Source organism: Spermophilus citellus (assembly GCF_964194105.1).
Source record: "Spermophilus citellus genome assembly, chromosome: 9".
Taxonomy (NCBI): domain Eukaryota; kingdom Metazoa; phylum Chordata; class Mammalia; order Rodentia; family Sciuridae; genus Spermophilus; species Spermophilus citellus.
Window position 1 is genome coordinate 49128630 of NC_138191.1, and position 72089 is coordinate 49200718.

Genomic DNA, 72089 nt, shown 5'->3' on the forward strand with positions numbered 1-72089 from the left:
GTGAAGACTTCATGCTCTATCATCACATCCCAAGTGGGCCAGCTCCAGCTCAGTCACATCCTAGCTGTGTGACCTTGGATATGTTAAGTAATCTCTCTAAGCCCCAATTTAAAAAAAAAAAAAACTTATTTGTTCTTTTTAGTTACACATGACAGTAGAATGTATTTTGACCTATTATACACATGGGAATATGATTTTCCATTCTTGTGGTTGTACATGTATGAACACTGGTCATGTGTTCATGTATGAACATTGGAAAGTTATGTCCAATTCATTCTGCTGTCCTTCCTATTTCCACGCCCCCCTTCCCTTCATTCTCCTTTGTCTAATCCAAAGAATTTCTATTCTTCCCTGCCCCCCTTATGGGGTGTTAGCCTCCACCTTGTGAACAAAGCCTTCCCTACTTCTTCTGTGCTACCCCGTGATTACCATTTTGTCAGGACACCATGCATACAACTGGACTATAGCTCTAACCCCACTGAGAACTTCATGAAAACACTCTTCTTTATCTTTTGTATCTTACATATTGAGACACTCAATAACTTTCTTCAGCTGACTTGCATGAGAAGAAAAACATCAGATCTCTTTAGAGAGACGACTAAGGGATTGAGGCAATCTGTGATGTGCTTGCAAAACAATACAGAGTTTGGTAAGCTAAAAAGTCATTCTTTATTGCCCTTTTATTTTTAATTTAACTATCACATCTGTATACAAAAGCACCCAAGATATTAGTGTGCTACTCAATGAACTGTCATTTAACAAAGACTTGATCACCAACCAGGTAAAGAAATAGAACATTGCCAGAGTCCCCCTCCTGATATCTCAATTATCCACCTTTATCAAGGACTTTTCTTTTTACTATAAATTGTATCTGAGCCTTAAGTGGTTATTCCTCTGAGAAATAGATAACTGTCCCACCTTGCTTTCTTTATGGGCTACCATGGCAATTGGTTGACAGTCATATCTGAATACCCTGTCACTGGCATAGATTTTTAAAACTGTCATCTTCTTTTTTTTTTTTTTAAAGAGAGAGTGAGAGAGGAGAGAGAGAGAGAAAGAGAGAGAGAGAGAGAGAGAAAGAGAGAGACAGAGAATTTTTAATATTTATTTTTTAGTTCTCAGCGGACACAACATCTTTGTTTGTATGTGGTGCTGAGGATCGAACCTGGGCCGCATGCATGCCAGGCGAACGCACTACCGCTTGAGCCACATCCCCAGCCGCCAAAAACTGTCATCTTCTTAAAGAAACAGACACATTTAATACCCCACATCTAAGCTTTGATGCCTCCTTTATGACTTTTATTTCCATGGGCCTCACTTCTTCCTTATCTCCTTTTACTGTGTGTTCTTTCCCCCATATTCTTCCTAATTAAAACAGTTTACCCATTTCCTTGTAACCTCTGACCTCTCTTCACTTCTTTTTTTTTGGTGGGGGGTGTCCTGGGGATTGAACCCAGGGACACACTTAACCACTGAGCCACTTCCTCATGTCTTTTATATATTTTATTCAGAGACAGGGTGTTCCTAAGTTGCTTAGAGCCTTGCTAAATTGCTGAGGCTGGCTTTGAACTCGCAATCCCCCTGCTTCAGTCTCCCAAGCCTTATGTGCTTCTTAAAGAATTTCGAAAAGGAATTGAAGCTTTGAATAGCATTTTAAATAAGATTCAAATGTAACTTCTTCCCTTAGTTCAGAGGGCAAAGATATATAAAGGGAACATGTATTCAGATGGGTCAAAAACTGAGTAGAAAAGATGACAAATTTAGAGAAAATGACTTCCTTTTCTGGGTGACCGGCAAAAAAAAAAAAAAAAAAAAAAAATATGAAGAAACTGAAACTACTTGACCACATCAAAGGGTTAATAGTAAGAGTTGTACTCGGGGTACATGTGTCCCAGTGATATAAACAATGCTGCTAGAGAAGCTACAATTAACTGAAATGCTATTTCTTAGTCAGTGTAGAAGGAAAAAAATTAATAATCGCGAAAACTGACTACTTCTCTGGAAATGTCTCATTTCTGTATATGTCACTGTAAGTGAGCCTTTTCTTTTTCATTATGTTCAACGGTTCTTTCCATTTCTTGTCAATCTCGTGTCATTTGAAGAATAGATATCTGCTGAAATTTGCAATTACAAGGCATTGCATGCAAGGAATAAAAGTGTTCTGTTAAATCTTAATAAGATGAAATCGTGGCAAGGATGTGGGGAAAAAGGTACACTCATACACTGCTGGTGGGACTGCAAACTGGTGCAGCCAATATGGAAAGCAGCATGGAGACTTCTTGGAAAATTGGGAATGGAACCACCATTTGACCCAGCTATCCCTCTCCTCAGTCTATACCCAAAGAACTTTAAAACAGCATACTACAGGGACACAGCCACATCAGTGTTTATAGCAGCACAATTCACATTAGCTAAACTGTAGAACCAACCTAGATGCCCTTCAATAGATGAATGGATAAAAAAATGTGGCATATATACACAATTATTACTCAGCAATAAAAAAGAATAAAATCATGGTATTTGCAGGTAAATGAATGGAGTTAAAAAAGACAATGCTAAATGAAGTTAGCCAATCCAAAAAAAACAAATGCTGAATGTTTTCTTTGATATAAGGAAGCTGCTTCATAGCAAAATAGGGAGAGGGAGCATGGGAGAAATAGAGGAACTCTAGATAGGGCAGAGGGGTTGGAGGGGAAGGGAGGGGGCATGAGGTTATTAATGATGGTGGAATGTGATGATCATTATTATCCCAAGTATAGTTATGAAGACACGAATTGGTGTGAATATACTGTGTATATAACCAGAGATATGAAAAATTGGGCTCTATATGTGTAATAAGAATTATAATGCATTCTGCTATCATATATAAATTAAAAAATCTTAATAAGGTGCCTCTAAATATATTCAGAACTTAAAAATTTGTACTGATACATATCTATCTACATAGATATGTATATCTATATATGTATAGATATATGTACATCTATATCTATGTATCAGCCTTTATACTATGTATACTGTTATATAAAGGATGAAAAACTGATCCAAGAGACTCAGAGCCAAGAATCAATGCTGGGATCTGATAGTGTTCACACAATTTAACTTTCAGTCAAGTATCCAAAGTAAACTATTCTTCCAATTTGGAAAAAATACTACAAATGTTGATGCTGATAACAACATGGTTTTTTAATATCACATGTCTATATAAGTAATTGTCTCCCTACTAAATTTCAGGAACCTCAAGGAAGAAAAAATGTCTTATTCATCCACAACACTGACCATGGAACCTAAAAGAGAAGGTGTTTCAAGGTTCTTCAGTTTAAAAACCTCAGTGTCATGTTCCTTTTCTCTCTCTCTCTCATTGGCTACTCCCAACAGTTATGAAATTCAGTAGATTTCACCTCTGAAGAGAATATCTTTTAATTCTATCTTTCTTCATAATTCCCAACACTACACCCAAGTCCACAGTCTTCGCCTGTTAGACTGACCTATTTCCTGGTCCCTGTGTCCCTCCTATCTATCCATCTGTTCCAGTCTATCTTCCACTTAACCCTGGGAGATAACTATTTTGTTTTCTTTTTGTAGAGTGTGCCTGCTGGTAAGTGCTCTACCACTGAGCTACACCCCAGCCCTGGTGTAGCTGGGGTTCATATAACAAGGAGAAAGGGAATTTTTTTGAGTATCAACTACATGCCAGGTACAATGTTGAAGATTTATACTCATGTTATTTAATAATTATAATACCTATCTGCAGCAGGGTTGTACTGATATGGTATTTCTACAAAATGCTTTCTGACACTAACCACCTTCCTAATAGTGTCCCTGTCTTGCTGGTCATATTATCTTTTTGACTAAAAGAAAATCACTAATGAATTTTTTTCACTACTGATTCCAATTTACAAAATAAAATATAGGCTTTTGTCTTAGCATGCAAAGAAAATAAAATTATGTATTTCTACTCACTTATCAAGACTTTGCCTCTACTCCTATGGGGTACTATAAACTCCAGTTGGTCTGGACACTCACAGTTTCTCAGACTTCCAGCTCATTCCATGATTCTGTGCCTTTTGCATGTGCTAGTTTCTGTCTAGAATGACTTTTCTTTGCCTAGTGCATTCCTGTTTAACCTTCAAGACTGAGCACATGTAAGTCAACTGCTCAAAGGCTTTAGTGACTTCCCCAGCAACCAGTTGCTGGAATTTGTTGATCACACAAATATAGTAACACATTCTACACACATTATAACCCCCTACTGAGTGACCCTGCTTGTGTTTCTGACTTTCTCACTGTAATGTCCTCATGAACTGCATAGTCATTAAAATTTGTATCTCATACACATTATATAAAAGTTTTCACTGAAGAAGAATGGAAGGATCAAATGATGATAACAGAAAAATTAATTTTTAAGAAACTCCCAGGAAACAGCTTAGAGACAAGCTTTCTAATAAATGCTAACTGCTTGCATAGTCCTCAAAATGTGATTGTTTCACCAGGCATTTAGGAAAATCATTAAGAAGATACAATTAGTAGAAAGCAAAACTATTAAACTTAAACAATGCAGCAATAATAACAGCTAACATTTATTGCTCAATTACCGGGTACTAAGAACTATCCTATTTGCTTTTATGAGCAAACTCATTCAACCCTCACAACAATACTATAAGGTAGTTATTATTATGAACCCCATTTTGAAATTGAGGAAACTGAGGCACAGAAAAGGCTCCTCATGAATACATACAGTTTATTAAGTGGCAAAATTAGGATTGAATGCAGTTAGTCTGGTTCTAGAGCCATATTCTTAACCTCTATACTATATTAATAGAAAGTCATAAAAATGAGTTTTTCAGAAAGTTTAAAATTTTCAATCTCTGTTCTAATTTTTGAGAGATAGTTTCAAATCAGAAAGACTTTATGTATGAATAATCAGAAATGCTACTTAAAACTAAGCTAGGTCAGAAGAAAGTTTATGATTCTATTGAGTCCAGTTACTGAGGAAGAATAAGACCCAGATTATAAGAATTAAATTGAAAGAATACAACCTAACACCAACCTATCAAGTGAGCATCTACATAATATATGTCTAGAACTAGGGTACAAGCTTTAGGAATCCAAAAGAACTATAATATGTTTCTTATTCTAAAATGTAAATAATTACTGAAAAAGATATGACTCTTATAAAGTAATTAGAATAGGTGATAAATAATAAATCTTATGTAGTACAGGCAATAAATGCAATTATACAACAATATGTTCAATATGCAAATTATTTATTTTTAGAAATAATTTTGAACATTAAACTGAAAATTCTTTTCTCAAATGCTTCAGAATAATTCCCATAACATAAATTTTATGAAATATAATTGCTAGTGGCATAAAATTTCATAGGAATTAAGAAACAAAGAACAAAACTGAAATACTAAGTTCTAAACTGACTTTTAACTAAAAAGAAACAACAACAAATGAGCAAGCTTTGTTTCATGGTATGACTAAAATGGAATCGCATTAGGAAAACTGGCTCAGGAAGTCAGAACACAATATCAATCAGTAAGACTTTCCATACCTTTCTAGTCACAGGAAATCTTAAAATATCAGTCCATTCCGCTTGCATGTGTAGCAAAGGTAAAATTTCTAATGAAAATATTACATAAGATACAAACGATCTGCTTCATCAAATTCAAGTTAATCTTTTTTTGTTATGGTTTGATTTTTTGGCAGTACTAGGGATTGAACCCCATGAAGCTTTACCACTTAGCTACAACCCCATTTCTTTTTTATTTTGAGACATGATCTTGCTAAATTACCAAGGCTGGCCTTGAACTTATTTCTTCCTGCCTCTGCCTCCTGAGTTGCTGGGATTACAGGTGTGTGTCACCATGACCAGCTTATGTATTAATTTTATTTATAAATGTCATTTTATAGTAGGAGTGTGCATATAAAAGACATGTGAAGTCTTATCAAAGCTGAATGGAGCCAGGCACAATGGCACATGCCTATAATCCCAGCAACTCAGGAGGCTGAGGCAGAAGGATCACAGATTCAAGGTCAGACTCAGCAACTTAGCAATACCTATCTCAAGATAAAAAAAATAAAAATAAAAAAGAGTGGGTATGCCGGGCACAGTGGTGCATGGCCATAATTCTAGAGGCTCGGGAACCTGAGACAGGAGGATTGCAAGTTCAAAGCTGGCCATGGCAATTTAGAAATGCCCTAAGCAAGTCAGATACCCTGTTTCTAAATAAAATATAAAAAGGGGCTGTGAATATAGTTCAGTGGTTGAGTGCCCCTGGGTTTAATCCCCAGTACTGGGGGAGGGAGGGGTATGAAAGAAGAAACTATAAGATGAAAAGCAAGGGAAAGGAAGGAAATAAAAAATCTTTTCTCTTGGATTCAGTGTTAAAAGGTTTCATGCTTGCTGAAATGATAATTGTAGAAATATAACTACATAAGTAGTAAATTTGCAAGTATGCTTTTAGAAGATGCCAGTGGATTTGTGGTTATTCAGAGAGAAGAAAAGAGAGGAAATCCCTGACCAGTCCCCAGCTGGTCTAACTATTCCAGTCCAGAAGCCAGTCATGTGAATAAAGAAACTTTCAGATGGCTCCAGCCTCAGGTGTCATCTTTCTGCAACCATTTGAAGGACCAAAGGGAATAAACTGTCCCCAGCTCTGTCAACTCCAGAAAAAATGAAACAACAATAAATGTTTTAAACTCCTAAGCTTTGGTATAAATTACAAAAATGAATAACTGGAAATGTAATAAACATCTGAAGACCTATATGATAACTTCTCAATTCATTCATAATACTTACTGTAAAATTCAGCCCTGCTCTATCATTCCAGAAATTTAACTGTTTATACCCACATATGTATATACACATATACATAAGGTGGGGAAGGTAACAAGAATACCCAAATGAAGAAACTATATTACAAAACAGTATCCTTGTGCTCTCTAAGAAGGAAAGGGATTTAGGATAGAATTCAAGCAGAGGGCCAAGGCCTTGTGACTGAAAGTGATTTTAGAACCCTTGTTACATGTGTATACATATATACATATATATACATATGTATGTATATATATCATATATTTAACTGAATAATATCACTATACTCCACTTATTTTACTGGGCACAAAAACAAATTGTTAGATTTTATTGACATTTTAAGGGCTATAAATGATGCAGTAAAAGTAACACACATACAAATATATGTTTATATTAATAGAAAGATATTTACATATTTTAATAGACTTTTCAGAAATTCTAGACTCATGGAAAAATTAATGTCATTTGAAGTATAAATGTACATTTATTACCTCCACAGTATAAATGCTAAAAAATTATTATTAAGAAAACTTTCAGTTTTGTACATTAAACAGTTATTAAAAACTTACAAATAGAAAAAAATGGTGAAATAAATTGATATTAGATGAAAATCCATAAGGTGAAATAAAATGACATCCTACGGAGAATCAGGAAAGACTAAATCAGATAACTCAATGAAGATTATCTTTTTTTGATGGAATAAATAGTTTTAGTTTTTTGAATTATGCAAGGCAGAATAAGAGAGATTAGATTATGACATATTTTTTTTGTCTTCATAACAGTACTTTTGCACTGGCATATAACTTCAACAGAATTGTTGTTATTTAATTCAATTTAGGTTGTGAATGCTTTAATAAAGAGGTCCAATCCGGTAATTATTCATATCTTTTTTTTCCCTGACTTTTCTTTTTTTTTTTTTTTTTTTTTTTTTAGGGGTTGCTGAGGATAAAATTCAGGGCCTACATATGCGCTAGGTAGTGTTCTGCCACTGAGCTAAATCCCCACCCCAATTATTCATATCTTGAAAAAGTGTTTTATAAAGCCATGGGTTTTTTTCAGTTTTGGGGATAGAATACAGGATCTCACATAGATTAGGCACACATTAAACCACTAAGTCATATCATCAGCCCTGAAGCAGAATTCTAACCCCTCAAAATTTCCTCAGGATGTTAAAAAAAACTACAAAGTTATGTATAATATACATACATAACTTGTATATTTGAGTCAACATTAAAACAGTATAAAGAAAAGGTGAAAGAATTAGAAAAGCATTAATTACTCAAGACACATTTATAAATAAATACAATATTCTTTGCTTATGCTTCTGAGTTTGTGCATAAATTGCTTTCCAATCCTCCATCTATCATCTCTACATTTTAATTTCTGATCTCTTAGTACTCTATATGTATGTAAGTATATATATGGATAGGTAGATATTGATACATATTTTTCCCCTGGTGGGATTCTTTAAGGTTTTCAGCAGAGGGGCAAGATAATAACATTATGATAGCTTTTTTAACATTCTTATTAGTAAGATGCCAATCAATTTTAAAGAAAGTTATTTCTCTTGGCCTTTGAGTTATTTGGCATTCATAATGTTAGTCTTGTCTTGGTAAGAAAATACTAATCTAAAAGCCAGGAAATATGATATTATTCTTGGTTCTATTACTGATTTTTCAATCTGACCAAATACGTACTTTTTTGTTTAAAAATAAATTTTAAAAGGGACTCAATTGCTTTAACTCTTTTTTCTCCAAGTAGTAACATTTTAAAAACTAAGGACAGAGGATAACTGATAAAATTAAATGTTAAATTGATGGAGGTTACTCTTGTACCTATTCCTTGATCCAGCATTAGTGGAGACAGACTAGATACTAGGCAAGTGCCAGGAATCTGCTGCCTCCAAAGGCTTGCCATCCAGTGGGACAGCACCCCCCATGTCAGATAAGCTCAGGTTTGCCGCCAAAGAAGTTTTGGCATCAATCCTGAAATAAATTTGATTTTCAGAGCTTCTTAGATTTTGGAATTTCAGATAAGGGAGAGTAAATTTGTATTATGGTGTCATACATACACATTTTTGGATAGAAAAGGAAGAAAGGAGTGCTGTGTCACTGCATGAGTGTAATACCCACCCAGCTGGCAGGAAAAGGAGAGCCTACAATAGGAGTTGCTTCCCTGTGTCAATGAAATAAAAAGATAATACTGTATTCCTGTTCTAGGTTGCTATGAGTAGTTTTGAGGAAAACCATTGCCTGATGGAGAAATTTGAGACTACAGTTGAGCCTTTTCACTTTATTATATTATAAATAGTCAGATATTTCTTGTTTCAAAGTTAACAAGGAAAACTTTATTTGATCTATGCAATTCCCTTACTCTTACAACTTTTTAAAAAATTACACATAACACATTAAATAGCAATGTTTTCATTTAAACACTCAAGTATTTCTTTCATGTCAATGCTATAGTTCAAGGCTTTTAATACTTTCTTAAACTTTTCAGTTACTCTCTCTGTAGTTTGAGCTAAACTCTACCATACCCTTCCATACAGAGTGGTCTTCTTACTCCTTTGCCTGAAAACTTGTAAGAATTTCTCACTGGAAAAAAATTACATATAAAATTATCTATCTATCAAATACATATATTTTTATGTATGTATCTATCTATCTATCTAATGCAAAGAAATCAGAAATTAAATGTAGGGCAGTAGACCAGGAAGGGATGCGATAGCAATACACATAAACTCAGGCAAGAGTGCAAGCAAAGGAAATATTTTACAAGGACTGCAAATTTTGGTGGTAAAGAGCAAGAGAGGCACACTAAACAAATGCCAAAGTTCAGGAGAAGATGTTTGAAATATCAGCCAAGCCAATTAAGAGCTTATGCTAAAGATGCCCCTTGGAACTAAAGTGTACATTAAGCACGTCTAGAACTAGACTCCCATTTACATAGGTCCAGAATATCTCAACATGTTAAATGTTTGCAACCAGCCACTTCTAAAGTATTTTTAGTATTTTTATTATTTCTCTTCCAATCTTACTTGTGTACGTTATTTGTGCTAGTTTTCAAGGTAAGCATTATGAAACAAATGCAAATTTGGTATCTTATTAAGTTTTTTCATTAGTCAATCAAAAAAGTTTTTACTGGGAATTTATTTCATAAGTGACCAGCACAAAACAGAAATATTGAGGTATTCATTAGAAAATAAAATCAGGGAAGTTTGAACAAATATGGTTTTACTAATACAATCTTATCATTTTCTTGAATACAAATTTTTTAAATCCTGGAAAACTTATAAAATAATTCAATAGCAATACCTTAAAAACATTTAAAAAACTTTAAAGCATTACTTAGTTTCATATTGCAATATATTTAGAAATATGCACAAAGTACAAAATGTCAGCTATTTATTTTATCCTAGCTGAGACAAAGTTAGGGCACTGAATATTAAAATTTTAAAAATGTTCATTTGAATTACATTATGACTATGTAAACTGGAGCAGCTTGGGTAAACATGAAAAATGCAAAGTCTGTTTCATTTATTACTCTTTAATCAAACGCTAAGAAAAGAGGGCAGGGATAGAAAAGACTTGGAATTTGCCTTTCCGGTTTCCTTCTTATGTACACTTAAAAGAGAGTGGAACCTGAAAAAATAGGATTGGAGGGGGAAGGTGGCGGCGAAGGGAGTGCATCACTGCTGTGTACCGCGTCACTGTTCGGAAGAATGATGAGTTAGAACAGCTAAAAACTGTCTTGTTAGGAATTTCTAGCAAAACTGGGGTGCTCCAAAACCTAGTGGAAGGATTTTCATCGCACTAGGATCAGCTATAGGGGCTCAAACGCGAGAGATTTGTCCGCACGGTGGGTCACGCCGCTTATTCAGCAAATCGCCCCGTGGCTAGAATCTGCGGCACGCGCTGGGAAGCAAGAGATAGCAACACAAAGATATAGCGCTGCGGATTCTGTGAGCTCCTGCCAGCTGTGTAATCACTGTACACAGTGCTGAATTCTGGGTTTGAGACGGGGGAAGGAAGCGGTCCAGTTCGGTTCTTCACCGGTCAGACCACAGAGGAAGCCAGCAGCCACCATCTTGGAGAGTTGACGTCATCATCCCTGTTTTCGACTGATCGCAGCTCATTCAACCATAGAACAGGTAATTTCAGGCTGCCATTCACCTGCGTCTCGCAGACAAATTACTCAGGTGCAGTGCTAAAGAACCCGCGGAAACTCCTTCTTGGGGCCTGCTCCTATCAGAACATACACGGAGCCCGGGGCGGCCGAATTCTGGCTCCCGGAACTGCTCTGGCCCAGGGCTAAGGAGCCCGTGGAGGCTGCTTCTTGGAGCCTGCTCCTATCAGAGCATGCATGGAGCCCAGAGCAGCCGAGTTCTGGCTCCCGGAGCTGCTCTGACCCAGGACTGAGGAACCCGCGGAGACTGCTTCTCGGTCCAGATCCTGCTGAGTGCTGTGGGGGCCAGAGGGGCAGAGCAGAGCTGCAGCCCACGTCCGGAACAGCCCCAGCGACCCGCCGGCGTAGTACCACTTCACCCCAACTGCGGTGGGGGCTGAGCAGAGCTGCCGCCCGAGCCCGCAAGGTAGGCAGACCACCGGCTGATCGGCGGAACGGGCCCAGCGGCCTGCCAGCGTGGTAGACACGTCACACCAATGGGAGTAGGGGCAGAGCAGGGCCGCCGCCTGCGCCTGGAGTGGGCCTAGTGACCCGCCGGCGTGGTATCGCTTCACCCCAACTGCAGTGGGGGCCGAGCAGAGCTGCCGCCTGAGCCCGCAAGGTAGGCAGACCTGCGACCGACCAGCGGGACAGGCCCAGCGGCCTGCTGGCATGGTAGACACGTCACACCAATTGGAGTAGGGGCACAGCAGGGCCACCACCCGCGCCCGGAATAGGCCTAGTGACCCGCCGGTGTGGTATCACTTCACCCCAACTGCAGTAGGGGCCGAGAAGAGCCACCGTCCGAGCCCACAAGGTAGGCAGACCTGTGACCGACCGGCGGGACAGGCCCAGCGGCCTGCCGGTGTGGTAGACTCGTCACACCAATTGGAGTAAGGGCAGAGCAGAGCCGCCGCCCGCATCGGGAACAGACCCAACGACCTGCAGGTGTGGTAGTCACGTCACCCCAATTGGAGAAGGGGCAGAGCAGAGCCGCCACCCGCGCCCGCAAGGTAGGCAGACCTGTGACCAACCGGCACAACAGGCCCAGAGGCCTGCCGGTGTGGTAGTCACGTCACCCCAATTGGAGTTGGGGCAGAGCAGAGCCGCTGCCCGCACCCTGAACAGGCCCAGTGGCCCGCGGTGTGCTAGTTACGTAACACCAATTGGAGTAGGGGTAGAGCAGAGCCACCACCCACGCCCGGAACAGGCCCAGTGACCCGCCGGAGTGGTAGACACGTCACACCAATTGGAGTAGGGGCAGAGCAGAGCCATCTCCCGCGCCCGGAACAGGCCCAGTGACCCCCCGGCGTGGTAGACACATCACCCCAATTGGTGTAAGGGCAGAACAGAGCCGCCACCCGTGCCTGCAAGGTAGGCATACCTGCGACCTACCGGCAGAACAGCCCCAGGGTTCCGCGGGCGTGGTAGACACGTCACACCAACTGGAGGAGGAGCACAGCTGCTGCCCGCCCTGCAAGGGAGACTTTTCAACTATACAAGAGTAATATAAATATATAGGGGGAAAATTTCAAAAACACAACAGTTTCACCAAGCAGAAAGAAATGCGAGCACTATGAAACGACAAGGAAAGAAAGGACCACAAGCAATGCAGGTCAACTCAACTTTAGAAGAGGTAATAGCTGCAGCAGATGGAATGTCAGATAAAGAATTCAGGTTATACACGCTTCAGATGATCTGGAGTCTCAAGGAAGACATTAGACAGCAAAATCAGTCAATGAAAGATCACTTCAACAATGATTTACATAAACAAATCCAAGAAGCAAAAGATCAACTATACAGGGAGATAGAGGTAATAAAAAACAAACAAACAGATATCCTAGAAATGCAGGAAGCAATAAACCAACTTAAAAACTCAATTGAGAATACTACCAGCAGAGTAGAACACTTAGAAGATAAAACATCAGACAATGAAGACAAAGTATTTCAACTTGAAAAGGACATAGACAGCTCAGCAAGACTGTTAAGGAACCATGAGCAGAACATTCAAGAAATATGGGACAACATAAAGAGACCAAACTTAAGAGTCATTGGGATACAGGAAGGTATAGAGGTCCAAACCAAAGGAATGAGCAATCTATTCAATGAAATAATACGAGAAAACTTCCCAGACTTGAAGAATGAGACAGAATCCCAAATCCTAGAAGCCTACAGGATGCCGAATGTGCAAAATCATAAGAGATCCACACCTAGACACATTATAATGAAAATGTCCAACATACAGAATAAGGAGAGAATTTTAAAAGCTACAAGACAAAGGAAGCAGATTACATTTAGGGGTAAACCAATCAGGATAACAGCTGATCTTTCAACACAGACTCTGAAAGCTAGAAGATCCTGGAATAACATATTTCAAACTCTGAAAGAAAATGGATTCCAACCAAGAATCGTGTATCCAGCAAAATTAAGCTTCAGGATGGAAGATGAAATTAAAACCTTCCACAATAAACAAAAGTTAAAAGAATTTGCAGCTAGAAAACCATCTCTTCAAAACATCCTTGGCAAAATATTTCAGGAAGAGGAAATGGAAAACAACAATGAAAACCAACAGTGGGAGGTAGGACAGTAAAGGGGGGAATATAATCAAAGAGGAAAACAAACCATGTTTAGTAACATAAAAAAACAAATATGGCTGGAAGAACAAACCATATCTCAATAATAACCCTAAATGTTAATGGCTTAAACTCACCAATTAAGAGACACAGGCTAGTTGAATGGATCACAAAACAAGAACCAACAATATGCTGCCTATAGGAGACGCATTTGATAGGAAAAGATATACATAGACTGAAGGTGAAAGGTTGGGAAAAATCATATCACTCATATGGACTTCGGAAACAAGCAGGAGTGTCCATACTCATATATAATAAAATAGATTTCAAGCCAAATTATTTCAGGAAATAGAAAAAGAGGGAGTTCTACTAAATTCATTCTATGAGGCCAATATCACCATGATTCCGAAACCAGACAAAGACACCTCAAAGAAAGAAAACTACAGACCAATATCTCTGATGAACCTAGATGCAAAAATCCTCAATAAAATTCTGGCGAATCGGATACAAAGGCACATCAAAAAAATTGTGCACCATGATCAAGTAGGATTCATCCCTGGGATGCAAGGATGGTTCAATATACGGAAATCAATAAATGTTATTCACCACATCAATAGACTTAAAGATAAGAACCATATGATCATCTTGATAGATGCAGAAAAAGCATTCGACAAAGTATAGCATCCCTTTATGTTCAAAACTCTAGAAAAACTAGGGATAACAGGAACTTACCTTGACATTGTAAAAGCTATCTATGCTAAGCCTCAGGCTAGCATCATTCTGAATGGAGGAAAATTGAAGGCATTCCCTCTAAAATCTGGAACAAGACAGGGATGCCCTCTCTCACTACTTCTGTTCAAGATAGTTCTGGAAACACTGGCCAGAGCAATTAGACGAAAGAAATTAAAGGCATAAAAATAGGAAAAGAAGACCTTAAATTATCACTATTTGCAGATGACATGATTCTATGCCTAGCAGACCCAAAAGGGTCTACAAAGAAACTATTAGAGCTAAAAATGAATTTAGCAAAGTGGCAGTGCTAGGAGCCACAAGCAAATATACGATGAATGGCACCTTTGGTTGTAAAGTGACGCCAGCTAGCCACTGAGATATGATTATGTTAAGATTTACATTCATATGGAAATTGGACTCCCGCTGTTCACCTTGGCCTCCTACCGGACTCATGTTACAGGACTCATGGAGAGTTCCCATTGGTTGGGGAAGGATAGTAGGAGGGAATTCCGGGGGAGGTCCGGGGGACCCCCGGTTCCGGGAGACGCGCAATTCCGGTAGACGCCCGCGTGGGAGGACCGGGTTTGGCTTGCCGGCGCCTAGAGAGTATCGGCGGCTTTTTCAAAATAAAGTTTTGTTCCTGCTCGAGTGCCTCGTGATTCTGTGCCCAGCCAAAAATGCGGCATTTGGCGGCCCGTGCGGGGAACGCCTGAAGCTTAGAGGTGAGTAAAATTGCTCGCCCCTGAGGGAAGGTGACAGGATGGGTGACCATCTCAAAAAACAATGTGTTCTTGTTTTGATTTATTTTGTTTTTATTTCGAGCTCCCTAGCCCTAGAATTTTCTCAGGTGAACTGGGAAAAATGGTTGGCTCAAGGTTTGAAGTTATTCGGCCCTGAGAAAGAGAAAATTGATACAACCATTCTCTGCTCCATTTTTGTTTCATTCTGTTTCGGCTTCGTTTTATCCTATCTTATTGGGTTACGTTACCTGTATAGTAGATTAGAATCTAGTAAAAAACAAACCGAAAAACTGTTAAGTAAATTGTTAGAGGTCCAGACTATGGTAGAAAAAACGCTAGGTCAAGCAAAAGAGAAGGTCTCTCAAGCTAGTCAGACAGAGGAGAATTTAAAGAAAGCAAGCTTAGAGGAAAAGCAGCCATCAGGTGGAGAATTACAACAGGAGGTTGCTACTAACTCCGTTCTATCACCAGAGGGCGTAATTCAACCAACAGCTCCATCTACCGCTGAGCGGCCCTCAACTCCCGTAGTTGATGGACGGAATTCTGAGACAGAACCCCAAAGATTAGCATGCCCTGTACTTGAGCAGGCAGGAGGGCAACGAATTCACCGTACTTTAGATTTCAAAACAATAAAGCAATTAAAGGAGGCTGTAACAACCTATGGGCCGCAAGCTCCCTTCACAATAAGCATGGTCGAATCTGTTACCAACTTGGACATGACACCAGCAGATTGGGCTAACATGTGTCGATCTGTGCTAAACGGAGGACAATATTTGTTATGGAAGGTTGCCAATGAGGAATTTTGCATGGAGACAGCTAGGCGAAATGCAGAAGCTGGTTACCCTCAAAGAAATATAGATATGCTATTGGGAAAGGGACCTTATGAGGGTCAAAGACAGCAAATTGAATATGACCCTGGCGTATACGCACAAATTGCTGTAGATGCAGTTAGGGCATGGAAAACTTTACAGGGGCATGGAGACTTACAAGGTCAATTATCTAAGGTAATACAAGGAACTAATGAACCTTACGCTGAATTTGTAGATAGACTTATTCAGTCAGCCTCTAGGATATTTGGAAATACAGAACAGGTAATGCCATTTATAAAACAACTGGCTTATGACCAAGCAAATCGTTGCTGCAGAGAGGTCATTAGACCATGGAGACATGAAGATTTAAACACATATATTAAATTATGTAGAGACATTAATGAACAAGGGCAAGTCTTAGCAGCAGTACAACAGGCTTTAGATGCCAGGCCAAAAACATGCTATAATTGTAATCAAACAGGACATTTTAAAAGGAGTTGCCCCATAAGAGGAGGGTTTAACAAAGCTGGGTATCAAAGGAATAGAATACCGGGTATTTGCCCACGATGCCATAGAGGGAAACATTGGGCTAATGAATGCCATTCTCAAACCACCATAGAGGGTATTCCGTTGTCAAAAAACGGACAAGAACCAAGTGTTTACCCACGATATCGTGGAGAAAGGTATCAGGCTCCATTGCCAAAAAAGGGACTAGAGGGCCCAATGCCCCGGGGCCCAAAACCACAAATATATGGGGCAATGGAGGAACCCAGCAGCACCATCAAGGTAGTGCCCAGGACGCATTATCCATTAAATCCCCCATCAGACAAACTAGAGGGAGTGCAGGGCTGGACATCTGCGCCTCTGCCAGAGCAGTACTAACTCCAGAGATGGGAGTTCAAATCATTCCCACAGGAGTAAAAGGACCTCTTCTCCAGGGAACAGTAGGCTTATTATTGGGACGCAGTTCTTCTACACTAAAAGGACTTATGATAAGTCCTGGGGTAATTGATCCCGATTATGAGGGTGAAATAAAAATTATAGCTAGTTCTCCAAGAGGTATATCAGTAATTTCACCAGGAGATAGAATAGCACAGTTATTAATAATACCCAGCCTGCATGATAAATTTTCCAGTTGTAATGTAGAAAGAGGTTCCAAGGGATTAGGCTCCACAGGTGTAGATTGGGCTATGCTGTCTTTAAATTTAGATTCTCGCCCAATGCTAAAATTAAATATCCAAGGACATGACTTTAATGGGCTGCTGGACACAGGTGCTGACCTCAGCATCATATCTCGTCAAGAATGGCCAAAACATTGGCCATTACAACAAGCCACTCAAACGCTTCGAGGCCTAGGAGTGGCGACTAATCCCGATAGAAGCGCAATGGTATTAGATTGGAGGGATCCTGAAGGATGTGAAGGAACTATACAGCCCTATGTATTGGATCATCTTCCTGTAAATTTATGGGGACGAGATGTCCTAGATCAATTAGGATTGACATTAACAAATAACATCAATCCTAACGCGCCCACTACTAGGGCTAAACAAGGCTTTAGGAAAGAAAAAAGATTAAGAGAACAAGAACAAGGTATGACAGCACCTATTCAAATAGATCAAGAAATAAATAGACATGAATTGGGTTTTCAGAAAGGGCCACTGAGACAATCAAAATTACTTGGAAATCAGAAAGACCAGTGTGGGTTCCTCAGTGGCCCCTGACTAAAGAAAAGATACAAGTAGCCCATGACTTGGTCAGACAACAATTAGCGGAAGGACATATACAACCTTCCATATCCCCCCATAATACTCCCATTTTTGTCATTAAAACGAAATCTGGTAAATGGAGATTATTACAAGATTTAAGAGCCATTAATAATGAGATGGTTATTATGGGACCTGCTCAATCAGGGATTCCTCAATTGTCTGCTTTACCAAAAACCTGGCATGTTTTAGCTATAAATATTAAAGATTGTTTCTTTTCAATTCCAATTCATCCCGAGGATAGTCCACATTTTGCATTTACTATCCCTGCACTGAATCATGAAGGTCCTGATCAGAGATATGAATGGAAAGTACTCCCTCAAGGGATGGCTAACAGCCCAACTATGTGTCAAACTTATGTTAATAAAGCAATCCAGCCACTTAGAAATCAAAATCCTGAACTACAAATATTTCACTATATGGATGATGTGTTATTGGCACATAAAGATAAAAACACATTACTAGAATGTTATGCCACACTTACAAACTTATTGAAAAATTATAATCTAGAGATAGCAATAGATAAAGTACAATTAAATCTTCCAATTAATTATTTAGGAGTTCTATTATCCTCAACCATGGTCCGTCCACCAAAAATTCAAATACGAGTAGATCAACTCAAATCACTTAATGACTTTCAAAAGTTATTGGGAGACATAAATTGGATAAGGCCTTATCTAGGCATACCAACAGGAGAGTTAGGACCTTTATTTGATATTCTAAAAGGTCCATCAGATCCAAATTCACCCCGCATGTTAACGCCTGAAGCAAGAAAAACATTAAAAATCATTGAAACATATATGGAAAATATGCATTTGGATAGAATTGATATAAGGTTGCCTTTATTATTTATTGTACTACCAACAAAAAATATTCCTACAGGAGTATTTTGGCAGGAAGGTCCATTATTGTGGATACATTTATCTTATTCTCCTAACACTATTCTTACTAGATATCCTGAGGCTGTAGGACAATTAATACTCAAAGGAATAAAAGCAGCAAAGGGAGTGTTTGGGATTTCTCCCAATAAAATTATTACTCCATATACTATGGATCAAATTGATGAGTTAGCTAATGAGTTAAATACTTGGGCAATAATCATGTGCAAAACTAGTGTTTCATTTGATAATCACTTACCATCTAATCCTTTGTTGTCTTTTTGGTCTAAGCATCCTGTAGTTTTTCCAAAAATGACAAGAAAAACCCCTGTCATAAATGCTCCAAATATATTCACTGATGGGTCAAACAATGGCACAGCAGCAGTAGTTACTCCTGATCAAACTTTTACATTTTTAGTACCCAAACAATCAGCTCAAAAGGTAGAGCTTAATGCAGTATTACAAGCTTTTATGATGTTTAAAGATTCTGTATTTAATTTATTTTCTGATAGTCAGTATGTAGTTAATGCTATAGTATCCCTTGAAGATGCTGGTAGGATTTCACCTTCTTCTACTGTTTTCTCTTTGTTTTCCGCTATACAAAGTCTAATCTGGGACCGAAAAGATCCATTCTTTATAGGACATATCAGGGCACATACAGGATTGCCTGGAGCCCTTAGTATGGGCAATGAACTAGCAGATAAATCTACACATGACATACATATTTTCTCCACAATAGAAGAAGCTATAAATTTTCATAAAAGATTCCATGTCAATGCTAATACTTTACAAAAGCATTTTAAAATAACTAAAGAACAAGCCAGACATATAATAAAACAATGTCAAAATTGTGTGACATTTTTACCACAAGTTAATCTTGGAGTCAATCCTAGAGGACTGATACCTAACCATATTTGGCAGATGGACGTCACACACTTGCCAGAATTTGGAAAATTAAAATATTTACATGTTACAGTTGATACTTCTTCCGGATTTTTGATGGGCTCCCTTCATGCCGGAGAAAAAACTAAAGATGTTATAGCTCATTGCTTACAAAATTTTGCCACTGTGGGCGTTCCAAAACAGTTAAAAATGGTCAATGGTCCTGGTTATACTTCCACCTCTTTTAAACAATTTTGCTCATCATTTGGCATTACTCACATAACAGGAATTCCATACAATCCACAAGGACAAGGCATAGTTGAAAGAGCTCATCAAACTATTAAAATGTACTTATTAAAACAAAAGGAGGGAATTGGAAATGGGTATATATCCCCCAAAGATAAACTTAAAATAACCCTTTTTACTCTAAACTTTTTAAATTTGGATTCATCGGGACTTAGTGCTGCGGAAAGACATTTGTACCCAAAAAATGTACATAAGCCTAAGGTACTTTGGAAAGATATTCTAACAGGACAATGGAAAGGCCCGGATCCAGTGATAGTCTGGAATCGGGGCGCTGTCTGTGTTTTCCCACAGGATGAACAGCAACCGATTTGGATTCCAGAGAGATTAACTAAAACAATTTCTACAGAAAAAGAAGATGATTTGACTCAAATCCATAACAGCTGACATCCAGAGCTCCAGCTTGGCTATTCTTACATCTGCGACAGTGATTAACCAAGGTGTTTTTTTTTTTCAATATCTATTTTATTATTGCATTTTTCCCACATCATAAAGTTCTATTTTAATTTTGAGCTCATACAAACCTAGGTTAATGTTTTTCTGATCAGTTTAATTTTTTGACTGTGTTTTATTTTTTTGACTGTGGAGTTTTTAAACATTGCAATAGAGATTTTACCTAGGTATAGTTACAAGGCCTTTATTTACTATTGTCTTATGTGTTGTATGTTGTGTGCACACTTCTGTTTTGTGTTGTATGTCTGTATGTGTGTATGTCCATATTTCTTATATGAGGAGCGCTCATGAAAAAATGGATCCGAATTTTTTCTTTATTCACGTGATTTATATGGTTTAATTTAAATTAGGTGAACAGCTATTAATGATTGTTTTTAAAGATGGTTAACAGATCTGTTTGTTTACTAATTTAAATTAGGTAAACAGCTCTTAAGGATTGTTTTTAAAGGAGTTTAACAGATCTGTTTGTTTACTTTCACCTTTCCTTTTCATTATATTTAATAATTCTGTTCAGGATAATGTCTCTTTAGCATCATTGCCAGAATTTCCATCTCCATCCCAATTCCGGTGAAGACTGAGATAAAACCAAACTACAGCTTCTATGATAGCTATCACAGTAAACTGTATAAACTGATGCATCAATGAATATAACTCAACAAGTAATGCTCAATCAAGGACTTGATTTACTTTGGGAGGAAATGGACATATTGATAGACTCCTCCAATTTGAACTGCTTGCAGAACTTGCCTGGACTATATATCAGTTGCATACATTGTGAAATATCATCTGGTGCACCGAATTGTGGTACTGCTGGCATGTCTTTGCTGATGGTGTCACCAGTGATGCAATTTCCTTGCCAGCTCACCCCATGTTAATTGTGGTAATGCTGGCATATCTTTGCTGATGGTGTCACCAGTGACGCAATTTTTCCAAAGGAGCCATCAATTGGCTTGGTGTCGTGGCATTTCTGTATCCTCCTCCCTTCTACTAGTGATGGTCTAAAATTTGGGGGCCAACAGAGGTGAGGCAAAGAACCTCACCCCCCACTGGCACCAAGGCTAAATTTGGGGGCCAACAGAGGTGAGGCAAGAACCTCACCCCCCCACTGGTGCATAGGCCTATCCACAAGCATGGCTGAATGCTGGACCGGTAGTCAGTGACGGGTTGATCTGATTACAGTGGATTCAACCTAAGACAGGAAGCTGACGCCTAAATGTCAGTTCTCCCATGACGGGTAAGAACCATATGTTAAATTGGACAACCTACCAGGCACGGTCCCTAGCCACATTGCTTGTTGCTTAATTAAACAGAAGGGGGCAGATGCTAGGAGCCACAAGCAAATATACGATGTATGGCACCTTTGGTTGTAAAGTGACGCCAGCTAGCCACTGAGATATGATTATGTTAAGATTTACATTCATATGGAAATTGGACTCCTGCTGTTCACCTTGGCCTGCTACCGGACTCATGTTACAGGACTCATGGAGAGTTCCCATTGGTTGGGGAAGGATAGTAGGAGGGAATTCCGGGGGAGGTCCGGGGGACCCCTGGTTCCGGGAGACGCGCAGTTCCGGTAGACGCCCGCGTGGGAGGACCGGGTTTGGCTTGCCGGCGCCTAGAGAGTATCGGCGGCTTTTTCAAAATAAAGTTTTGTTCCTGCTCGAGTGGCTCGTGATTCTGTGCCCAGCCATAACTGCGGCATGGCAGGATATAAGATCAAAGGCATTCCTGTATTTCAGTGACAAATCCTCTGAAATGGAAATGAGGAAAAACACTCCATTCACAATATCCTCAAAAAAAATAAAATACTTGGGAATCAACCTAACAAAAGAGGTGAAAGACTTATACAATGAAAACTACAGAACCCTAAAGAGAGAAATAGAAGATCTTAGAAGATGGAAAAATATACCCTGTTCATGGATAGGCAGAACTAACATCATCAAAATGGCGATATTACCAAAAGTTCTCTATAGGTTTAATGCAATGCCAATCAAAATCCCAACGGCATTTCTTGTAGAAATAGATAAAGCAATCATGAAATTCATATGGAAAAACAAAAGACCCAGAATAGCAAAAACAATGCTAAGCAGGAAGTGTGAATCAGGCGGTATAGCAATAGCAGACTTCAAACTATACTACAGGGCAATAGTAACAAAAACAGCATGGTACTGGTACCAAAACAGGCGGGTGGACCAATGGTACAGAATAGAGGACACAGAAACCAATCCACAAAACTACAACTATCTTATATTTGATAAAGGGGCTAAAAGCATGCAATGGAGGAAGGATAGCATCTTCAACAAATGGTGCTGGGAAAACTGGAAATCCATATGCATCAAAATGAAACTGAATCCCTTTCTCTCGCCATGCACAAAAGTTAACTCAAAATGGATCAAGGAGCTTGATATCAAATCAGAGACACAGCGTCTGATAGAAGAAGAAAAAGTTGGCTACGATCTACATACTGTGGGGTCGGGCCCCAAATTCCTCAATAGGACACCCATAGCACAAGAGTTAATAACTAGAATCAACAAATGGGACTTACTCAAACTAAAAAGTTTTTTCTCAGCAAAAAAAACAATAAGAGAGGTAAATAGGGAGCCTACGTCCTGGGAACAAATTTTTACTCCTCACACTTCAGATAGAGCCCTAATATCCAGAGTATACAAAGAACTCAAAAAATTAGACAATAAGATAACAAATAACCCAATCAACAGATGGGCCAAGGACCTGAACAGACAATTCTCAGAGGAGGACATACTATCAATCAACAAGCACATGAAAAAATGCTCAGCATCGCTAGCAGTCAGAGAAATGCAAATCAAAACCACCCTAAGATACCATCTCACTCCAGTAAGACTGGCAGCCATTAGGAAGTCAAACAACGACAAGTGCTGGCGAGGATGTGGGGAAAAGGGTACATTTGCTCATTGTTGGTGGGACTGCAAATTGGTGCAGCCAATTTGGAAAGCAGTATGGAGATTTCTTGGAAAGCTGGGAATGGAACCACCATTTGACCCAGCTATTCCCCTTCTCGGTCTATTCCCTAAAGACCTAAAAAGAGCATGCTACAGGGACACTGCTACATCGATGTTCATAGCAGCACAATTCACAATAGCAAGACTGTGGAACCAACCTAGATGCCCTTCAATAGATGAATGGATTAAAAAATGTGGCATCTATACACAATGGAGTATTACTCTGCATTAAAAATTGACAAAATCATAGAATTTGGAGGGAAATGGATGGCATTAGAGCAGATTATGCTAAGTGAAGCCAGCCAATCCCTAAAAAACAAATGCCAAATGTGTTCTTTGATATAAGGAGAGTAACTAAGAACAGAGTAGGGACGAAGAGCATGAGAAGAAGATTAACATTAAAGAGGGATGAGAGGTGGGAGGGAAAGCGAGATGGAAGGGAAATTGCATGGAAATGGAAGGAGACCCTCATGGTTATACAAAATTACATACAAGAGGAAGTGAGGGGAAAGGGAAAAATAATACAAGGGGGAGAAATGAATTACAGTAGAGGGGGTAGAGAGAGAAGAGGGGAGGGGAGGGGAGGGGAGGGGGGATAGTAGAGGATAGGAAAGGCAGCAGAATACAACAGACTCTAGTATGGCAATATGTAAATTAATGGAAGTATAACTGATGTGATTCTGCAATCTGTATACGGGGTAAAAATGGGAGTTCATAACCCACTTGAACCAAAATGTGAAATATGATATGTCAAGAACTATGTAATGTTTTGAACAACCAACAATAAAAAAAAGGTAAAAAATAAAATAAAAATTTAAAAAGCCTAAAAAAAAAGAGAGTGGAACCTAATTCTGCTAGAGTCTGTTGCTTTGTGTCTCTAGATGTTGATTTAACTGGATATATATTTTGGTGACAATATTTTAAAAACATTCACATTTACATGTATGATTGCACTACTGGTGTGACTCTGCACCATGTACAGCCAGAGGAATGAGAAGTTGTGCTCCTTTTGTGTGCAATGTGTCAAAATGCGTTCTAATGTCACATATAACTAATGAGAATAAATCTAAAAATTAAAAATAAATTTAAAAAATACGTTCAAACAGAGATAAATTTTCTTGAGGAATATTTACATAAGCCATTGATTCTAGACATATGGCAGCTAAAGAAGAATTCATTTCCTTCTTTGAGCAAGTATACAATTGCTTTCTGAAACTATCCTATATTTGAAGATTATCACCGATCAGCAAGGTAGGTTTTGAAATTAAGAAAATAAAGCTCAGAGAACTGAAATGACTTGTCTACATAACCCTATCCAGAAGAGGCCGAGTCAAAACTACCATCTATATTCCTAATTCCCCACACGGTACTTTTTTATGGTAGTAAATGCCACTCAATTATTTATTCACTCAAATGAAATGTATTGGGTGCCTTCTCAATGTTAGGCACAGGCACAGGAGCTAGAGCAGTGAATACATGAAGTAATAATCTCTTATGTATTACATTTCAGCAGGCAAGACAGAAAATAAACAAAAGAAATAACAAAACGTATTATAAGTCAGATGGTAGAAAGTATTATGAAGAAAGATAAAGCAAGCTGGGAATCAAGGTATAAAGCAAGGGAAACTGTATGTTCAGGTAGGTTGGCCAGAAAACACTCAGTGACAAAGAGTCATCTAACAAAGACTTGAAGGAGAAGAGAAACCAGCCGTGAATAACCACAAGAAGAGTATTTCCCTTCTTAGAGAAAGGAAACAAGTGCAAAAGTCCTGGTAGCACCATGTTTATAACATGTTTATGGAAAACCAAGGAGACAGTGTGGCTTGGGCAGCAGATTGGGGAAAGAGCCAAAAGGCCATGCCAGGTTGTCTGGGTTCTACTCTAAGAGAGGTAGGAAGCCCCTGAGGATTTTGAGCAGAAAAATGGCAGGATCTCACTTACATTATAATTGAATCAAGTTGGTTGCTATTTGAGAGTAGTTTGGAAGTACAATGGAGGAAGCAAGATGTTTCTAATAATCAAAATGAAATGCAGGGGAGGCTAGGGTGACTGAGCCGAAAGAGCTGATAAGTGGTTAGATTCTGGAGAGATTGTAAAGGTCAAGTCAGCACGATTTCTTAATGGTTTGGATATGGGTGTGAGTAAAGAGGAGGGATCAAGGATAACTCAGGCTTTTAGCTGGGCAACTGAACAATGGAGTTGTCATGGATTGAAATGGAAAATACTGTAGGAGCATCACATTTGTAGGAAGCCCAAGCGGTTCCATTTTATACATGCTGAGTTCAAGATAGTATCTGAGACATTCGAGTAGATGTCAAGTAGGCAGTTGGACACACACGCTTCTGGAGTTCTGGGGCAAGGTCTGGACGAAAATACATACTTGAGGGGTCAGAAGCACATATGTGATAGTGATGATTCAAGACAGGACAAGATCACCAGGGAAGTAATTATGGATAGACAGGAGGCAGAGGACTGAGCCCTAAAGCACTCAGTGTTTAGAGATAAGGAAAATTAGAAAGATCAGACAGTGCAATGCAAGATTAACTATTTCAAATGTTGCTGATTGCTCTACTCAGATGAGGACTGAGAACTGGCCACCACATTTATCAATGTGAATGTCCTTGGTGACCTTGTTAAGTGTGGTATGGGTGGGAGATGGGTGGTCTGACAGGAGTGTGTTCAGGAGTAAATGTGGGGAGAAGAATGGCAGATAGCAAGTAGTCAGTTGTTATGAATTTGGTATATTTCTATGTCATTTTAAGATATAAAAAGCTTTAAAATTATAATGGTGATTTTTTTATTGAATACCCCTTACATTATAGGTCCTGTACTGTGCACTTTACACATTAAAATTTTATTAATTCCAATAAAATCTAGTTTCCTAATGAGGAACCTGATGGTTAAAGAACTTAGTAACTTCCCCAAGGTGCCATGTCTGGTAAATATTGGAGCTGGAATTGGAATTCCACTCTGTTTGACTCTTCCAACTTCACCCTTAGCCATTGTGTTATAAGACCTGTAAAACATTAAAATAAATAGCCACATAAGAGTGATTCTTTCCTGAGGTTGAATTCAAATTGGCAAAGAGAATGCAAAAGGCTAACCAAGATCCCCCTACCTTCTGGTCAAGGTGTTGTTGACAGGGACTGTGGGCAGAACTCAATAGGATTGTTTATCCTTTTAGCTATCAGTCAACTCACAGCTGGTCACTGCCCATGAAACCCTTTTCAGTATAAAACAATTTGATGAACCAATTTTAGATAAGTTGCTAAATTCAAATAACAAATTGTATTAGAAAGAAATTGAGTTCCATGAGCCTTTATTAAAAAAGAACTAAGGTGTGTCTATAAGGCGAGTAAATCAAATATAAGAGAACAGACTGTTTTCTTCCCTGGTGTGTTGGCATGACACACTGTCCTGTTCACCCCTCAGGAGAGAAGTCTTGTGTTAACTTGAGCAGGCCCACTGCCTGCCACATTCTTCATTTAATTTTGGCCAGTATTTTACTTTACCATCAGATTCAGCTATTGAATTCCCTAACACTGTCGCTGGTGCCCAGGGGGTAAGACAAAGGACATATCAAACAGAATTGTGATGAAACTCCACATGGCCATCAGGATAAACACATGTGCCTCATAATTACTTCTGTTCTGAAAGCCTGAGATTCAGAATTCTGTTACAACTTGTTCCAATACTTAAGGAGAAAAAATATGGAAATATTAACTATCATTAGTTATATCAGTAGTTTCTATCATTAGGAACTACTGATAAAAATCATCTAGCTTCAAATATGTAGGTATGTATATATGTATATATTTATTTATTCAGTGGTTGATACTAGGGATTAACCCAGGGCATGGAGCTGCTAAGCAAGCGCTCGGCCACTGAGCTATATTTCCAGCCCTTTTTAAATTTTTATTTTTGGCAACAGGTTCTCACTAAATTGGCCAGATTAGCCTCAAACTTACAATCCTCTTATCTCAGCTTCATAAGTAGCAGGGATCATGAGCCTATGCCACTATACCCAACTTGGCTGCATATTCTTTGTATGTGGTACAACAGGAAGAAAACCCACTGACATTCCATATGGGAATTATATATTAAGACAAGAAAACAAGGAAAGTTAATGTACTAGTTTTGCAATCTTACAAATTAGGTAACGAATCTGAAATTAGTTGGGGAATTCTAAGAGTTCACAAACCTTAGATAGTTTTACCAGGTAAGCAAAGTCAAAGAAATATCATAACTATATAATAGAATCTACTAAGTATTCTTATAGTATCATGGAAGTAAAGGCTTACAATAAAAATATTCGCAGTTACACAATGCTGCTCATTCTTTTCAAAATTATACATGTACAAGGGGAAAATATTCCATTATAATAATATAAACTACAAACTATCTCTGACTATAGGTCCTCAGTTCTTTTCCTCAAATGTTACCAGTTTCTAGTTTTTTACATATCCTTAAGTATCTGTTCATTTTATGAATTTTATATCATTATGTCTATTTATATTCATTATTCATACCTTTGAATACAAATAGTTAATTCCCACCTGGTTGCTTTCCTCTACTCTTTCACATTTGTGGATTTTGGTATAAAAATTACACCTCATTTTGAAAAATAAATAGCATTTTTTTCTCTAAAAATATTCAGGGCTAAGGATATAGCTCCGTGGTAGAGCATTTGCTTAGCTTGCATGAGACCTTGGGTTCAAGCCACACAAAAAGAAAAAAAATACAAATGCATATATTTAAGCAATTAATCAATATTTTTATGATTACATCTTTAAAAATTCACTTGCACAACTTACCAAAGCAATATGCCTAAAGTTATTAGAAATCAGAACTTTAAGCTAAGTATTTACTTAGACAAAATCTTTAAACATTTACTGTTTGATGTTCTCCTCATTGCATCTAACAGGAAATCAAAACAGGGTGAGAAACTGGTACTGATTGATGTAACTCTGGGCCTATGATAGAAGTTATGTTAGACAAATCTTATCTTTGATTCTTAAGTCTTTTTTTCCTTAATATTATTTCTAAACATTTTATGAATCCAGAGAACATTTAAATGCAAAATTGAAATACATAAGCTAAGGAAGGAGAAGAAAAATGAAACCCTCCATCCTTTGACTATGAAGTTCAACAAAGGCCCAGAAATACATTGCGTGGTAGTGTCTCCATTTCATTTCTCCACTTAGTGCCAGGAGGTGTTGTCCTAACTCACCTGGATGTTCAGACATATGCATCGGGGCAGGAGTTCTGACACACTTCTTTGCCAGATAAAGAACATTTGGATGACTCAGGATCTTCTGGCTAATGGATTTTGAAAACAGTCTCTCTCTCTCTCTCTCTCTCTCTCTCTCTCTCTCTCTCTCTCTCAATCAATAGCCAAATAGATTTTGAAGTCTTTGAAAATGATAAAATTTAATCTGTTAGAAGAGGGGGTTAGAGAAAAGGTTAGAGAAAAAAAACAAGGATTGTCAAGTTTACATTGTCAACTTTATAACAGTATGAGAAAAGGCATAATGAAGCCATTAGGATTGGTTAAAATAACAGGTTAAGTATAGCTGAGGCACTTCAGGAAAATGTGTGCAGAGCCCTCTGACATAGGACTTCCTCTTACTCCAGTGTCCCACCATCCCACCCCCTTCCTAAACCAAGTGTCTGCTGACCTCATTTGTTTCCGAAGTGACTGTTTTCTTTAAAGGTTCTCATTCAAAACATTTTACTGTTAGCTACATGATAAAAACCCAACCATCAATGTACACAGATACACACACACACACACACACACACACACACACACACAATTAATTCAACAAAAAAAAATTCTCAAAATATACACGTAGGTTGCTTGGGGCCAGGCAGACAAAACAATAGACTAATTAAATTTTTCCCTTTTCACCTGATTATTTCTGGTCATGGAAAGGCATAAGCAAAACTTGGCTGGCCATCAATCATTCATTTTCTACAGCTACACTTGAATTCTACAGAGTGTGCTAAAGGAATTCAAATTGACATTAAAAATAATACTATTTTTGGTAACACTTTACTAGAGAAAAGGATTTCGGCGATTCTGTAAAACTGGAGAAAAGGAACAACCGAAAATGGAATAAAATGGAGCCTGTCAGACCCATAGGATATATGATTTTAAAAAATGTGAATTCAAGCAAATATAAAATAAGGATGTGAATGAAGCTTCTTAGGATAAATGAAAGAGGGGGAATATTGACTTCTTTATGTTTATATAGATCAAGTATCTTATACATGCTACAGAACTAAATAACTGGTTGGATTCTGCTTTGCTTAGAACCAGAGAGGTGTACAGTGGTTGGGGAAAGCTCGTCAGCACTGTTTCCTTTCTTGCGTGTAGTACAGCTCATTGCCTTTCACTTCCTAACAAGAAAGAAAGCCCCAGACTTATAAGGGTTCTTTCCCCCTCACCTTATTCTTGGACCCAGTTTAAGCTTTAATCCTTATCCCTTCACTGACTACAGCATTTCCATTCATTTCAAAGCATTGTATTGATGCGGATTAGAACAGAACCAATCATAAAAGAGAGATTAGTTATGCTGAGAAATACTCATTGTAAGTGCTGAAAGAATACTAAACCAACAGCCAGCATGTATTGACGTTGTTTACCTTTGCTACAGAAAATTGCAAGAAACAAAGGACTGGAGAAGGGAATAGAGCTATCCTCCTTTCAGGATGGAGAAAAAATAAATTCATATGTAAAATAAAGGACCCTCCAAAGGAAATAAAGTTTAAAATTACAAATACGTAACCTTTGAACCCCCCCAAAACCCAAGCAAATAAAAAGAACTTCCTAAACCCTAATTAAAAAATAATGTAAAACCCCAGTGTGCCAATGACAGCATTCTATTCCTCTAAAAGAAAGATCATAAGCTATGTACCATGCCTGTGATAGCAATGACAATTATCTCAAGGATCCAACTTCTTTAAAGGGAAAAAAAAAATTTAAAATAATTACATCAGCATATGGACTCTGGAAACTTCTTGTACCGTAATAAGGTCAGATGGGCATTTCCTGCTTCACATTTCTAGTACACGTTGTCTTTTAGACAATAATAGTATGAAACAATAGTTTGGCACAAGTCCAATGAACACTAAGAAATGCCTTGGCCCTTGAAGGCTGAGATGAGTCAGCCTTAAATGTCAAAGATTTCAATGACGACAAGAAAGGCAGAGTGTCAGGGGAGCTGTGGCCCAAAAAATTCGATTCAGGAAGAAGACACATCCCTGAATCAGTCCTTCATCAGTCTTCAATTTCTTGACCACTAAAGAGCTGTGGTGTTTAACATTTACATTTTCACAGCCAGCATTTATGCTTGTTTCTGATTAATCTGGCTTTTTTGTCTATTTGTTTGGGGGTTTTGTTGTTGTTTGTTTGCAAAGCAAAATTGCAACCTGGCCTGACCACTGCTTCCCCTATCCAGCCTCCTTCCCCAGCCTAAACAGTATGGATGAGAATAAGGGCCTCATTGAGTTTTGCAACCCACTGGGAATCCCTAGCTTATCCACTGACCTCATGACTACTTTGGACACTGAGAGGCAGATCCACTCAGTACTGGGTCCCTCATAAACTGTTCCATCTTCCATCCTCTCCTATATTGGGACCTCCAGCACATGCTGGCATCAAAACTGTGTCTGTGTGAAAATGTTTGTGCCAGTCATTCCCAATAACCTCTCTCATCCCTAATCTCCTGCCACTCAGGGAAGGTACAAAGAAAGAACATTCTGAAATGCAGAAGATGAAGATGGGAGGTTAAACATGGAACAAGAATTTCAGAGAGTATGAGGGAAAGTCAGGAGGGACAAAATTGAGGATGAGAAGTTGCAAAGCAGAAGGAATGACATGGGAGGAGGGTAGACTTTCATCCTGTGCCAGAGAATTCCAGGGAGGAAAGAGGGGAAAGTCTCCCTTGCCCAGCACTTCTTTTTCATTCTTCACAAAGAGATCGCGGAGTGTCGTCATTTTTAAACTAATAAAGTCTTGTTCACTTAAAATTATATAAATAGGGGCGCGGAGAGATCAAGTCTCTGACCTCTTCAGCTGTGCAGGCAAAGGGAGTCGTAAACAACCTAAATCTGTTTGCTCAGGATCACTAGGCAATGCTGAGCTGACGTGGATCTGGGGCGAACAGTCTGGGCCTCTCAGAACACACACTGAGCCCGGATCGGCTGAATTCAAGCCCCCGTTCGCCTGCTTCCCGCAGACAAACAGCTGTGACTCAGCACTAATCCATCCGGCTGAAACAACTGGTCAGCCCTTCTCATCCTACGGAGGTAAATGCCTACCGAGCCTTCATAGGTAGTGGCCACAGGTTTGAAACGGGGCTTGGGAGAGACAGTAAGGACCCACCCGTTGCATTGGTTGCCTGGCAAAGGGAAACAAACTGTCGCCATTTGCAAGAGACACCACTATGGCAGAGAACTGATGTCATCAGACTACGGTGGAGGAGATAACTTCATTGAAACCTGCGGCTACAGGTGTGTAATTCCCTAGCCTTCCCTCTCCACACATCGGGGAAACCTTAAGGGCCCCTCCCAGCTCTCCTGTAAGGGCCCCTCCCAGCTCTCCCGTAAGGGCCCCTCCCAGCTCTCCCGTGAGCGCGACAGCCAGCCCGAGGGAATCAGAGGTGGCGCGGGACCCGCGGGGAGGAACTACCGCTCCCACCAGGGCTGACAGCTGAGGTCTCTTACACCAGCTACCAGGGGCGTGGCTACTGGAGGGCAAGTAAAATTCGCTGAGGATTCTCAGCCCCAAGCTCTACAAACTTAGGGTCTGAGGGAATGGCAAACTGGAAGAGTGTGCCCAGTCGTTCATGAAAACAGGGCTCCCGGGAGCAGCAGACCTGGCGTGTAGCCAGTATTGTGATGAGCGGCACCCGTGAGAGGGGCCTGGCTAGAGGAAAAGTGGGAAGTGACTAGACACAAGAGGAGGCCCTAGGCACTCAGGATTGGAGACTCGCCCAGTCTGGGAGGAGCTGCTGCACAGTGATTGGTTCCCGCGTATTGACAGGAGAAACTTGGCCTGGTGGGCACAGCGCCACCTACTGTAAGAGAAGTTAATCAAACTCTAAGACTGCATTTATTAGTTTTTTTTTCTTTTTTTCTTTTCCCTTTTTTTTTTGATTTGGGTTTTTCTTTCATTTTCATTTCTCTTTCTTGTTTTTTTTTATTTTTTTGTACAATTTTTTTTAAATTTTTTTCTTCTAATTTTAATTTTAATTTTTTTATTATTTTAAATTTTTTTTTTCTTTTTTTATTTCCTATTTTTTTCTTCTTTTGTCTTTTCATTTCTTTTCAATTATCTTATCCCCCCTTCCTTGAATTCTACCTGCTTACTCTCATTCTCTTTAGTGACTTCTTCCCTTCCCTTCTAATACCTTTCCTCCCAAGCATCAAATTAATTTATAGGAGTAAATAGTAACTCAGCAGTCAAACAGAACAAGAAGTAATATGAGCAGCTTCAAAAAGCAAGGAAGAAAAGGAGTACAAACAATGCAGGACAGCCTAAATATTCAGGAGGACCTAGAGTCATCAGAAAAATGGTCATATAAAGAACTCAAGGAACACCTTAGACAGATGGAATGGAACCTTAAAGAGGATACAAGACAGCAAATTCAAGCAGCAAAAGAACACATTGAGAATGAATTACATAAACAGATAAAAGAAGAAGTTAAGCATCTTTATCAGGAGATAGAGATTATAAAAAATAATCAAACAATAATTCTAGAAATGAAGGAAACGATAAACCAAATTAAAAACTCAATTGAGAGTATCACAAACAGAGTGGAGCAAGTAGAAGCCAGAATGTCAGATAATGAAGACAAAATATATCATCTTGAAAAGAGTCTAGCCAACTCAGAAAGGCTGGTAAAAAATCATGAGAAAAACATCCAAGAGTTATGGGATAACATAAAAAAACCAAACTTACGAGTCATCGGGATAGAAGAAGGTACACAGATTCAAACCAAGGGAATGAGTAACCTGCTGAATGAAATAATTACAGAAAACTTTCCAGAAATAAAAAAGGAAACAGATATACAAATTGAAGATGCACACAGGACACCGAGCACACAAAATCACAGTAGACCAACGCCAAGACACATTGTTATGAAGATATCCAATATACAGAACAAAGAGAAAATATTAAAAGCTACAAGAGAAAGGAGACAGATTACATTCAGGGGTAAACCAATAAGGTTATCAACGGATTTTTCATCACAGACACTGAAAGCAAGAAGGTCATGGAACAATGTATTTCAAACACTGAAAGACAATGGATGCCAACCAGGAATTCTGTATCCAGCAAAATTAAGCTTCAGGTATGACAACGAAATAAAAATCTTTCATGATAAACAAAAGTTAAAAGAATTTGCAGCCAGAAAACTAGCATTGCAAAGCATTTTGAGCAAAACACTACACGAGGAAGAAATGAAAAACAATAACCAACACCATCAGTGGGAAGTGCCTCAGTAAAGACAGAAGGCGAGGGGAAAGATAATCATGGAGAAACAAATTAATTTTTTTAAAAAAGGATAAATAATCAAACATGGATGGAAGTACAAACCATATATCAATAGTAAATCTGAATGTTAATGGCTTAAACTCCAATAAAGCGACATAGGCTGGTATCATGGATTAAAAAAACAAACTCAACAATATGCTGCCTCCAGGAGACACATCTGATTGGAAAAGACATACACAGGCTGAAAGTGAAAGGATGGGAAAAAATATACCATGCACACGGTCCTCGTAAGCAAGCAGAGGTGGCCATCCTCATATCGAATAAAATCCACTTCAAGACTAAGTTATCAAAAGGGATAAAGAAGGTCATTATATACTGTTAAAAGGAACCATTCACCAACAAGAAATAACAATTATCAATATTTATGCACCAAATAATGGTGCTGTGACATTCATAAAACAAATTCTCCTCAAGTTCAAGAATCAAATAGACCACAACACAATAATTATGGGTGACTTCAACACACCTCTCTCACCATTGGACAGATCCTCCAAACAAAAATTGAATAAAGAAACTATAGAACTCAATATCACAATCAATAACCTAGACTTAACTGACATATATAGAATATATCAACCATCATCAAATGGATATACTTCTTTCTCAGCAGCACATGGATCCTTCTCAAAAATAGACCTTATATTATGCCATAGGGCAACCCTCAGTAAATATAAAGGGGTGGAGATAATACCATGAATTTTATCTGATCATAATGGAATGAAACTGGAAATCAATGATAAAAGAAGGAAGGAAAAATCCTACATCACATGGAAAATGAACAATATGTTACTGAATGATCAATGGGTTACAGAAGACATAAAGGAGGAAAAAAAATTCTTAGAGATAAATGAAAATACAGACACAACATATCGGAATCTATGGGACACAATGAAAGCAGTTTTAAGAGGAAAATTCATCGCCTGGTGGTCATTCCTCAAAAAAAGAAAAAACCAACAAATAAATGAGCTCACACTTCATCTCAAAGCCCTAGAAAAGGAAGAGCAAAACAACAGCAAATGTAGCAGAAGGCAAGAAATAATTAAAATCAGAGCGGAAATCAATGAAATTGAAACAAAAGAAACTATTGAAAAAATTAACAAAACTAAAAGTTGGTTCTTCGAAAAAATAAATAAGATCGACAGACCTTTAGCCATGCTAACGAAGAGAAAAAGAGAGAGAACTCAAATTACTAACATACGGGATAAAAAAGGCAATATCACAACTGATGCTACAGAAATACAGAAGACAATTAGAAATTATTTTGAAAACCTATATTCCAATAAAATAGAAGATAGTGAAGACATCGATAAATTTCTTAAGTCATATGATTTGCCCAGACTGAGTCAGGAGGATACACACAATTTGAACAGACCAATATCAATGGATGAAATTGAAGAAGCCATCAAAAGACTACCAACCAAGAAAAGTCCAGGACCGGATGGGTATACAGCGGAGTTTTACAAAACCTTTAAAGAAGAATTAATACCAATACTTTTCAAGTTATTTCAGGAAATAGAAAAAGAGGGAGCTCTTCCAAATTCATTCTATGAGGCCAACATCACCCTGATTCCGAAACCAGACAAAGACACCTCAAAGAAAGAAAACTACAGACCAATATCTCTGATGAACCTAGATGCAAAAATACTCAATAAAATTCTGGCGAATCGAATACAAAAACACATCAAAAAAATTGTGCACCATGATCAAGTAGGATTCATCCCTGGGATGCAAGGATGGTTCAATATACGGAAATCAATAAATGTTATTCACCACATCAATAGACTTAAAGATAAGAACCATATGATCATCTTGATAGATGCAGAAAAAGCATTCGACAAAGTATAGCATCCCTTTATGTTCAAAACTCTAGAAAAACTAGGGATAACAGGAACTTACCTTGACATTGTAAAAGCTATCTATGCTAAGCCTCAGGCTAGCATCATTCTGAATGGACAAAAGTTGAAGGCATTCCCTCTAAAATCCGGAACAAGACAGGGATGCCCTCTATCACGACTTCTATTCAATATAGTTCTCGAAACACTGGCCAGAGCAATTAGACAGATGAAAGAAATTAAAGGCATAAAAATTGGAAAAGAAGAACTTAAATTATCACTATTTGCAGATGACATAATTCTATACCTAGCAGACCCAAAAGGGTCTACAAAGAAACTACTAGAACTAATAAATGAATTCAGCAAAGTGGCAGGATATAAAATCAACACGCATAAATCAAAGGCATTTCTGTATATCAGCAACAAAACTTCTGAAACAGAAATGAGGTAAACCACTCCATTCACAATATCCTCAAAAAAAATAAAATACTTGGGAATCAACCTAACAAAAGAGGTGAAAGATTTATACAATGAAAACTACAGAACCCTAAAGAGAGAAGTAGAAGAAGATCTTAGAAGATGGAAAAATATACCCTGTTCATGGATAGGCAGAACTAACATTATCAAAATGGCGATATTACCAAAAGTTCTCTATAGGTTTAATGCAATGCCAATCAAAATCCCAACGGCATTTCTTGTAGAAATAGATAAAGCAATCATGAAATTCATATGGAAAAATAAAAGACCCAGAATAGCAAAAGCAATTCTAAGCAGGAAGTGTGAATCAGGCGGTATAGCGATACCAGATTTCAAACTATATTACAGAGCAATAGTGACAAAAACAGCATGGTACTGGTACCAAAACAGGCGGGTGGACCAATGGTATAGAATAGAGGACACAGAGACTAATCCACAAAGTTACAACTATCTTATATTTGATAAAGGGGCTAAAAGCATGCAATGGAGGAAGGATAGCATCTTCAACAAATGGTGCTGGGAAAACTGGAAATCCATATGCAACAAAATGAAACTGAATCCCTTTCTCTCGCCATGCACAAAAGTTAACTCAAAATGGATCAAGGAGCTTGATATCAAATCAGAGACTCTGCGTCTGATAGAAGAAAAAGCTGGCTCCGATCTACATATTGTGGGGTCGGGCTCCAAATTCCTTAATAGGACACCCATAGCACAAGAGTTAATAACAAGAATCAACAAATGGGACTTAATTAAACTTAAAAGTTTTTTCTCAGCAAGAGAAACAATAAGAGAGGTAAATAGGGAGCCTACATCATGGGAACAAATTTTTACTCCTCACACTTCAGATAGAGCCCTAATATCCAGAGTATACAAAGAACTCAAAAAATTAGACAATAAGATAACAAATAACCCAATCAACAAATGGGCCAAGGACCTGAACAGACACTTCACAGAGGAGGACATACAATCAATCAACAAGTACATGAAAAAATGCTCACCATCTCTAGCAGTCAGAGAAATGCAAATCAAAACCACCCTAAGATACCATCTCACTCCAGTAAGATTGGCAGCCACTATGAAGTCAAACAACAACCAGTGCTGGCGAGGATGAGGAGAAAAGGGTACACTTGTACATTGCTGGTGGGACTGCAAATTGGTGCGGCCAATTTGGAAAGCAGTTTGGAGATTCCTGGGAAAGCTGGGAATGGAACCACCATTTGACCCTGCTATTGCCCTTCTCGGACTATTCCCTGAAGACCTTAAAAGAGCATGCTACAGGGATACTGCCACATCGATGTTCATAGCAGCACAATTCACAATAGCTAGACTGTGGAACCAACCCAGATGCCCTTCAATAGATGAATGGATAAAAAAATGTGGCATCTATACACAATGGAATAGTATGCAGCAATAAAAAATGACAAAATCATAGAATTTGCAGGGAAATGGATGGCACTAGAGCAGATTATGCTTAGTGAAGCTATCCAATCCCTAAAAAACAAATACCAAATGTCTTCTTTGATATAATGAGAGCAACTATGAACAGAGCAGGGAGGAAGAGTAGGAAGAAAAGATTAACATTAAACAGAGACATGAGATGGGAGGGAAAGGGAGAGAAAAGGGAAATTGCATGGAAATGAAGGGAGACCCTCATTGCTATACAAAATTACATATAAGAGGTTGTGAGGGGAATGGGAAAATAAACAAGGAGAGAAATGAATTACAGTAGATGGGGTAGAGAGAGAAGATGGGAGGGGAGGGGAGGGGGGATAGTAGGGGATAGGAAAGGTAGCAGAATACAACAATTACTAATAGGGCATTATGTAAAATTGTGGATGTGTAACCGACGTGATTCTGCAATCTGCATTTGGGGTAAAATTGGGGGTTCATAACCCACTTCAATCTAATGTATGAAATATGATATGTCAAGAGCTTTGTAATGTTGTGAACAACCAATAAAAAAATTTTTAAAAATTATATAAATAATAACACATGATGTTTAAAATTCCAAATAACATAAAAAGAGAAAATTTAAGTGCATCTACACTCCATAAATAAGCGGTGTTTTAATGCTTTATTGAAAACCTTCTAAATATTTCTATATAAACACATGAACATTATTGTGCATACACACGGAAAATTTCACATAAGTTGTGCATGTATCTATAAGAAGATTGGTAACCTGTTCTCATTTAATAATAGGCCACTGGTATCTATACCAGTAAATATAGACTTACACAATCATTTTTTAAAATATCTTTTTAGTTGTGGATGGACACAATACCTTTATTTAATTTATTTATTTATTTTGATGTAGTGCTGAAAATCAAACCCAGTACCTCATACTTGCGAGGCAAGGGCTCTGCCACTGAGCCACAATCCCAGCCCAATCATTTTTAATGATTAAATAGTATTCAATTGAGGGGATATATTATAATTTATTTAACATATCACCCACTGAGGAAAATTATTCTTTTCTATTTTGATTATGTTTAATAACACTGAGATGAATACTTTGATTATGTGATCTGCATTATTATGTGATCTTCTTTACAAATCAGATAATAAAAAACAGTTCTGTGCTTTTATTTCTAGTTTTCTTTTTGGTGAAGTTTTAACATTTTATAGGCCATTTATATTCTTTGAATAACTTTGTTCATTTTTCCATTAGAATGCTTTTTCTTATTGGTTCATGGGAACTCTTTGTGTATTAGAGGTACCAAAATGACTATCTTTAATATAATTCATGTCTCACAAATGTTTTCCAGTTTGTTCCTTGCTTTTCAAAGTTAATGTTGTGATATTTTTGTTGGATAAAAACCTTTTAATTTTAATATAGTTAACTTTATCAATAATTTATTTTTGTTTTAGCCCTACTGACTTAATCTCCTAAAATTCCTGCGATCACTAACAAATTAGGTCATTTATCACCTTTTACCCAGATTACTATGAGTCTGGATTCATCTCCATGGTAACCTTCAGTCTTTGCCTCCTGACATCCATATTCCATGCAGCTGTCAGAATATTCTGTTTACAATGAAAGTCTGGACAGGTCATTCTTCTGCATGATTATTCCAAGTTGGATAGTAATAGAACTAAGACTATATGATGTGGCTTTTTATATAAAGTAAAATGAAACTAAAATTAAAACATAGCAAATATTCCTGGAGCATTATTCATAAAGATTTTTGAGGAAATAAAGCATATTATTATTATTATTATTATTATTACTACTACTACTACTACTACTACTACTACTACTACTATTACCATCACCAGAGATTGAACCCAGGGGTGCTTATCCACTAAGACACAAAACCAGCCCTTTTGTAAGATTTTTTTTTATTTTGATATAGAGTCTTACTAAGTTGCTTAGGGCCTTGCTAAGTTGCTGAGGCTGGCTTTGAACTCTTGATTCTCCTGCCTCAGCCTCCAGGCTGCTGGGATTACAAGTGGGTGTCACCATGCCTGGCACATTATTTTTATTTTAAGAAAAGTGCAAACATATTATGAAGCAAGATAAAAATTCAGATGACTTTAAAATCAAACTAGAAAATGTCAAAGTAATATCTGTATTTAGGCAGAAATATCCAAAAGGCAGTAGATATGGAGGATTGAGATTAATTCTTTAACATGGAACAGGAGGCTTTCCCAGGTGTGACCTCTCCCCAACTCCACAGCTTTGCCTTTCATCTCTCTCGAGCTTGAGTTTCAGCTCCAGCAAATAGAACTACATTTTTATGTACATTTGACCCTCCACATGAGTGTGCTTCACATCCATGGATATGGATTTAACCAACCATGGATTTAAAATATTCATGAAAAAATTGCACCTATGTTGAAAAAATATAGACATTTTCATCACTATCCCTTAAACAATACAGTGTACAACTATTTGCTTAATATTTTCATTGTATTAGGCATTATACATGATCTAGAGATGATTTAAGGTGTATGGGAGCATGTAAATGTTATATGCCAATACTGTGCCATTTTATGTAAGGGATGGAGCCTATGCAGATTTCAGTATTCTCAGAAATCTTGGAAACAATCCCACAGATACTAAGTGACAACTGTAGCTACATGTTTATGTGTCAATCTCTCCCATTAGCTAAGGAGCTCCTTGATGGAAAAATTATCTTAATTATCTTTGTAACACTTACTACCTGGCACATAATAGATATCATAAATATCTATCTGTTGAATGCAAAAATATTAAGACAAGTGAGAGGTAAATCTTTCAACAGTGGCTATTTTGTGCCCAGAACTAAAAATATCAGAACTATACATCACAAAAAAGAAAAGATTTTGTATCTGTAGACATATATTCATATAAAGATTTAATAAAAATAAGCCTCATGTTCTAAAATATAAATGCAGAAATAGTCCCTTTGCCTTCAATGTTCCTTAATCTTGGCTTCCTTCCCACCCCATTTACAAGCACACAGACACACATTTGTTCACTTCCTGGGGGAATATTAGACTTAATTAACAATAGTAGAATAAGTTTGAAAGAAAATAAAGAATTAAGATTTTGAGTTCAGATCTTAATGCCGGCCAATAATCCCTACATGAGGTGCTTTGTCTCAGCAGTGGGATTTACCTCTGGTTCCCAAGATGATTAAGAGTTGATGTGTAATTGACAATGATGTACACTGGAGCATGTTATCAACTCAAGAAAGGGGCTTTGCCTGCATGATTTTCATTAGCATTAATGATAGTTAAGCTGCACAGACAGAGCATAATGTCCTTTTTGCTATAAGAAAAGGAGGGCCTTTTATCACCTAGATTATGAAATATTGATTAATTCATGTATGCTCAGACATCCATCTAAAAATTGAATCACTCAATCTGTCACTTCTTCTCATATCTCCACATTGAAAAACATAATAGCAATTGTAAGAAGAACAAAAGGAAGGATGGAGGTTGGAAATGAGGAAGGAGAGTAAGAGCAGAGAAAGAAAAAGGCTGCAAAGGAAACATGTCAAACTACGGCTACAGACAAACACAACACCCACACACAATCTCACTCTCTCTCTCTCTCTCTGTCTCTCTCTCTCTCTCACACACACACACAACTTCACTAATTAATGCAGCTTTGCTTTCATGCCAGATATCAGGGAAACATCAATTAGAGAGAAATCTTGTAAATCCATTTCCCAGTTCATTAATTATGCATCAATGCCAAGTTTTTCTTGGCCTGTCATAAGACAATCCTGTTCCAATAAAGACCCAATGCTGCACATGACTCAACAGTTACCGGGCTTTCCTGACTCTTGGAGATGGTACTTGGGGTCTTCTCAATTCTTCTGTGATGTGTATTTGTGTTCTCTGCTAAGTATTCTGTGATTATGAAATGTCCTTTAAGCTGACTACATTGTTTCTTAGCTAATACTTCATCCATCTCTGTCACAGGCACAGTGGGAATTCTGTTCAGCTAGAATAAAAAATAGCAGCAGAATGTACTTAATGCCACTGAATTGTACACTTAGAGGTGGTTAAAATGGTAAATTTCATGTGATTACATTCATCACAATGAAAAAAAAGGAAAAAATATTTTTAAAAAGCAAAGAAACTTATCTGTAAACCTAAATTATATGAGGACTAAAAAAGTGAAAAAAAGTTTAGAAGTTCTCAAACTATCTCAAGAGATAGTTTGTAGATAGAATGTATGTTCTTCTGTGCAGAAAAAAAAAATAAGGTGGTGGATTTCAGAGCCAGACAGCATGCTATTTGCCTAGGGATTCAGGGAAAGGCAAGGGTGTTTGAGTGGTCCCATCAACAAATATTAATTAAGCATCCAGATGATTTCTAGCACTGTCCTAGTTAATTTGGAGATACCAATATTTAATTATAGCTAACCTCCTACCATATTATTTACTATGTTTTGGATTGATTGATTTATCACTGACTTGATGTTCTAGCCCCTCTGGACCCAAGTACAAAGAAAGTTGGTTAGAAGATTTGCCTGAATTTCAGTAGCAATTATTTAAAAGCTATGGTCTGCTTCCCCTAGTGAATAGGGTCACTTTTTCTCCACTGGATAAATCTCACTTTTGAGGATACTTGACACCGTTAAAAGTGCCTCATGCCTGATACTTACCATAGTGTCACACTCCTGGTGACTATGTGGTAAATCTCAACTGACTCAGTAAACTTTCCTCAGCCCTTGTATCAAGACAGTCATGTATAGGGACTGAAAATTGGTGCAATCACTCTGGAAAGCAGTAGAAGGATTCCTCAGAAAACCTGAAACCACCATTTGACTCAGCTGTCCCACTCCTAGGTTTATACCCAAAAGACTTAAAATCAGCATACTACAGTGATGTGGCCACATCAATTTATAGCAGCTCAAATCACAAGACCTAAGCTATGGAACCAACCTAGATGCCCTTCAACAGATGAATGGATATAGAAAAATGTGGTATATATACACAATGAAATATTATTCAACTAGAAAAAGAATGACTTTATGAATTTTGTTGATAAATGGGTAAAACTGGAGACTATCATGCTAAGTGAAATAAGCCAATCCCCCCCAAAGCCAAAGGCCAAACGTTCTCTCTGATTTGTGGATGCTAACACACAATAAGTAGGGGAGGGAAGAAAAATAAAATAAAATTGGTCTCATGAAGTCAGTTCCTAAGAGAGTGGGTTGGTATAAAGTGAGGTTACCCCACGTTCTTGGCCTCTCCTGCATGTTGCTGATTCCCTTTCAACTTCTCCACCACCCTGTTGCAACATAGCCAGGGGTTCCTGTTTGTAAGAAATAGTCTGGTGGTCCATTTTTAGAATATAGTATTCAGCCTTAATTATATCCAATTGTAGCCATTTTCAATTGTAACCCTTTCCTTTTGCTTGCCCTAATTCTAAAAATAGCCAGTCATATAGACTGGACACCTGAATACTCCTGTCAGGACAAAGGGCAATGCTGGGTTAAATATACATACTGGACTGCCTGTGCAGGTGTGCTTACTAGTCAGGTTCCAGTAACAAGCCTCCCTGGCAGAAGTAAAGGTTCACCTTGTCCGCCCAAAACAAATAACAAATAGGATAGAAGCATTGGTCTCCCTTTTTATGCCCAGAAACATTTCATCAAGGTTCTTGATGATAAAACTTGTCTGTAAAGCAAACAAAACAAACAAACAAAAAAAGACAGTCATATTTAAATGTTACCAAATATTACCTTCAAAGTGCAAACTGATTGATCCTGAGCTTGCCAAGGAAATTTTTACTCTTTTTTACAAAGCTAAAATTACTTTAACAGTGATTGTGTTACATTGATTTGAAGCAAAATTCTGGTCAATAAAAATGAAACTTGAAATAAAGGGAAAATATGAAAATATAACAGTAAAGACCACCACATATTTTAATTGCTATTTTATTTAAATTAAAATAGACCATCAATACCCCAAATAGAACTGCAGGCTGCTTGTTAAATCCCTTTTATTCCCTTAAGCTTCCTTATTTAATTTGTGTGTGTGCGTGTGTGCGCGCGCGCACGTGCGCGTGCTAGGGACCAACTCAGGGTCTTGTACATGCAAGGCAAGCCCTCTAACACCGAACTACACCCCTGTAACCCCTAAAGTCCTAATTCTAACTAGATTTATTTGTAAACAGCCTGAATTACTTAGATGATATTCTGCATTGTAGTCCAGATGTGCTCATATTGTCCAATGCCCCTTCTCCAGTGAGGTATGCCTGGTATCAGTCTAGTCTGTAGGAGACAAAGGAAGAAGATAGACATTTCTCTTGCACAACACTGTGCCATGTGTGGACAGAGGGGAAAAGTAGCAAAGGTTATCTAAAGGAGACACTGCTGAGTGAAGTACCTGTCATGTCCAAATGCTTCTCAAAACAATGAAGCCTACGGGTAATTACTGAGATCCTTGTCAGAGAACAAAATCAGCAGAGGGTCCTAAAGGGTGGGCAGCATTTTTTGCACATTTATCTTAGCATCACGTTTTGTGAGCAGAACCAATTTATATCACAATGAGATCAAGAAGGTTGGGAAATACTATGTTCAAATACCCTCAACACGGAGCAACTCATGTTTACACAAACATTTTGAAGTTTGACATATAGCATTTCAACAGAGCCTTGAGTCAACACTGTCAGGTACATAGTAATACACTTAATGGAAGAGGTTAGGGAGGAAGAATGTGACACTACCATGGAAAGAGCACTGTCATTTGACCTCCACTCATCTGGACACTTAGAAGCAGCTGTAGCTCCATCTTGGCCCAGGTGGGCCTCTCCAGTTGGAGGAACATCTGAGGATGCACTGCCTTCTCCCCACCTATAGCCTGGTGAGCAAGAGAAGCAGCAGGGGAAGAAACTGCACTCAGGCTGAGGGGAGGATGGGACCTGGGAGATCTCAGTGAATCTTTTGAGATCTCAATTTCTCCTAAAGAGGTCCTAGAAGAAAGGCAGTGGGATGCAGTGGTCAGGTACAATACCTCATTAAGTTCTCCACTGGCACATATTCAGATCATTTTTTGATGAAAGATTATTGAGTGATTTTGGGTATATGACTCAGAAGCAATTTGAAGCCTTTAAGTAAATTTTCATTAAAAACAAAACAGTCATTTTGACCAATACGGTACTAATAATAACTGTAATGGTGACTTGTCCTAGAAAAAGTCTGGGTATTATGGTTACAAGAAATTCTTAAAATTTGGATTTAGAGCTTATATAAATACATTTGTTGAAGTGAAACATGGTAGAGTCATCAAGTTGTTCAAGCATAATATTTTATAATAAAATTCCATGTGAAGTGAAATCTAAACATGACTTTAAGGGAAAATATTGTAAATATCTATTAAAAAGCACTTCGGGATTCAATTGTTTAAAATTAAATTTGTTTTTTACTTTTAAATAAATGGTGGGGGCATTAAATTGTTATAGTACTTAGTCTACATTAGTTATTATTTAAAAAGTGATGTAATTGATTTATTTTTAAGTAGAATATTATGACATGAGTCAAAATAGATGTAAGTTCCCTATTTGAACTTACAATAAAAATTTTGTGATAATGTACAAAGGGGGACACACAAAATTTTTCAAAATTCTACTACATTGTATGTGAGCAGGCAAGTTTAAAGACAACTATGCTACATAAACACATTACTAGTTCTAATGTTTGTATAAGGAATGCAGATATTTATAAAACTATCTTTAAAATCTACTGAAGAAAACAGAAGACAATAACTTAAGAGTAACAAATTATGGCAGTTTGTCACTACAGCAAATAAAACCAACTGTAATATTTAGGTCTTAGTCAACATCTTTACAGTTGTTAGATTCTCTAGTACATCTTAAATCTACTGGCCTGATCATCATACATATCAGGCAAGAGATTAGAACATGGGACACTGGTGTAAAAAAAACTCATGATTTTGTGTAATTTGTAGTAATAACCCACAGCTTAATTTCCTTGTCTACTAAAGGAACACACATATACATGACCACAGGATCCTTGACCCCTAGTAGAACTTACCTGGCCAATTACATTACAGTTTTCCAAGAGTTGTTTTTGGTTTTCTTTTTTTGAGTACCAGGGATTGAACTCAGGGACACTTGACCACTGAGCCACATCCCTAGCCTTATTTTGTATTTTATTTAGAGACAGGTCTCACTGAGTTGCTTAGCACCTCACCTTTGCTGAACCTGGCTTTGAACTTGAGATCCTCCTGTCTCAGCCTCCCGAGTTGCTGGGAGTACAGGCCTGCACCACCACGCCTGGCCAGGAGTTGTCTTAATGACTAATTAGGAAGTTACTTACTCTGATGGAATTGCATACCCCCAAACTTTAAAAAGACATTATGACTTTGTATACAGGAACAACACAACATCAACCGGGAAATGACAATCTGCATGTTCCAATTTATCTTGGTGCAAATTAATAACAAACCATCAGAGTTAAAATGAAATTGAAATGTAATGAAAAATCAATGGTAAATAGTATTAAAAACAACTTTACTGGAGCTGTTAGAACATGGAGTACTGTTACAGAAGTGTGTGGAAAAAGTTTTACAATCTAAACACATTATAATTCCCTAGTGTAAAACACTCTTAAGTTAAATTATGGGAAAAGTCAATGTCGTATCAGCCCCAAACAATCGCCCTGCATCAGAATGAAAAGAAGGAAATGTTGTTCTGAATAGCTTGCCAAGGCTAAAGAAAAGCAGAACTGTTGCTGAAGACAAACTGGTTGTAATAGACCAAGAGCATGCATTCTAATTTGTGTTTGCCACAATTTGTGATTGACAATGGGTGTCTCAGATAGTTTTTAGTAATCCACTTTTAGGTTTGCTTTAACAACTTGACTACTTTCATATTTGTCATAGACTAGGGGCCCAATGCAAGAATTTTTAAGCATAATTATTTGACTTTTTAAAAAATTTTTGATGCTGGGGATAGAACTTAGGGCTACACACATGCAAAGCGCATGTTCTACCACTGACTTATGGCCCCAGTCTTTGACCATTCAGTATTAAGAAGTCATTCCCAACTTTTATAAGTATAATCTGTGAGCTTGTTATAAGGTAAGACTTCATGAAACACAAAGGTAAAGAGAAGACTGTAATAAATCATGTATACATCACCCAGCTTTAATACTTACCAGGTGGCAACCCATCCTATTTCTCTGTACCCCACCTACTCATTCCATTCCACATTATTTTGAAGCAAATCTATGATAGAAGATGATTTACTTGTGTTCTTAATATAAAATATTTAAGGTGCCTCCTCTATCAAAATACAGTGGTGGGGCTGGGGTTGTGGCTCAGCAGTAGAGTGCTTCCCTAGCATATATGACGCACTGGGTTCAATCCTCAGCACCACATTAAATAGATAAATAAATAAAGGTATTGTGTCCATCTACAACTAAAAAATTACAGTGGTGGCATTTTCAATAATATTCAATAAGAAAATCCACATTATCAGATGGATTATTGTCCCCTCCCTCATGGATTATTGTCCCCTCCCTCCCCTTTTCTATGTCTCTGCCACAATCCCTAACCCAGGGGGCTTCAGCCCTTGGTGGGAAACCACTGGCTGACACCACTCAGAAATATGCCTATTTACTAGCATTTTAGATAAACTCACAACACAAGTACATTTCTGCTTCTGCAGCTTCATTTCCTAAGAATCTGTTATTATAAGTTTATTAAGCAGATTAGGAAAGATGGACTAACGTTCTCAACAGGAATTTTTTTCTCTTTAGCCACCAAACTGAGAATTTCTCTGCTAGAATCGAATAAAGAACTCACACGAGCTGCAGCTTTCTAGAAGTTATTACTCCCTAACAGCTGTTTAGAGGACTCTGGGACATTGACATTGCCTATAAAAAAAAAATCCAGATTCTTGAAGACTGGAAACATCTTAGCACAATATAACATGTGAGCTGGCATGCTTCTTGGCAGTCCCCTCAGAGGTTAAGAGACAAGTGAGCAAAGACTGAATTCACAAACTTGGAAAGGATAATTCTGCACCAGAGGCATAAGCCTGAGAACCCTCTGCCTTGGTACATCCTGTGCATTTCCTATTAAACCAGGACCTCTCTGAGGTATAAGATTCACTTTTGTAGAAAGAAAGAAAAAGAAAATGCCTCTCTTTTCCCTGTATAGGAGAGATGATTCCTTCAGATTTCTTCATAAGGGAATGGAAAAAAAAATTTCCCTGATTTCTGCTCAGTGCATAGAGGTAGCACACTGATTAATGCTGATGGAATTCATACATTTAAATAAGAATGCCACTCACTCTCAGGATTACAAATGTCATTTGGAAAGTTTGTGACTGGAACTTATTCATATATGTTTAATCCAGGTCAATTTTAAAACTTTAAACCTTTTATGTTAAACGGATAGAATTATCTCCATTAAATTTTATGTGACATTGCTTCTAGCTGTATAAAAAAGAAATAATCATAGTGGTGTTATGTTTGCAATTTATTACAGAAAAAGCAATCATCTCTAAATTAAATCTTTTTTTTCTAATATCATGGAATATCTTCTTTGGTAATTATGAATTTCTGCAAAAGTGTTATCATTTGGAGATTCCAATTTTGGCTTTGTTTTTCTAAACATGTCCATTATAGAGCTGAGCAAACAACATATCTAAGATAATGAAATTTTCCTTACATAGTACAATGTTTTCCTAAACCGTAGTTCAAACATGAAATAAGACAATCTAGTTTTCCACCAGGGAAATTATTATCTGCTTCATATGTACCATATTAATTAGATTAGGCCCAAATCCTAGTAGTTTGCATAATTGTATTTAATTTGCCAGAAGGGGTCAAATTGTAGCATTGGTTCTCTACTAAGAGGTAAAGCTGTTTAGTCAGCAAAAGTATATTGGAGTAAAAAGAAACTGAGAAGCATTTGTAAATTCAGAATAACGAAGTGTAGAATTCTCTTAAGAGGCACACATTTTTACATTTGAATAGTAAAGACCTAAGAGACGTACCCGATTAAATATTTATAATCATGGGATATGGCAAAGCTTACTTAGAAGTTATCTATTTCATCCCCTTCCAGTTTAGTGTCATTTTCTGAAATGCATTTTCTGGTCATTTAAATAACTTGTCATTAAAACAAAATATTCAGACACTAAATCTTTGTCCATTACTTCTTTCTTATTATAATTTCTTCTCCTGAGGTTAAAGTGTTTTCTCCATATTTAATAAATCATTTCACTCCTCATCAGCATTTCTCAGAAATAAGGTACTCTATTAAGAAACTTGGTGTATTTTTAAAAAGTCAACTGTGGAAGAACTTTTGGCATTCATTTATAATGGAGCAAAGATGATCATCAAAATTATGGAAAGAATTAAAAATTTGTTGTACAGGAATCTCAAGATGTTTTGGTATAACAAAGTTTTTGCAGATTTCATTGGATGCTACTTGACACTTAGGCCAAAAGTACCCCCAAAAGACATTGTGGTGTTTGGGATTCAGTGACTTTGAACTATTTGAAGCCACATAGGTATTTCATCAGTCACCCTAAGAGTCATGCTATTTATAAAGATCTGGAATACTGGATTTTAAGAAGTTTGGCCCAGTTCTGGGTTAGTTCTTGGCCAGCTCAACTCCATTTTGAAGCAGTGATCTCTAAACATATAATATCACAAGAATTACCCAGGATACCTTTAATAAAATATGGTTTTCCAGAAAACCAACCTGTATTTGTTGACTTGAAACCTCAGAGTTGGACTTGGGATAGGAGTGTCAATGCAGAAGCAAAAACAGGTTCTTTTGAGATTTAATTCGCACATCATATGATCCAGCCATTTAAAATATTCCATTCAGTGGTTTTTAGTATATTCACAGGTATATTTAACCATCAGCATTGACAAGTTTAGAACATGTTTATCACCTCAAAAGAAATCTTATATTCTTTAGCTGTTACTCCATTTTCCCCCATCTCCCAGTGCTAAGCAAGTACTTCTCTGTATTATAGGTTTGTATGAATGGAATCATACCTTATGTACTGTGTTTGGTTTTCAGATGCTTTTTAGCTGACTTCTTTCCATTAGCACTTTCCATTTGAAGGTCTATCCAAATTGTAGTATATTAGTACTTCATTCCTTTTCCTGGTTAAATAACATTCTGTTGTATGGATATACCACTTTTGGTTATCTTTTCTCCACTGAAGGACATCTGTGTCCTCAGAGAATTATGCAGTGGTCTCTAAAAGCCAGGAAAGACCCTCAGCCTATAGCCAAGAAAGAATAAAGGGAGGGAGGGGGAAAATAAGGAGGGGAGGGGGAGGGACAGAGGGGGAGAGAAGGAGGAAAGGGAAGGGGAAGGGTGAGGGGAAGGAGGGGGAAAGGGATGGAGGGAGAGAAGGAGGGAGGTGGGAGAAGAGAAGAGAATAGAAGAGAAGAGAAGAGAAGAGAAGAGAAGAGAAGAGAAGAGAAGAGAAGAGAAGAGAGAAGAGGAGGGAGGGAGAAAGAAGGAGGAGTGGGGGGAAAAGAGGGAGGAAGAACAGCAATCCTTCAACCACATAGAACTAAGTTCTGTCTACACTTTATTGAGCAGAGAGGTGATTTTTTTTTCCTAGAGCCTACAGAAAGGAAGGTAGCCCTCTAGACATGTTGGTTTTAGCCTGGTGAGACCATACTGGAGTTATGGCCTGCAGAAATATAAGATGAAATATCACTAAATTGTGATAATTTTTTATATCAAAAATAGAAAAGCTAACTTTTCCTGTTACTAAATTTTATAATAAAAATGATTCTCAAAGGACTATGGAAAACACACAAAAATGCAGTTTAACACTAGTTGTTTTAAATTAAATATTAATGTCTCATTGCTACCATGTGACTCTTATTCATTTCAATTAGCATGTGGGACTGTGAGGAGCTTTTAACACATCTAAAATAGTTTCCTCTTGTTTCATGAAAGACATTCATAGAAAGTAGTCATGTGTTCTTCCCCTGACTGGTTAACTAAATTTAACAAAAGTTGGTCAAACGTATCTAAATGTTTGAGAAAAAGGATGTAACTAAAGAGACACTTGAAGATTCGGATTTTTATGGTATCAAATAATCATAACACAATCTTCATCAACAACACAAAGTTGTTGACCTTGTTCGAGATGGTGATATTGCTAGGAAAATCAAACCTATACAGGAACACTGAACAAAACCAAGGAAATGAAACATTTCAATATATATATATATAAATTTATTTTAAAATCAATGTGTGAGCATTTCATTGGATTGCAATTTTTCACTTCAAATTTTTCCAGTCCACTGATCTTTCTCACTAGTATATCACACACCTATGTGGCTACATCTTATAAAATGAATTCTATAATCCTACTTATACTTGGTAAAATGTAACAAGTAGATTTTAACTATTGAGCATCATCACAAGATCAGGTTTAGAAATGTTCCATAAAAGATTTTCTTGCAGTAATATTAGTTACAATGAAATTTGACTATAATACTTAGTTAATGTCATAATACCGAACTGATAACAATCCTCTTGTTTGAAATGATTGACATTCCATACAGAATTCTATTTTTAATAGATATGCAATCATGGGTTAGATCTCTGCTTAAGCTTATTATGCTACCATAGTTTCCATTATAAATTGTCTATGCATGGCTCCACAGGACTGCTGTGCCTAGTTCCCCCACCCGCATCTCCCGGCTTGTTCTCAGATGAAGGCAAATACTGCAGAAGCATGAATAAATTGTATAACCGGGTAAGGTCATCTCCCTGCCTCCAGACTGCTCTGTCCCTTTCCAAGGACCCAGTACTTTCTTGCCCTCTAACTCTCCATCAAAACAGGAAAGAGCTTGATATCATCATTTATTCCTAAAACTGATTCAGATATTTGTATTTTTAAGCTTCTTATCTCTAAAATTGTGGAATGAAAGAATTTCTCTAGAAAGTGTTTTTGTTTTGTTTTGTTGGTCAAACAGTTATTGGAAGGGAAATGCTGGGTTAGTGCTAACCCTAAACACAAAACTATTTAGTTACAGGAGGGTGCTGTGTGTTGAGGGAGGGAATGTTGTGGTAAGAGAATTTTGTATGGAGACAAATGATCATAAAAAAACACCAAGCCATGGGCTTTCTTCTCTTAGGCTTAAGGCCTTTCATTATTTGGCTCAAGACTCACAAATTTTGGGATCCTGGAGTCTATTCTCTTAATCCTCTCCCATTGTTGCACTTTACATGAAATTATTCAGAGACTGTTAATTAAGAGCATTGGCTTTATAGTAGGACTTGAATCCTGGCTCCTCCAATAGTAGGCTGTGTGACTTTGAGTAAGTTATTTAATTCTTCTGTGCTTCAGATTCTCATACACAAAATTAGGAAAATCATGATACATGCAAATCTCCTAGGACAATGGCACTTAGCAAGTTAGTTTATAAATATTAACCATTCTTGGTATTATTCACCAAGGGTTCAACTAAATGAAATTACTCTTCTCTTCCTTTTTGGGATTCCCAAAGTACTTTCAATAACTCTATTAAAGAGCTGATGAGAAAATGCCTAAGTTCTATTCATATTTATCTTAGCCTGAGTTCCCTAGAAAAAATGAGTCTGAGGCCTAGATTAAGTGATTAAGCTTTGGTGTGAAGGTGTAATGTTCAGGCTTGAGAATGAAGGGAAGGAACGTGAGTCAGGAAAGGATGAGCAGTTTGACAAAGTGACCATGCTAATCCTGCTTCATAATAAGGAGAGACTAAGACAATCCCTTAAAATGTTCAACTGTTCTATCACACTGAAAAATTGCCTGGGAGTGAATGTGAAAGAAAGCAAATTAATGCTTGTTTCTATCTGGTATCCCAGTTCTCATTAGCTTGTGTTGACCTCATATGTAGTTAATTCTCCTGTAGTTCCAGAGAGAATATCTGCTTGATCAGGAGGCTAATCCTGTGTTCTATGTTGAGGCGTTCATCTGAGCCATAAGTGGCAGAAGCAACCAGAGACTGTGAACATGTGGCTGGTTACCTGGCTGCACAATGGAAACCCAGGTGGATGGAAGAAATCTTGGGCAAGCAATTAATTGGTTCCAGGCAGCATACCATATAAGACATGAATTAAGTGTACCACAGAAGGTTCCAGAAGGAGGTGATGGCCTGGGCATCAGGATAGACAAGGCCAATGGGATCCAAGGAGATGTATAAGCTATACTTATACCTTCACAAGATACTTATATATTCATAGGATATACTTATATATTCACAGGATACATTTTATAGAATTTATGAATCCTTTTAGGGCATGACTATTTATATTTTTAATCTTTGAGTCATCTCTAAAAATACTGCATGCTCCATCTTAGGTGAGACTTTGAGCTCAAGGTTTACAAGGATTTCAAAGACACCTAGCAGGCAAGGGCAAGGAGCAAGAGCAGAGCAAGACAGTGGGATACTCAGCACTTCACACTGAAGTTAACAAATGAGTATGTTGAACTGGAGGTTTATCAAAGAGAGCTAAGAGGGCCTAATTTGCCTGGCACATGACAACAATGGAGATATTAGCAGTCAGGTGGTAGAGCATCCAGCTCTGGTGGAAAAGTGGTGTGCTATACCCAGCCAGCGACTGGAGATGAGAGCCAGTCCCTAGGAACAGAAAACAAGTCAATTGGACTGGGGTACAAAACAGGCTTTCAGTTCCAGGCAGAGATCTGGAATAAAAAATGGTAAACCAAGGGAAAGCCTTTGTAGTTCAGCTGCATGAACAATGGCAGGGGATTTACCGAGAGATGAAACAATGAACAGTACTTATAGTTATAATAATGATAATTTAAAACCAATGTTTATTACATAAACTAATCATTTGTTGAAACTATGGCATTTACTTTTTTCCAACAACTCTCTTAGACAGATACTTTTATTATTTCTATTTTACAGATGAGGAAATCAAGAGTCAGGAAGGCACCCATCGGCATACATTCCATGAATAAAGGGACTTGGACCTAATCCCAGACTCTTCTATCTGAAGAGCATTTGCTTTTGACCACTGTTGAAAGCAATAAATAAGACTTTCAAAAAACTTTAGCAAAGTTCCAGTCATATCATAAGTACTCAATGAATTTTGATTATTATTATCATCAGTAATGGTACTATAACAGAAGTAGTACCATCGACTGCAGCAGCAGTGGTACAAAATCTTCACCTGCAGGTGCATGAAACTTGGGGTCAGATAAGACCTGTTGCCTATCTTGGTTCACAGGAGAGGACCAGGGAAGTGGGAACTGTATTAGGATCCAGGGGCTGGGATTCACGTGTGATGGGAGAAGTCCAGGTTCAGGGCCCTAAAACTCACAAGTGTACCTAGCATGGTGTGCTGCAATAAGTAATTGTTTAACAGATGCTTTAGAATTAACTTGCTGCTTCATTTCCTTAAGGCTTCCCTACAACCCATCCCAGCACATAGCTGCTATGTAAATTTCTAAACACCAAGGCAAATTCATCCCACCCAGTGTAGCTACGTTTTCCCACCCATATCTATATGTTGCCCATATCCACCTAACACTTCAGCAGCCTCCTGAGCTGTGCTCAAAATTATAGCACTATTAAAGAGAAATGTGTGACATGCTATTTCTTCCATCCTGATTCTATGTGGCTTCAGTAAGTGGTCTTGTGGTATTCGTGAATCTGAAACTTTTTTGATTTAAACAAGGAGGAAAATTTAAAAAGAGTGCCCACCCCCGCCCCCAAAGCAGCTCAATTTAAAAGGAAAAAGCTCTCATTTCAACTATGCTGCAATTATACATGAAAATAAACACATATTAAAAGGAACAGGTCATATCTTTCATTGCTAACTTTCACTGTAAATTTGAATTCTCTTTCCTGGGGCTCAAAAAAATAATGCTTTGATTCACAATTGAGAGAGAGAGAGAGAGAGAGAGGGGAAAAGAACATTACTGCCACCTCTCGCTCACTTCCCTAGAACTGAGAAAATGTCGAGGAAACCTGGCACTAGCTTGCCAAAGGCTCACACAGTCTGACTTTTGTTTTTACTTCCATGACCTTAAATGGCTCTCAGTGCAGTCAGACCAACTTTGCATGTATATTGACACTATGGAAACCACACAGATAAGCAGTTTTTAGTTGGCCTGCTGTATTTACTTTGGCACTTAACAATGATCACATAATTTCCCCCATACAGCTTGCAAAGGCTTTGTTCTAATCTAGAGTTGCTTTTCTCTTTTATTGAGCTTTTGGATGGCTTTGTAAGTACTCTGTAATGTATGTATTTTATTTTATTTTTTGCCTAGATATTGTTCTGTTTTGCTATTTAGTGCACTGCATTAATATTTCCTTTAACAGAAGTAGAAAGGGATTTTTCAAATTGGGAAACTCACCTTCTACTTCTGAGCATCTGAAGAGATGCAGCTAGAAAAGGAAGGAGGAATCTTTGCAGTCACTGGATGGACAGATAGCACAGTATCTGTTCTTGTCTATTGACATTTTCTATTTCTTTTCATTCCAGGGTTTCAAAGTGCCTTTCAAAATCTCTGTCTTTTAGAATAAGTCCATGGCATCCTCTGGCAAGAGACTACTTATATTATTTAGGTCAGCAAATTCTTTTTGGAATTCTAAATATATCGTAATTTTTTTTATTGTATTAGTATAGATATAACACAAAGGTCACCTCTTTAAGTGTATAATTCAGTCTCAAGTACATTCATTCGCATTGTTGTACAAATATTATCACTACACTCTCCAGAGCTTTTTCATAAAGTTGAATTGAAAATATAGCCAATAAGCAATACCTTACCTATTATCCCCTTCCTGTATCTCCTGACAATAGGGGCTGGGGATATAGCTCAGTTAGTAAAGTGCTTACCTTGTGTGTACAAGGTCCTGGGTTCATTGCCCGTACCACAAGAAAAAAAAAATAATAGCCCTCTCCTGTCAATATCATTCTATTTTCTGTTTCTATGAATTTGACTCATATAAGTGGAATCAAGTAGTATTAGCCCTTTTATGTCTGGCTTATTTTATTTAGCACAATGTTGTCAAGATTCATCTGTGTTGTAACGTGTCAGAATTTCATTTCTTTTTAATGTTGAAAATTTTGCATTGTATATACACATATAATACATTTTGTGGATCCATTCACCCACTATGGACATATGGGGTTTTTCCCCATCTTTGGGCTACTGTGAATAATGCTACTATCAACACTGGCCTACAAATACCTGTTCTGGTCCTTGCTTTAAATTCTTTGGGGTATACCCTGAAGTGGGATTTCTGGATCATATAAAAACTGCGTTTAATTTTTTGAGAAACCTCCATATTCCATATTCCATAGTAGCAGCATCATTTTATATTTACTCTAGCAGTGTATAAAGGTTTCAATTTCTCCAGGCCCTTACCAACAATTATTATTTTATTTTCTTAATATCCACTCTAATGGGTATGAAGTAGTATCTCATTGCTATATTCTTATTTTTAATAAAATTAAGTTTCTATCCTAAACATCCAGATATTCTTTTTTTATTAAATTATTTATTTATTCTAATTTGTTTTACACAATGGCAGAATGCAATACATTTCATATTACACATACAGAGCACAATTTTTCAAATCGCTGGTTGAACACAAAGTATTTTTACACCATTTGTGTCTTTATTCATATACTTAGGGTAATGTTGTCTAACTCATTCCACCATCATTCCTACCCCTTTGCCCAATCCCTTTTTCTCCCTCCCCTTTGCTGTATCTAAAGTTCCTCCATTCCTCCCATGCTCCCCAACATCGCCATTTTGAGTGAGCATCCTCATACCAAAGAAAACATTCAGTCTTTGGTTTTTTGAGATTGGCTTACTTCACTTAGTATTATATTCTCCAACTCCATACGTTTACCTGCAAATGCCATGATTTTATTCTTTTTTAATACTGAGTAATGTTCCATTGTGTATCTATACCAAAGTTTCCCTATCCATTTATCTACTGAAGAGCATCTGGGTTGGTTCCACAATTTAGCTATTGTGAATTGTGTTGCTACAGACATTGATATGACGGTGTCCCTGTAGTATGCTGATATTCTTTCAAAAGATTTGGAACTCTTCACTAATAACTTTTTGGTAAACAAACAATGTTTTATGGGATTCTTAACATGGTTCCATGTTACTCAAGCCATTAGCTAAATAGCTAAAGAAACACATAGAATTGATGAATAAGGGAAATAGTCTTAAAGAGACACTTTAGTAATTACACAGGACTTCATACCCCATTAGATTATATACATAGAAGAGAGAAGAATCTTTTCCACATTCTTGCTTTGGCAATTGATAGTGGAAGTGCCATTTATCAAGACATGAAAAGAAGAAGTGAGGAGGTGACTCTGAGGAAAGAGCACTATGATAGGTTATGGTGCACATCCCAGGTGACGATGCTCAGTACACAACTGAGTCCAGAAAATGGGAGAAAGCTAGAATCGAGAAATTTTGTAGTCATGAGCCTCTGATGATGCCATTGACCCCGAGTCTTCACCTGTTTGTTGGCTGAGAAGGGTCTCCAGAAGGCAAACCAATGGATGCGCCAGTAGCTGAGAATGGACAGAGGCAAAGCAAGAAGCAGTAATTATCGAGTTAGAAGAAATGGTTCCATAGAAGTCTGGATAAGAATGATTTTAAAGGCCAACTTTGTCAAAACAGCAGACAGACTGGAAAAATAAATAATGAAAATTGTATACAGATTTTGGCACCGACATGGTTGCAGGTAATATTCATACAGCACTTTTGGTAGAGAGGTAGAATCAGGAGCCGTCTATTAAGAAAGCAGGGGAAGTAGCTGCATGTGGTGATACATGCCTGTAATCCCAGTTGCTTGGGAGGATGAGGCAGGAGGATCACAAGTTCAAAGTCAGCCTAAGCAACTTAGAGAAGCTGTAAGCAACATAGCAAGCTGGAAGCAACACATCCCCAACACTTTTTCTATATTTCTAAAAATATAGAAAAAGTGTTGGGGATGTGGCTTAGTGGTTAAGCACCCCTGGGCTCAATCCCTCATTTAAAAAAAAGAAACTGTGGGGAGAAAGCAAATAGAGCACAGTCTTTAGAGAAGTTTACCAATGAGTAGAAAGAGAAATTTAGGGCATTAGTTTGAATAATGCATTTTTGTTTGTTTTTAATTGAGCTTATTTATAGGCAAAAAGGGAGGAGTTAAAGGAGAAGAGGAGAAATGGCTGGTGGATCCAGGGCTTGCAGGAGGTGGGAGGTAATGGAATTCAGAGCACAGGTGGCAGGATCAGCCTTGGCATCAAGTAGGAGGGTGAAACCTCTACCTGTGGAACAGGGAAAGGAGGCAAGGTCGCAGCAGGCAGACATCTTTGTAGAAGTGGAGGGAAGGGCAGGAAGTTCAGAGCATGCATGCTTGATGGACCTTTCATTGAATAGGAAGTAAAGACATCTACTAAGAAAGGGTGACATTTTAGAAATCAGTGTGGTAGAATAGCACAGGATATGCTGAATGAGGTAAGAGCCAAATATAGAAAGAAACTAACAACAGTGTAGGCAGTAAGTTATATGGCACTTATGTGGAGGATTAACAGTGGAGTTTGAAAAAAACAGGGAGTTGGAAAAGAGATGAACTTCATGCCTTTTTTTTCCATACTCTCCTGAAAGGGAAAAACATTATTTTTCTCCTGATGAACAATTGCCACATCACATGAATATTTAAAAATATATAGAACTAAAACAATGTGTAATTGGAGAAACAAGATTCTCTAAAGATAAATTGTTAGGGCTGGGGATGTGGCTCAAGCGGTAGCGCGCTCGCCTGGAATGCGTGCGGCCTGGGTTCGATCCTCAGCACCACATGCCAACAAGGATGTTGTGTCCGCCGAAAACTAAAAAAAAAAATAAATAAATATTAAAAAATCTCTCTCTCTCTCCTCTCTCACTCTCTCTTAAAAAAAAAAAGCCCTTTAAAAAAAAAGATAAGTTGTTAGATAGCAAAGAGATGAAGACACGTATTTACTTGCCCAACTTATTTAAGTCTTTGGACCATCTATCTTAATTCCTTATACACACACACACACACACACTTTTTTTATGTGTGTACAAATACACAGAGTAGAACAACTGATTTGGGAGGAAGTGGAGGAAAGGCAAAAGGAGCTTAACAAAAACCCTATGTAAGCAGGAATATATATCATAATTATGAAAAATTCACTTTTTAAATTCTAATTAGTTATACGTGACAGTAGAATACATTTTGACACACCATACATAAATGGAGTATAACTTCTCATTCGTCTGGTTGTACATGATGTAGATTTACATAGGTCATGTAATCATGTATGTACCTAGGATAATAATGTTCACTTCATTCTACTATCATTTCAACTCCCATGATCCCTCTCCTCACTTCACTCCTCTCTGTCAAGTCCAAAATACCTCTATTCTTCCCCACTCCTTATTGTGAATTAGCATCTGCATGTTAGAGAAAACGTTCAGCTTTTAGTTCTTTGGAATTGGCTTATTTCCCTTAGCATAATATTCTCCAGTTCCATCCATTTACTGGCAAACGCCATAATTTCATTCTTCTTTATTGGCTTTATCGTGTGTATATATACCTCAGTTTCTTTATTCATTCATCTGTTGAAAGGCACCTAGTTTGGTTCCATAGTTTAGCTATTGTGAATTGAGCTACCTTAAGCATTGATGTGGCTGTGTCACTACGTATGCTGATTTTATAAGTCCTTTGGGTACAAACGAAGGAATGGGATAGCTGGGTCAAATGATAGTTCCATTCCAAGTTTTCTGAGGAATTTCCACACTGCTTCCCATAGTGGTTGAACCAATTTGCTGTGCCACCAGCAATGTATGAGTGTAGTTTTCCCTTACATCCTCACCAAAATTTGTTGTTGCTTATATTCTTGATTATTGTCATTCTGACTGAAGTGAGATGGAATCTCAGTGTAGATTTGATTTTAATTTCTCTAATTGCTAGAGATGTTGAACATGTTTTTAAATGTATTTGTTGATGGATTGTATTTCTTTTTTTTTTTTTGGATTGTATTTCTTCTTCTGTGAAGTGTCTGTTCAGTTCCTTAGCCCACTTATCAATTGGGTTATTTGGGGAGTTGTTTGTGTGTGTGTGTGTGTGTGTGTGTGTGTGTGCATTTTTTGAATTATTTATACAGCCTGGAGATTAATGCTGTATCTGAGGTATGTGTGGTAAAGATTTTTTTCCCATTCTGTAGGTTCTCACTTCACATTATCATTTCCTTTGCTGCAAAGAAGCTTTTTTAGTTTGATTCCATCCCACTTGTTGATTCTTGATTTTACTTCTTGGGTTTTATGGGTCTTGTTGAGGAAGTCAGTTCCTAAGCCAACAGTGGAGATTTGGGCCTATTTTTTCTTCTATAAGGTACAGGGTCTCAGCTCTAGTGCCTCAGTCTTTGATCCACTTTGAGTTGATTTTTTCAGGGTGAGAGATAGGGGTGAAATTTCAATCTACTACATATAGATTTCCAGTTTACCCAGCACCATTTGTGGAAGAGGCTATCTTTTCTCCAATGTATATTTGTGGTCCCTTTGTCTAGTATGAGATAACTGTATTTATGTGGGTTTGGTTCTGTGTCTCTATTCTGTACCATTGGTCTATATATCTGTTTTGGTGCCAATTCCATGCCATTTTTATTACTGTGTCTCTGTAGTATAATTTGTCTGGTATTATGATGTGTCCTGCTGTTGTTGTTGTTGTTGTTGTTGTTGTTGTTGTTCTTCTTCTTCTTCTTCTTCTTCTTCTTCTTCTTTCTTCTTCTTTCTTTCTTTCTTTCTTTCTTTTCTTCTCCTTCTCCTTCTCCTTCTTCTTCCTTCTTCCTCCTTCTTCCTCCTTCTTCCTCCTTCTCCTCCTCCTCCTCCTCCTCCTCCTCCTCCTCCTCCTCCTCCTCCTCCTCCTCCTCCTCCTTCTTCTTCCTAAGGATTGCTTTGGCTATTCTGGGTCTCTTATTTTCCAAATGAATTTCATGATTGCTTTTTATATTTCTATGAAGAATGTCATAGGATTTTAATAGGAGTTGCATTAAATCTGTATAATGCTTTGGTAGTATGGCCATTTTAACAACATTGATTCTGCTTATCCAAGAGCATGGGGGATCTTTCCATCTTCTAAGGTCTTCTTCATGTTCTTTCTTTAGTGTTCTGTAGTTTTCATTGTAGAGGTCTTTTGTTGAATTGATTCCCCAATTTTTTTTAAGCTATTGTGAATGGGGTAGTTTCCCTAATTTCTCAAGAAATTCACTTTTTGGTGGGGGATAAAATATGTATAACAAAAACTTATCATTTTAAATATTTTAAGAATATAATTAAGTGGTATTAAATACTGTGTGTTTGTTTTATTGTGTGATATCACTACTATCTTACACTACAATTTTTTCACCATCCCAAATGTAAACTCCGTACCAACTAAAAATAACTTCCAGTTACCCACCTTACCCCCAATCTCTGATAGCCACCATTCCAGTTTCTCTTTCTGTGAACTTACTATTCTAGATACTTTAGTTTTATGAGTAAAGTTGTGCAGTATTTGTCCTTTCATGTCTGGCTTAATTTACTCAGTATAATGTCTTCTTTGTAGCTGGCAAGAAACCAGATACATTCTTTTTTTAATGTTTATTTTTTAGTTTTAGGTGGACACAATATCTTTATTTTATTTTTATGTGGTGCTGAGGATCGAACCCAGTGCCCCACGCATGCCAGGCGAGCACACTACCACTTGAGCCACATCCCGAGCCCCCCCCCCTTTTTTCATTAAAGCTCTATGGTTATACATCATGACATACTCATGTATGCATAGAAGAAGTTGATTTCAGTTCATGAAATCAACTTTTCCCTCCCATTATCACCATCCTCCAGATATGTTATTTTAATTAAAGAACATTTATACTAAAAAGACACTGAAACTTTTTCTGAAACTTTTCATAAATACAGAACATTACATTTCTTCATTCATGCATTCAACAAATATTTATTGAGCCTATATTAAGAGAGGCTTTCTTCTCATAAGCAAGTTCCTTCTCATGGGCAAAAGATAATAAAAGAATCACCCCCAATGTTCTTGTTAGACTATGATTATTCTTCAGTCAACATGATCCAGATGATATGTCCCAGGCTACTGATGTCAGTAGGTTTTGACTCCCAAGATCTTTCTTTTCTGGCAATGGCATATGTGTCAACTGAGAGAACAATGGGCAAGAATAAAAAAATAAATTTAAATTAAAAAAAAGCTAACTAGTTTCCATCATAACTCCTGAATATGGAGGTAAAATGTGTAGTAATTCCTGGGTAATGTTCCTATGTTCTCATGTGTCAAGAAATAGTTAGAATCAAGTAATAGCTAAATAGTTATCTCCTATAAATAAAGTAGTTACCATAGTATATAGTATTTTCTCTCTCTCTCTCTTTCTCTCTCTCTCTTTATATAAACATGTATATGTAACATACATATTTAAAAAAAACTGGATGTACATTTGCTCATTTATTCATTTTAAGTATCCACTGTGAGGAAGTCATTGTGTTAAGCATTAGGGATTATTAAACATTGTCACTGGAAAATTATTCCAGGCCCTTTGGGGAAGGGATAGAGCAGAAAACAGACTGTGCTTACTTCAGTCAGAAAAACCAACCTGGCTTTCTGGTCGTCCTCCCTTAATATTGCCTATAGCTGCAATGTTAGGCTTATCTGGTTGAGCACTGATCTCTAGGTGAGATAGGAATGCTCAAAGCAGAGAGCCAGTATTAGGAATTCTTGTGAAATCCTTTCCTTTAGAATAAGATTTCTGATAAGTGGACATATAGGACAGATTCCTAGATAGGAAGGGCTCACAGGTAAATGCATTAGAGCTTTAAATAAACAGGAGTTGTTATTGTGGTGGCACCAAGCATAATGCTCTCTGGGGGGTCAGAACCACTGCTTCATTGCTACTTTGGTCAGGATTAAGCCAAGGAGGGAAGCAAGACTGAGTCTGCAAACACAAAGCTCTCAATTCCACATCTGAGCAAGATAACTGTACAGAAGATTTGTGTATGAATTATCAATGTCAGAGAGTTCTCTCTGACCTGAAAGAGTAAAGAGATTTGTCAGAGATGACAGTTTTCTTTTTTTTAAAATTTGTTCTAATTCATTATACATGACTGCAGAATGCATTTCAATTCATTGTACACAAATGGAGCACAACTTTTCATTTCTCTGGTTGTACATGATGTAGAGTCACATTATATGTGAAATCATACATGTACCCAGGGTAATGATATCCATCTCATTCCACCATCTTTCCTGTCCCCATACACCTTCCCTTCTCCACCCTCTCCTTTGTCCAAAGTTCCTCCAGTCTTCCCACATCCTCCCACCCATTATGGACCAGCACCCACTTAACAGAGAGAACTTTCGGCCTTTGTTTTTGGGGATTGGCTTACTTCGCTTAGCATGATGTTCTCCAACTCCATGCCATAATTTTATTCTCTCAATGGTGAGTAATATTCCATTGTATGTATTTACCACATTATCCATGCATCTATTGAAAGGCATCTAGGTTGGTTCCACAGTTTAACTATTGTTAATTGAGTTGCTATGAACATTGATGTGGCTGCACAACCATAGTGTGCTGATTTTAGGTCCTTTGGGTATATATTGAGGAATGGGATAGCTGGGTCAAATGATGGTTTTATTCTAACTTTTCTAAGGAATCTCAATACTACTTCCCATAGTGGCTGCACCATTTTGCAGTGCCACCAGCCATCTATGAGTGTGCCTTTTCCTCACATCCTCGCCAACACTAATTGTTGTTTGTATTCTTGATAACTGCCATTCTGACTGGCGTGAGATGAAATCTTAGAATAGTTTTGATTTGCATTTCTCTAATTGCTAGAGAAGTTTAACATTTCATATATTTGTTGATCGATTGTATATCTTTTTCTGAGAAATGTCTGTTCAGTTCCTTAGCCCATTTATTAATTGGATTATTTATTTTTTTGGTGTTAAGCTGGAAATTAGTGTTCTATCTGATGTGCATGTAGTAAAGATGTTCTCCCACTCTGTGGGCTCTCTCAGAGATGACACTTTAATCAGATATTAAAGGATAAATTCAGAGTTTTATAGATGGAAGTGAGAATAGAAGAATTTTCATCCAAAAAAAGTATTAAGTTCTAAATAAGACAATATCTAGGTATACAAAGATGACATACATTACAGACCTAGTGGGGAGAAATAGATATTGAATTCATCAGAATAAATTAAAATTCGTGCCGTAATGTAAGTATGTTATGTAAGTTGGCAACACAAAAGTAAAAGCCTTGCATTCTTCTAGGAGCAGCAAGGGGAAAGTTCATAGAGAAATGGGATTTAAGTTGGGGCTTGACGGATGTGGAGGAGTTCACCAAGCAGATTGTAAGGGCGTTCCAAGGTGATGGTAGCCTGTGATAGAGCACCAAACCTCAAAAATGCATTTCAGAGAGTTGCACACAACCTTCACTACTGAAGCCCACAGTGAGGAGGAGGGCCAGCCTCAGTATTACACACCTGTAACTCCAGCAGCTCAGGAGGGTGGGACAGCAGGATTGCAAGTTCAAGGCCAGCCTTGGCAATTTTGTAAGACCCTCTGTAGCCTCCTGGGTTCAATCACCAGTACTACACGCACACACACACACACACACCCGCACACATATACACACACATACACACACACACATACACACACACACACAGAGCAAGGGAGATAGAGCTGAAATTGGATAGGGCCAAAGGACCTCCATATTTTGAGATAACACAAAGTAATCTGCTAAGGCTGGAATATAGGGTGCATGAAAAATGGTTGCTGCTGAGGTTGTACAGATAACATAGATTAAGCTGATGTATTATACGGATTCATGGTTTTTAACTTTTCAACAGGTATATCCCCCCTTAAAAGAATGTAATTCTACAGACTCACTCCCTATAAATTTAGTGAGGGTCTCAAATATTCATACATTGATCTCCTGGGGTTCTTAGGTCTCAGGTAAGAATACTTGATTTACAGAAGTACTTTGAAACTTTTTAAGTAATGGCCTAAATTTAAGAAAACAGGTAATGTTTGAATGGCTGAGGTTACCAGAAGAAGCTGCTTGAGGTTAGAAGCAATGAACTAGGGTTCTGGCTACTTCCTCTCACCCAGATGCCTCAAAATCTATAGTAATTACACATCTTGTCACACCTATAACCCATTCTGATAAGCAATGAACCAGCAAAGGTTTCTAAGTAGAAGAATGAATTGATCAGTGCTGCATTTAAAAGGCTAACTCAAGCCTCAATATAAAGCATGGACAGAAGGCAGTCAGGTCATAGAAGTTTTCTAGAAAACCATAGGAAAGCAGCCCTAAAGTTCTGTCATATGACCTTGGTAGTGAGAATAGAAAAGAGGGGACTAGAAAGTTTAAGACAGGCTCAAAAGACCCAGTGCCAGTGATAGCTTCAGAATTTCAATATAGAAGGAATTGAAGAGTATTAATTGGGTTAGAAAAAGACGTAAGGAACTGGGGATGGGCATCAAATACATTTATGTAGCTTGCTTACTATTTGATGTATACTATGGATATCTCTTATTGGTGTATGCAAAATAATTGACCATATGATACCTGAACTCCACAATGTTTTAAAAACTCAAATGCAAGCATGATAAAAGTTAGTTAAGCAAGCTTAGTAGAGTGGTGCATGTCTATAACCCCAGTGACTAGAGGTTGAGGCAGGAGGATTTCAGGTTTGAGACTAGCCTCTGTAATTTAGCAAGACTGTATCTGAAAATTTAAAAAAAAATAAAGGGCTGAGGATTTAGTTCAGTGGTAGAGCACCCCTGGATTTAATCCCCAGCAGAATAAACAAATTTAAATAGTCTTATAATTTAGATGCTGCAGATTTTAATCCAATGGCATATTACTTGATAAGTAACAGTATTGTTTAAAATGTCGTCACAAATTTAGTAAAAGGTCCGATAAACAGGTTTCCATTTTAGGTATTTGATGTCCTGTATATTTGTATAAACACAGGCTTGTGTGCACATGGGCTTTTTTCCTCCTTTCATCATCACACTTTAGCTTTATCTGATCAAAAGGGTGTGGTTCATGATCCACAATAACCACAAAGCCGCCTGAGAAGGAACAGCATAGTGTGTGAAAGTCTTTTAAGTATGCAGTATTGAGTATAAATCAAGTTGATTACATCGATGCTTTTGTTCTTGCTGTTGTGAACATTAATATTCTAATTAAAAACATGGCCACTGAGTTCTTATCCTGCTCTATATTTTCCTTTGTCAACATGGAAGGAGCATAGACACAATTTCACTCTTTCCCTGATAAAACTATTGAGGAGATTTCCCTACCTCTTTCCTCTTTTATTCTCTAAAACTGAGTTTTATAGATCTTTTTCCTTCATAAATGATACATGGGTACTTTGAATGCTAAACAGATTTTTCCTTCTATTAGAATCAAAACAGGGTCAGATTTCCTTGAACTTTGGCAGTTGAGAACTCAAGAGAGCCTCAAAGGAGCAGACTGCAGCTTAGGAAGGGAAGGCTGACCACAGTGGTCTGTGACCTACTGCTCCCCTGTTATCTGTACCAAGCAGCTGCTACACGTTTTGTGCCCAATTCATTTGAAGCCCACGGAAAACACATTGAAGGCAGATGCATGGGAAGGCAAAGCTGAACATGTCAACAAAGAGAATGAGCTTGATCTATGGCATACCTCACAAGGAGTGAAAAAAAAAAAAAAGCAGGAAAATAGAATGGTTTCGAGAGAGTCTCACCCGGCTTTACAGCAGGAAGGAAGCCTAACCCTCAAAGACAGAGGAAAGCAGCACCAGATGGATTCTCCCGCACAAAGTGCCCCACGCACAGAGGGAAAAGTGAATTTGCATAGACACACGGTGCACGCAGCATTTCCTGCTCCTGTAAAAGCTGTTGTCAAGATGTGCTGCTGGACCAGGCTAATTGTATCTGCCCTTCATGGAGTTCAAGAGCCAGAGAAGAGAGGGCTCCCCAAACAGAAGTCGCTGGGTATTGTGTTTCCCCAGCCAAGGTAGATGTGCGAAACGCCTGGCATCATGTTCCACGGCAGCCTGAGTGCTGGCACAAAGGGGCTCTGAAAGTTTTATGGCCTTTAAAATCTAGTACTGACTTTTACCCCCCACCCCTGGATTTTCCAAATTTGTCCATATTGTGTCATAGTTGAAAATAAATTAGTAAATACAGCCAAACTTTTAGGACTAAAATAATTTTATCTGGGTCTCAGGATAGGATTAATTTCCATCAGAAAAATACACATTCCCATATAGATTCTATTAGAAGCAGTGGAATATTAGACCTACATTTATAAACAGGAAATATATAATAAGGAATGGTACAAGCCGTCAATCATAACTCCACTGCATTGAGAACTCAAGCTTATTCCCCACCCTACCCCCATTTTCTGGTCATAGTTATAGCATAACCTTAAAGCAGACCAGACATCAAAACCAGTAATATAAATATACATCTCAATTTTGGAATATAATTTATTTTCCTTTAGTTGTGCATCCTTAAATTCCTTATAGTAGAGTTTTATGCATTAAAATATTAAGGATGATATTAGGAACATAATTTTTATTATAAAAATAAAAATCTAGACATACAGTATGTGGTATGTGCAATTCAAGTAGTACCTTTTCCATGATTAATCAAGAATTATCTATTCCACATTTCACTTGGAAATGTTTTGAACAACTAATAATAAAATTTAAAAAAAAAATAAAAAACAGAATAATAAGGCAGACAGCTCTCCTTCCACAAAAAAAGAAAAAGAAAAAGAAAATCAGGATTCTTATAAGTATTTTCATATAACAAGTATGACAGTTAGCCTTAATTAAAATTATCTGTTGTGTAACTTCATACTATGCAATTGTGAAAAAAGTTGGGGAAAAGATAAGCAAGAGGGAATCTGAAATATTAATGTAGACTGGAATAACTTATAGTTAAAATCTACAAATGAACCCAAAACTTTTATTTCATCCAACTATGTGAATCTTTTTTTCTTATTGTAGCTAAATTCATAGTTAAAAACCAATATAAGCAGTGTTCAGCTTCAGTAGAAACTTTGAAAACTAGAATCATATGTATATTCATCAGTATATTTGGAAAATAAGTTGTTTTAATTAAATAAATTTTCTAGTTAAATGAGAATAAGATAACTCCTTTTTTGTTTTGTTTTGTTTTGCTGTGTATAGTAGAAAAGCTAGCTAAATAATATTGGCTTACTATTTTAACCTTAAAGAGGAAGAATATGACAACGATAATAAATAATTCTGGATATTAGCATGTCAAAGGTTTGACTTTTCCCATTCCTTAATTCATTCATTTGACAAATATTTCCTGAGCATCTATTGTGGCCAGGCACTATTCTGTGCATATGCTCTATTTGATAATTATTACACATGCCATAGAAGAAAACATAGACAAAGAGTAGAACTTAAAAGAATAGAAATTCAAAGTTATATCTTGGAAATTTCTCTAAAAATTCTATCAGCTTGTTTTGAGCAATACAATTATTTTTCCTATAAGTTTATAATATCTTTCCTCTGTATGCTCTTCAAACAAACTCTGCATAATTGAAGATTCTGGTTAATCACACTTTTACTGCAGTGCAAGATAATTCTATAAAGCAATTACTAGAACATTATTGGAAACAAAGATTATTTACTTGTGCATGATTGACAGAAATCCACTTATAATCAGCACTCTTTCTGTACTGCCTACATGAAAAGCCCATCTTTTCATAGAAAGGTATTGTGGCATAGAAACAGGAGTCAGACAAACGTGGCTATTTGACTATGGGGTAAGTTCTCTAAGCTCTTAGTACACTTACCTACAAAGTAGAATAAAGTTCAATCTAAAGTTACTCAGAAGATTTGATAAAATAAAATATAAAAAGTTAATTAATCAAATATTCATCAGCTGCATTAACCTGAGGGCAATGTAGGTCTTAAGCAGAAGTAGTAACATGATTAGATTTGGAAATATCATTCCAGCTACAGTATGATGAATGAATGAATGTGAGATAAGACTGAAGGGAGGGAAACCAGTTAAGGGCCTGTCATGATACAGAAACAAGTGTAGCCTTCTTATAAGTGGAGGAAGTGAGATTAAGAGAAATCATGTATTAAGAGAAATCAAAGTATTACTAAGAAATTTTAAAAATAGTATGTTCAGGAAAGGAGACAGGCTGAGTGTGAATGTTAAGAGTTTAAGGCATAAAGCAGAGAATCTAGGTCTCCTGCTTGGTTATCTCTGTGGATGGCAGTGTCATTAATCAGGAGAGGGAACACAGGAAAAGCAGAGTTCTTATGGGAAAGATGACATGGATTTTGTCTGAGGTGCCTGGTGGAACCTCCAGGTAGTGACATATAACATGTGATTAGAATACAGGGCTGGAAATATTGAAGGGCATATGACAGAATCAAAGGCAATCATTGCTGGCCATTACTGTACAGACATCCATGTTGGTTGAGTATATCTTTGCTTCTCCCACTGGTCTGGAAACATGCAGAGTTCAAGGACCATGAACAATTTGTTTTAGTGTAGTATGGTAATTCATCATTTGGAATTGTTTTGCAACCACTGGCATGACTTGAAGGACACATCTAGATCTTGTATAGTCCCTTAGTTTTCCTGATGCTGATCAAAAAAAGTCTGTGGTTTTACCTCTGGCAATCAGTATACTAGTGCTAGGTTTGGATGTGGTTTGTCCCCACCAAAGCTCATGTTGAGGCCTAATTCTTCAGAGCAGTGGTGTCAGAATGTGTGGCTTTTAGGAGATGATTAGGTCATGGTGCACTGTCTTACACAAAAGGATTAAGCTCCTTCTCCAGAGATTGGGTTATGTCTACAAAGACTGGATAAGGTCTAATGGGATTGAATTGGGTCTCACAGGATTGGATTAGTTGGTGTAAGAGCAGATTGTTATAAAGCAAGTTTGCTCTGTCTTGCTATTTGATATCCTATAACACCCCAGAACTGCAGTGTCCCCAGTAGTAAGAAGGCACTCACTGATTGTGACCCTTTTACCATGAGCTTCCAGAACCAAGAAGTGAATAAATGTTTATTCCTTATCATTTATTAGGTCTGTGAAATGTACTTACACCACAGAAAGCACTCATAGAAGTTCAAACTTTAGAATATGTATCTCAAAATTAAAACACCACCCTCATTTTGCTTTTCTCATACAGTTGTTGAGTGTAACATTTTGGAATCACACAAACATACTTCATCACTGGGAAAAAGCATTCAAATCAGAAAAGACACAAACGGCCCCAAGATAGAACATACTTGGTCCATGAGGGGACCATGGACCATGAGATGCTAGGGGCCAGGCACGAGTCATGCAGAGACTGGGAAAATAGCCAGAGGTAAGAACAGTCCTTATTCAGGGAATTGCAGTCTTAGTAATTCAAGTGGTAGAGGAGCAAGGCTGCAGCAATATTTGTTGAGGAAGGAGGTTCCTATCACAAAGGGCCTTATAAGCTACACGAGGAAGTGAGGACACGCTGGTTGTTTTCCTGAAAGTAGTGGGAAATTTTTTAAAGAGTTTACATTAGGGACATTGACAGTTTAGAAAGATTACATGAAGGAGATTTACAGTTTAGAAAGGTCACATTCGTGGTCACATGGAGAATGGACTGGCTGAGGCAAGAATGGTGGCAGCCAAGGGGTAGTAACAAAACTCCAGGTGAGATATGACAGTGGTCTGGCCTACCCTGGAGGCTCAGAGAGAGGAAAGTGAGTATTCAAGATATTGAACAGGTATAACTTGCAGACAGTGCTGTGGATGTAGGGAGTCAGAGAAGAAAGGATGGAAGGATCACAGTTGCATGGGATTCTGCATTGTGCAGATCCTATAGTGCCTTCCATGACAATTGTGTTCCCTGTGTTGTGCCTTTGTTAGGGAACCAGCACCAAACCTAGTTCCATTTAACTTTCCCACTCCTTCCACCAAAGTAAAAGATATAGACTCACCATTGAAGTCATCATAAGATGTATTCCTCTTAGCACATTGTAAAATTCTACAAACTCAGTTGCCACGTAGAGGTAGATACCTATACTCACCGGTTCTGAGATTTGACTTATTGAAACCCGAGGCATATCTAGTTTCTCACACACTGACCACTAGCTTGAACCACAGCTTTTTGTCAAAGAAGTATTTTTAAAATGGCTATGGTTTACCACAGCACCTCAAAGTTTTGTGGGTTTTTTTCCTACTATACTAAAGGTTATCCATCCGTTATATGGAGAATTACCTTTTTCAACCTATTTTTTAATTTAGTTACCCTGAAGTTCTTGCTTTTAGTTTGTTAGCAGTTCTACTTCAGACAGGATGTACTTCATTTGAAAAGAAGAAGATGGTGAAGGAACTTTCAAGAGTTTATTTCTCTGAAACCATTTTAAGAAGCAAAAATTCACTACTTTTTTCTAAGAACTTGGAATAGTTTTTAGTAAATGTGATAAAGAAAATGTGCATAATTTTTAAAAATAGTAGTTCAGCTATATTTGCCAAAAAACCTGAAAATTATTCATATTTGAATTTGGGGTAAGAAAGGAAAATACTGTTACGGAATTTTAAGTGAATCATTTGTTTATTAAGTTGTGGGAAAGACAATGAAATCCCAGTTCAATCTGATGTGTTTGTTATTGATTTATTAATTTTAAGAAGGATGGTGATCGAGACATCGAAATCAGAAAATTTTCCTATAGCTCAATCTGTGCGTGTCATGCCTGCTGGTTTTTCATAAAATAGCTTCAATAATGAGTATATGTTCCATGTTCTCATTGTTCAATGATAGAGATGATTCATATATAACAGTTTAGCTTGTTCATTATTAATGTTTTTGATATTTTAAGTGCTTTTTCTAGGTGTCAGTGCTGTGGTTTAGTTTTGGTTTTCATTTTGGAAATACAAAGAATAAAATCCTAACACACTTTGCTTCCACTGACAGCAAATATTTTGCTTTCAGAATCTTATTACTTTTTATTACCTGCCGAATTACATTGGAATAGAAAAATTTGCATTTCATAAATGTAATCCAAAATTATTTGAAATTTTAAGTATAAAAAATAAATTTATTTCTTTTCTTGGAAAAGAACTCTTTCTGCTGGGCCCAGTGGTGCACACCTGTAATCCCAGCAGCTTGGGATGCTGAGGCAAGAGGATCTCTAGAGTTCAAAGCCAGCCTCAACAATTGCGAGGCGCTAAGCAACTCAGTGAGACCCTGTCTCTAAATAAAATACAAAATAGGGCTAGGGATGTGGCTCAGTGGTTGAGTGCCTCTAAGTTCAATCCCTGGTACTGCCTGCCCCAAACTCAAAAAAAAAAGAACGCTTTCTAATTGTACTAAAGCCAGAACTGTGTTTCAATATATTAAGTTATTTATGTCTTCCATATCATTTGGCATTGTCCCTAGAGGATCCAACATAGGAAGTTTCCATGTGCTATTATAATGTTTTTTTAAAATAAATAACTGACAGCCAAGATGATTTCTTCCATTTTGGTCTCTCATTAGAGTCTATTCAAGGTGACTTATATTAATAATTATCTTTTTTAATAGAGTACTTTCTTTATAATCTTGATTTCCATA